Source organism: Mytilus edulis, chromosome 2 (assembly GCF_963676685.1).
Source record: "Mytilus edulis chromosome 2, xbMytEdul2.2, whole genome shotgun sequence".
Lineage (NCBI taxonomy): Eukaryota > Metazoa > Mollusca > Bivalvia > Mytilida > Mytilidae > Mytilus > Mytilus edulis.
This window is the reverse complement of record NC_092345.1, coordinates 90,771,016-90,828,397: the sequence shown is the minus strand read 5'-3', so window position 1 is coordinate 90,828,397 and position 57,382 is coordinate 90,771,016. Positions and strand designations below refer to the sequence as shown.

The 57,382-nt window shown below is 32.5% G+C and overlaps 2 protein-coding genes across 5 annotated transcripts in view; one reads left to right on the top strand and one right to left on the bottom strand.

Annotated features, from left to right (window-relative positions):
- The first annotated feature begins 2,477 nt into the window (after positions 1-2,477).
- Positions 2,478-46,074, top strand: LOC139513391 (probable serine/threonine-protein kinase dyrk2). Of its 3 annotated transcripts, none has more exons than XM_071301814.1 (5): positions 2,478-2,582; positions 38,148-38,177; positions 38,581-38,863; positions 42,140-42,235; positions 42,814-46,074. In XM_071301814.1, exons 1-5 carry the CDS (start codon positions 2,565-2,567, stop codon positions 45,312-45,314), a joined length of 2,928 nt encoding a protein of 975 aa, XP_071157915.1. In that variant the 5' UTR covers positions 2,478-2,564; the 3' UTR covers positions 45,315-46,074. The 3 variants fall into 3 exon arrangements, with proteins under 3 accessions (XP_071157915.1, XP_071157914.1, XP_071157913.1); XM_071301813.1 differs by lacking the exon at positions 2,478-2,582 and adding an exon at positions 25,018-25,074; XM_071301812.1 differs by lacking the exon at positions 2,478-2,582 and adding an exon at positions 25,406-25,589.
- Positions 46,075-48,125: 2,051 nt separating this feature from the next.
- The window catches only part of LOC139513389 (putative polypeptide N-acetylgalactosaminyltransferase 9), a 15,711-nt gene continuing 6,454 nt past the window's right edge, over positions 48,126-57,382 (bottom strand). For both annotated transcript variants that reach the window (XM_071301810.1, XM_071301811.1), the window contains 8 exons: positions 55,698-55,862; positions 55,049-55,262; positions 54,563-54,680; positions 53,087-53,278; positions 51,286-51,414; positions 50,354-50,458; positions 49,454-49,582; positions 48,126-48,381 (listed from right to left, as the gene is read on the bottom strand). In XM_071301810.1, the coding sequence (XP_071157911.1) occupies positions 48,241-48,381; positions 49,454-49,582; positions 50,354-50,458; positions 51,286-51,414; positions 53,087-53,278; positions 54,563-54,680; positions 55,049-55,262; positions 55,698-55,862 (1,193 nt within the window). In that variant the 3' untranslated portion in view covers positions 48,126-48,240. The remainder of the gene's footprint in view (positions 48,382-49,453; positions 49,583-50,353; positions 50,459-51,285; positions 51,415-53,086; positions 53,279-54,562; positions 54,681-55,048; positions 55,263-55,697; positions 55,863-57,382) is intronic.

Sequence of the window (57,382 nt, the reverse complement as noted above, 5' to 3'; positions counted from 1 at the left end):
AAAAAGGCATAATAAAGTACGTAGTTGAAAAGCATCGAGGACCAAAAATTCCTAAAAGTTTTGCCCAATACAGCTTAGATGATATGTTCCTGAGATTGAAAAGCACAGCCTTAGTATGTCAACAGCAAAAGTTTTGTAAACAGTTAATTTATAACTGTGACCATATAATTTATAACTATGACAACTCATGTCAGCACAGAAGTGCTGACTACTGGGCTGGTGATTCCCCCGAGCAATAAAAACTCCACCAGCAGTGGCATCGACCCACTGGTTATAAATAAACTAATCATAGATACAAGGATTGAAATTTTATATTTGCTCCAGACGCACGTTTTGTCTACAAAGATTCATCAGTAACGATTGACTGTGCCTCTGGTATCTTTCGTCCCTCCTGAATAAAAAATAATCGTTGAATTAACTATAAACAAGTTATTTTGCACATTTCTCAAAGTCGTCTAAAGCAATGTCCATATTTGGTCATAGATTGACACTGATGAATATCAACATGTGATAGCATTTTAAATCAGAACACCTCCCCATTTGTAGATACTGTAGATTCATTATTATTTGTAGGATAGGATACACATTTTCGTGGTTATAGGTGAACCAGGAATTTCAATGTTCGACGAAGTATACATTTTCTATTGGGGTGTATTAAGACTTTGGCAAGACAGCCAAATTAGATATCCACAATTTTTCCTCAATCACGAAAATTGGTAAACTAAAAAATAAATGAATCCACAGTATTGAATAAAAATGTCTCCGTCAGTCATAAGCTGTAATGTACCAGCACTTGCTGAAAAATCAGTCATCTACTTCCTGTTTCAAGTTTGCAAGTTATTCCTCACAGGTTTCAGACAGAGGCTACTATTACAAAGCTTCTATGAAGTGGAAAACATGTGATATATATGGATTCTTATTGCATGTCAATCTGTTGAGATAAAAGGTTGTAATTTCATTTGATATGGTCTTCAATAAACTCATCATAGATACCAGAATACAAACATTATACGTATGTTTCGTCTACAAAAGACTAATCAGTGATGCTAATTTTAAAAGTTATGAAGGTCAAACAAAGTATAAGTTGAGTGCCATGAGGACAAAAATTCCAAAAGGAATATGAGGAGCGTTTACTAACTATTAGTCCGAGATTATTCTGACGTCCAACGTCTGTTTTGCCAGACAAGCTGGGGACGTGGACGTCAGAGTAATCTCGGGACTATTCGCATAAGAGGAGCTCTATATCATCCTTCGGTCAGTTTTGGATGTGACGGCATTAGTGTGACTAATTTACCAATTTACTTTCTTTGTTTATTAACTTTAACTTATTCGAGCTATGCATAACTTATTCACTCAAATTTTATTATAAATTTTACTTTCTACTATTCTCTTGCGCCATGAAGTTGTGGAGGAGACATATATTGTTATATCCGTGATTGGGGCAGTGTATAAGTATTGGCACATCTCACATGAAGAATTATTTAACCATGCCCCCTCGTTCATGGTCAATCTTCATTGAAACTTTTGTATAGTTTGCATGTAAAATTTGTAAAAAGGCAAGTTTTAATCGGAACCCCTAATGGTAAGTCCATGCTTTTTGGTATGGTGTTGTATTGGCTGTAATAACACTAAAATATACCAATCGTCAAACTGAATAAACCACTTCCTCCCTGTGATCTACTCTCCCACTTGTTTAATGTTTTCAAAATAGTAAGATCCGGAGTAAGTTCTGAATGAATTATTGACAATTTTAACACATCGGGTTTCAGAGTAATGACTGTTTTCAACGCCCGGTAAAAGTCAAACTAATGATCACCGATTTGACTTGAGTTCTCATATTTGATTCATAACATGCTATGACGTAAATCTAAATTGTAAAAAATAAAAAAAGACGTGGAATAATGCTAGGAGTTGTCATAATATATCAGCATTCCGTGCGTATAATAGGTTTATCCCTAATTAACCATCGCGATTACCTGAAAAAAATGTACCGGTAGTCATTCAACGGATATAAGCATAAATATAAATAGATAGGGAAGCATTTGAAGATTTTTTCCAGGTCTGTTTGATTTCATGTCATAGATGTTTGAAAATATAAAATGTAAAATAACAAAAATACCGAACTTCAAAGAAAATTCAAATCGGAAATGGTAAAATCAAATGCTCAAACACATCAAACGAATTTAAAACAACTGTCATATTCCTGACTTGGTACAGGCATTACCTAATGTAGAAAATAGATTAAACCTAGTTTAACAGCTATCTAAACCTCCCGCTTGTATTACAGTTGCATACAATTCAGTTATATTGAAAACAATGTATGAAAAAACCAACAGGCATAATAGGTAAAAATGTCAATAACAAGGACACAGCATTAACATTGTTTTATGATCTTAATCACTATAAAACAAAATAATATGTCACCAAAGAAAAACAAAATGGCATATATATGGACAAAGCACATAAACAAAAATGGATGACAATCCACAAGAATGGCCATATTATAGCAACGCATTGGCGCAATGTTAGAATTACCGAGCCACGTAAAACGGATATAACCAAAAATGAACCAAATAGTAAAGGTAAGTAATTTACAAAGACATATAAAAGAACACTATAGATCATCGTTTTACTTTTATATAGATATGAATGATTTGTTTTTGGCAGAATATGATGGCTCCCTTGCTTTACTTTAGAATGTTGACACTCATTCGAACTTTTGTGGATAGTTGTCTCATTGTCAATCATACCACATCCTCTTATTTTTATACTCTTCTTTTTAATAACGGTATACGGTTAGAGCATGCATAACCCATCATAAGTTAATAGTAAAGGTAGTGTTACGTCCTGACACTGAGGTAAATCATTGACTTTTGCATCTTAATCTGGTGCTCTAATGTTCTTAGTAAAAACTCGCAATACTTTGATAAACCCTTTTTAGGACAAGTTTCGGGATTCAGGGCTTGCTAAAAAAATCGCTCTGTACTTTCTTAATATTTTCCTATAATATCTGCTGTTCTTTCGTAGGGTAATGGCACCGGTAGTGTTTTCAAATCTGACGGAATAGTCCATGCTTCCAACTGTCTTATCATTTTCTTTCATTCTTGTTGATATATTTTGCAGTTTACTTTAAAGTGTTCTGCATTTTTTTCGTCTCCCATTTCGATGGATAGACCGATTTGGTGGCTGTACTTATTAAGCATATTATAGCCTGTTCTTAATCTTCTTAATCCTGAGAGTAGGTACCATTTCATACAGTTGTCTACCAGTTTCAGTTATTGTCAATATACCATGCCATTTTATTTCTGTTGACATGCTGACAGTGCATATGCCATCCAACATCGTTGAAACATTAATTTGGAACCTGGGCACTGGTATTTTGGGACTAGTTCCTTGGTTGTTTCCAGTACATAGTTGTGGAGGATATAATATGAAAATTATGCAGCACTGAAGTGGAAGATGAAATTCATTTTCTTCTTCATTGTCCTGTTTTAGAAAATAAAAGATCTGATTATATAAATAACTTAAATAAAGTTAACAAGAACTTTAAAAGCCTCCCAAATAAATCAAAATTGATTAATGTCATCGGAGGATAATGTTATCATAAAAAATGTAAGTTTATTATTGTGTACTTTATATACAGAGATAAATGTTATTCTCTGTAAAATAAAGATACCGGCAGATTGTTTGTCCATCTACATGTATGTTATATAATACAACTTTCGATTATATTGTTATGCTCTGAGAAAATTGATATTGTAATTGTAAAAAAAATCAATGTAATCGCTTGTATGTAATTTACCTTATGTGTACTGCTGAAATCATTGGGCGTCCTACCTTACATTAAAAGACTTTGTATTTGAATTGTACGTGTAGTACTGATCGTGCTCGACGTTGCCCTGGGTTACCCGGCCATGAGTCATCTGTAAAAACATTTCATGTTGATATATATTTTCGATTATATTTTAGGATTATATTTACATCTTCTGCATTCTTTTTTTGTTCAGTTCCTTAATATCTTGTCACTTGTCCCATAATGTGACAACGTCGGCAAACTTGCAGGTCTGACCTGTGACGTTGTTCATTTTGTCTCCAATGAATATATAGATTAATGTTGGTCCTGAAGTTGACCCTTGCTGTTAACTTATTTTTGTGTCAAATTGTTCCTCCATATATTTCCTTATTATGCATTTGCCTATGAGGAAGCTGTTGCTCCATGTTAAGATTTTTCTTTTCAAACCAAGTTAAAGCAGATTCATCACCAACCCCTCACGCAATATTAAAAAGTCTTTCTTTTATTCGAACAACCAAGGAATATTGATTCCTTCCAATTCGGAAACCATGGTTTATAAGGGACCAACTTGTGTTTTGGTCAGTCGGAGTGGTGCATTTGTAGTTCCCAGATCTTTTCTGAACCCTTGCTAAAACTGCATCCTAATTGGTTAGCATATACGAATATGTGTAATAGTAGCTAGTTTTTACAAAGTTTTTTTTCTAAAATTTTACCTCTTTAGTTTTTTCATATTGCTTTTATTTTCACTTTTGTGCATAAACCAATCAGCACACTGTTGATCTGGTCCTGATGCAGTAATTGTGCAAAGGCGGTGTATACTAGCCTCTATTTCATCTTTGTTTAATTATCTGTCAAATCCATCTCTTTCCTGTTTTGCTTCGCTTCGGGGGGTTATTTGATAAATTTCGTTAAAAGGGATCAATTATCCCTGTGTATTGGCAAGTTTGGTATATATGATCAACTGCGTGACTGTCATATGTTGTGTTTTTCAGCCATGCTTCAAATCTGGCTTATGTTGCACGCTTTCAATCTTCACAGTCTACTCTGTTCAGTTACCATACCCGTATTGGCGTTACATAATAGCCATCTGGGCAAACAATAACATTTCCCTTTACCAATACTCGTATATGGTCATTTGGTATGTTTTCAAGTGTTTGTGTGTAACAAATTATTAAATTTTGATGGAAACATGAGTAAATGATATATAACTGATTGAATTCCTTCTTGTTGTTTGACCATCATTTGCACAGATTATATTTGCTTTATTGACATATTTTCTATAATGGCACCGGCTCTGTTTTATTTAACATTTCTTAATTCTTAGCTTTTGGCATTTAGGTCTTCTGCTATTATAGCACGCACACTAATTCTTATATCTTCTTTTTTTGTAGCATATTTTTCTCTTTGGTAATGTATTACTTGTGGTATGAATAGACATACAATAGAAAACTTTATGCCGTTGTCGGTTGTTATTGAAATAGCTACACATTTTGAGTTTCTTTCTTTAGTAGATTGCAATTCCTCCCATATCTTTTCCTTTCACATCACATTTGAAATACAGCCCGTAATAGAGTAGTGATCGAATTCGCCGCGTTTCTTTACCGTCAGATTAAGTTACTTTATCGACAAACTTATTTCAGAAGTGACATAATTTAATTTTCTTCATCGACAAAATATTTCATGTCCAACGTGTAAGTTTTCATTGTTTAAGTCGAAGTTTTTTTTAACACAGTAAAACATTTTTATAATCAACCTCTGTCATTGGCATTTTCATTTTAACGGTAAAGGATCAAATACGGGATCTCCGAAATTTCTATCATTTGTTACGAGGAAATCATTATTCAATCGAACATATGTCTTTGTTCATGACACATATTATGAAATACAAAGGAGTTGATGATCAAATACTTTCGAATTGACGGATTCAAAAATACATAATCTAGAATGTGTGTTCTGTCATAAACAATGGCTTCGTCGTGCGAATCGACGTGATAATGTTACATGTAACTGATCTTCGCTGTAGAAACAGTTGGTGCGACCTCGATAAAATCTTTATCAATTCAATATAAGCGATAAATATTCATGACTACAATGATAATGAATTTATTGGAGTCACATCCACTGTTTCTACTGTAAACATGAACTCGTCGGTTAGCGCAATGAAGACACTTTTAAAGATTGAGATTGTTGGTTTATTCTTTACACCTTCGAGGTATTAAAATTATTTCAGTGTTTATTTAAAGTAAAATTTATTTTCAAATCTCTTCTGTTTAAAATTGTCGAAACCTCTGTTTAAGATTACTGTGGTAAACTATCTATTCTATAGCTAGGACCATTTTATAATAAATACCCTTTTGTACAAGAATACTTTCTTTAAAAAAGTATAGATCTGCTGGTTATAGATTTTTTTTATAACTTTCATTATTGTGACGACGCGCTATGAAATTCAGATTAATTTATAAATGAAGTTGTATATAAATTTTTGGTCATAAACACAAATCTTTTAAACAGTTCGACAAGTGCGTCAATGTTACAGTAGTCTGTTTACTGTAAGTTACTAAGCTTGGCGTCAACGGACATTTTGAGATTTTTTATTGTAAACAAATGGTGTTTTTTTTTAAAGAAATCAACATTCAAAATTTAGAACTTCATGAACATGTATAGGAAGCTGAATTATTGCACATCTATGTATTACTTAAAATTGTACTTCGATCTGTTGCGTCCTTAAAATGTTCTGACCGTCCTAAGATTTAATGTACGGAAATCCGAATTGAATGTTTATGACACACAAAAAGAGAAACCAGAATCTCTTGATGACCCAACGTATGTACACGTTGGGGCGATTTAGAGCTTTTCAGAAGGAGTGAGATTCCACCCTTGTTGAAAGCCTTGTGGAGACCTCTAGATTTTTAAATTCCCTCCGTTTTTCTCATGGATGGAGTGTGGTCTCTCTATAAATTACCCCATATCTTTTGCATTTTCCTATGTTTTCATGTGAAAATTTCCATTAGATCATATCTGTTAAACTAAATGTACAAAACAGGCTCAAGAACAGGCGAAATTTCTTTTTCAAACCCGAACCAGAAATCCATTTTTTTTCTAATAGAGCACCTTACACTATCGTCAATGAGTTCAGGCATGTGAAAAATTATATAATCATACACAAGAAAGAAACCCTGAACAGGCTTTCAGCAATAATTTGTATCTATTTAATATTAAGTAAATATTAACATGTTCATGTATTTGATAAAGTACAGATATAACAAAGAAGCTGCCAGGTATCCGACGTAAGAGTACACTTTTTACTGCACGCGTAGTCGGGTGCGTTCACTACGAGTTCGACTGGATATAAGGAAGTTATTATGTTTACTCAGATTTGAAATTATCTTTTAGAAATTTTTTTAGTAATTGAGAACCTATGTTGTTTATGGGTAATAGGTGAAATGTTGCATGATCCCTCAAAAAGATTTTTTTTTTACTGATTTTTACTAAAAAAAATATTCTCTGTGTGTGCCATTGCAAGAGATAGTTTTGCTCGTTATTTTGTCATATTAAAAAAAATTCTCAACAAAATTTTCCCGTTTAAACTGTACTAGAAAAACTTGGTAAACAGTTAAAAAGGTGTTTGATAGGAATGAAGTCCTTTATTTTTTCGGACTACAATGTGTACCGTATGTGTGATGGATTTGAATTCAATCAATAACTTTGAAATGTTTTCTCATATGTATACACAAAAGGGAGTACTGGTATTTGTACTTCTGTTAGAATATGTCTTCGTCCGTTTCACATGCCAAACTTTTTTCTAGTGCAGTTTAAACGGGAAAAGTTTTTTGAGAATTTTTTTTTTACAGTGACTTGACTGTTAGTGTTGCTCTCCACCAATTGCAATTCATTCAAAATTTTGACCAAATTGCAATTTGTTTTATGAAACCAAATTGTTCAACTGGTCAGAACATTGAACAAATTGTTAAGTCAAAATGTGAAAGTGCAAGGTGATAAAATAAAATATACTTACAATCCTATAAGACTTTAACTCCACTTTAATGATGTTGTGACAAAATGAGTTTATCAGTTTGTATACTGCAGGGCCGTAACTAGCCTCTTTTAATAATGAGGCAAAATATATTCGCCGAGCGCAGCGAGGCGAAAAAATTTTGGCGAAGTGTCTGGGGGCCGCTTAAGGCCCCCAGAAGCTTTGAGTAAAATAACGCAAAATCGTGCATTCTGAGCGTTCCACGGACTCGTTCTTACATTGAAACGCAAATAATCTTTAGCTATTTTTTCGGCAATATCTGGTCGCAATGCAAAAACATTGATTCATTATAATTTAAGACTTTTAGGTTTTAGGGTCAATATTAAATATTAAAAGACCGATATGTAGGATAAAGTAAAATTCGTATTTCTCATAATCCCGGGTTTGTCTGTCTGCTCTTGTCTTGTATTGTGCTGACTTTGATGATTATTTTATGACTAGATTTAAATACAGTGACAGTGCAGTATTATACTTTAAAAGTACTAGTACTGCTTAATTCGACACTAGGGACCATGTTGACCTTCTTTTACAGTATTCAGGATTCTTTTATTATTGAGTACCCTCCAGCAACTATCAAGATGAAGAACAGGAATAAAAATTTTGACCATTGATCATTTGTATTTTTTCTATGCATGGACTTTGTGTGCTATAAGTTCCCGTGTATGTTTACCCCATATTCCTTTATTTTCTGTCTGAACACGACTTAATACAAGTTTAACCCTTCAATGTAAAAGGTCATATGGCAATACATTGTTGTTGTTTTTTTGAAATGATTTGTTACCGGGAAATCGGTGGTCTTACTTAATTTAAACCATGTCAGTTAATATGTAGTTTTGTCCACAGGCGCTTGGGTATATGATACATATATATTTTTATTTTTTATTGTTGTTGATCAAAATAGTCAATTTTCTATATTTATAATACTTATGTATCACTTTTGTGCATGTCTCAGAAAAAACACCCAATTTTACAATCCATACCAAGAAAAATTGGGTATTTTCTCTGAGTCGTTTAGATCACTCGAAACTAGGTGAGACATGTACAAAAGTGATATATATGCATTATTAATATAGAAAATTGAATATCTTAATCAACGAGAAAAAAAATATATCTGTATCATATGCCCAAGGCCTGTGGTTTAATATACAAAAAAGGCAGTTTTGAATTCTTTGATATCAAGTTCAATTATCGATGCAGAAAAGACAATTTTTTTTCTGTGTCCAGTAGCATCGTAGAGTATATTCTTAAAGTATTTTCCCGCACAATATCTGGATATTGGTGGACATGCAACATTGCGCACGTTTAGAAATGAAAATCAACACTCAGACTATAGTCATAAAGTAGGAATAATAGGAATAAGTAGGAATAAAAATAAAAGAACAAAAGACCGTGAAACCCGAGACACAGAAGTACAAACAATAGACCATCAACTCCGAAAACCAAAAGTTAAATAGAAACATGGATCACGAAAAAAATGCAGGGGCGACATCAGGGAGTGAAGAGAACTTGCTTCTTGCACGACACTTTCCGTGAAAACAATTTGATATGAAGACAATCTTTTTTTTTCATTCTTTTTTTTTTTTTTTTTTTTTTAATTTTCAGCATGAGGCATTTGCCTCATTTGCCTCAATGTAGTTACGGCCTGAGTCATTTCCATGCTGAAGAGGAACTGTTTATTTTGAATTGCTATAAAATTGTCCAAACTAAGCTTTCATATAGTTTTTCTTTCTAATAGTATTCTATATTTATAGGAATCAGATATCATTTTAAATAAAACATCATATATTCAGTAAAATATGTGTGAAATAACAATATGCTATTGATAAGTTTTCAGGGGAGATAACCTAAAATATTATTCTTTTGAAGGTGTAAAGAATAAACCAACAATCTCAATCTTTAAAAGTGTCTTCATTGCACTAACCGACGAGTTCATGTTTACAGTAGAAACAGTGGATGTGACTCCAATAAATTCATTATCATTGTAGTCATGAATATTTATCGCTTATATTAAATTGATAAAGATTTTATCGAGGTCGCACCAACTGTTTCTACAGCTAAGATCGGTTACATGTAACATGATCTCGTCGATTCGCACGACGAAGCCATTGTTTATGACAGAAAACACATTCTAGATTATGTATTTTTGTTTCCGTCAGTTCCAAAGTATTTGATCAATTCAACTCCTTTGTATTTCATAATATGTGTCATGAACAAAGACATATGTTCGATTGAATAATGATTTCCTCGTAACAAATGATAGAAATTACGGAGATCTCGTATTTGTTCCTTTACCGTTGAAATGAAAATGCCAATGACAGAGGTTGATTAGGCAGCAACCATTTGATTTTCTGGGGGGGGCTATGGGTTTTTTTTTTCTGGACAAATTATTTTTTTTGCCTGCGGCGAAAAACAATCTATTTTTTTCGCCACAAGTCACAAACAATTTTTTTCTTTCAATTTTAGCATAACATATGGTGGCAGCTGAGGGTGAAACAAACAATTTTTTTTTCTCAGAATTAAAAACAAATTATTTTTTTCTTAAAAAAATGGAAACAAACTTTTTTTTCCATAAAAAACCATAGCCCCCCCCCCCCCTCCCCCAGAAAATAAAATGGTTGCTGCCTTATACAAAATGTTTTAAAAAAACTTCGACTTAAACAATGAAAACTTACACGTTGGACATGAAATATTTTGTCGATGAAGAAAATTAAATTATGTCACTTCTGAAATAAGTTTGTCGAGAACGTAACTTATTCTGACGGTAAAGAAACGCGAATTCGATCACTACTCTGTTACGGGCTGTACCAATAGTTCTGTCACTACTCAATTTAGTTTGTCGATAACGTAGCTAATTTTGACGGTAAAGAAACATCAATTCGATTACTTCTCTGTTACGGGCTGTATAAGGAGCTGTCGAACAAACTCGGTTGTTTCACTCCTCCGTGGTGCAATTAATATGGGTATGCTTATGCAGTTTTATCATTATTGTGTGAATTTTAAAAGCTTAACTTTGCAGAATGAAAACAGCTTAATTGTGCTCAATCAAAAAAAAATTATTATAGTCATCTTCCTGGCAAAACAAAATGTTTATTTCAACAATCAGCGTTATCTTTCTTTATTCACTAATTGGACTTGTATGATTAATACTTATATGATGACATTTATGTATGTTATAATTTACTGTATATAATTAACATAATCAGAGCGAGCGGAGAGAGAGAGAAAGATCGGTATGAAAGTGTGAATGATCGTCTTAAATTTGGCAATGCATGAAATAGCCCTGTGATTAGGACATACAGAGTTTAAATTCGAATTTTTATGTAAACCTATGGCGGTTTCAATGTTCGGTTATCGTTATATTGTTATGTTATATCATGCAAGTGTGAGCTGTCAGTTCATCGAAGGGTCACAGTAACTAAAACCGTACAATTTACAATTTACTGTTTATTAAGTCATATTCATAGATACAGGTTACATAGAGTTAAATAAATTTAAAGTTCATTTACATATAATTATGTCTTAGAGTTTGCATTTTTGTCAAGTAACAAGAACAGTGTACCGTTAATTGTCATATTTTTAATACATAATGTAACGTTTTAACGTTTACACTGTTCCCCCCTTTTCTTAACTCTACCGTTCTTTAACAGGTCATGTTCAGTTTTAGTCACCAAGTTTTCTTTTTAATGATATTCATATATATATAATCATATGCATAGAAACTGTTTAAAAACAGATAACCTTCTAGTAATTATGGACGTCAAATGTAACGTAAAAGTCAAAGCATGCTTTTACCTGTTTTGTATCTTTCTGATTATTTCCGTGATTTGAAACGTCATTGTTAAGATGATTTTACATGTAACATTATCTCTATATCATGCACATTTATCATTACTTCGTAGGGATACCTGGTCAATCAATTTTGTACGATTGTTTACATTGAAAGGTCAACTTTGTCATTCCAGTACAATTGCCGTAAATCAAGTATCGATTGTCGTTAAACGTGTCAAAGACGTAACGTTTCGAGTCTTTTAGAGTCGAAACGTCATTTTCTAGTCGAAATTTAGGTATAAAAGAGCGTGCGTTTTGCATTGTTTCAGTTGTGGTTCAACTGGGCATAAGGCAACAGCTAGCCAAAAGCCTACTTCTAACTGCTATAATAAAGCAACTTTAGGAGTCTTTCTGACCTTTTCCATTATAAAAACAACGTGATAAATTTCAAGGTTAGCTTATTTAAAAGGCTTTTTTCGAGTCATTAAAGTCAATATTCTGACTCAATTTCTGTTGACGTAATATACTTAACGACTCGTTACCAGAGTCTTTAATTTAATTATAAAATAAAAGACACTATTCAGTTTTAAAGAACTATTAACGGTCTACGTGACCTTCCGGCATATTCACACAATACTTCCATACATATTTTTGGTATAAAAGTTTATGCTTTCTAATCCGATTTCTATACGAAAAGGTATTCAGAGAAACGTGTAATTTAGGTATCCAATAGCAAATAGCTATACAGATCTATTGAAAAGGTCTCTATTGTTTTTCTATACGCGTTCGATTATTACATAGTTTAGGAACACATCATACTTAATTGTAATTCCGCCGATTTTCTAAGTTAGGATATAATAGTTCAAAGCTAGTCATTTTTTATTATATTGTTAAGTATTGATTTTATTTGTATTGTTTGACCAGGAACATCCCTACGATTTGCTTGCTTAATCTTGGTGACTATTAAAATATTAAGTAATCAGTTACATTTGTTGAAGTTAATAACATAATATCTTATAACATCATAAAATATTTGTCTCATAAATTAAATAATTAACTTCAATTGGTATTACTAATTTTAGCCAAAATATGTCAACATCGGAACTGAGTCCGTTGAGCACTGCCCGAATGTAAAAACAGTGTTCAGGGATCCAGTCCTGTAACTCAGTTACACTCCTCCCCGCTATTACAAAAGAGTAGCATATACACAAGAGGTTCTTCTTCCGAGTCTATTACATTTCGAAAGTTGCAGATTTCACACGAGGCGGACACGTTACAAATTGGTGGCAGCGGTGGGATATTCCACTTTTAATTGGTGGAGAAAAACAAGTCCAGAACTGTGAAATGGCAACTGGAGGATTACCAAGACGACTCAATTTTATGGAAAAGGAGGAACCAAGCAGTAGAATAACACCAGATGCCCAGGGACCACAGCTCCCCGCATCAACAATGGACCTGACCATGGATAATATGGTAGACGTAACACCTTCAGGAGAAGTCCAGATGCGGGTGACAAAAGGAGTTTACAGACAAGACGAGTCACTAAATGGAGACCAACCCATAGAAATGGCGAGATGTAGAACTCAGAAAGAAAAAGACTCAAATGACGCAAAAATAACTGACGAGGAACAACTATTACAAGACTTAGAAAAACACAAGGAAGCTGAGCGAGACATTTTGGAAAAGCTAAGGGGTTTTAAAACTAAAGACGAAAAAAGGTTTTCCCATGGAAGGGGGGATAGCTCAAATGAGGAATACCCTGGGCTGCGATTACCTAACACTGAAAGGGGGAGGTTGCAGCAGGATGATCCCCGGAGGTCTGAGAGACCCGTGCAACGGCCGTGCATTGATAACTTTCCATGGAAGGCATCCTTTCCTGGTAATGATTGTACTGGAGACGAGACTACACGAGAGGCAAATGTAGCTCCCTTCAGGCCAGGGGAGGATTGCAGGATATCTGTTGATAACAGAAACAGGTGTGTAGACACCAATACTCCTATAGCAAATACGTATATGAATAGGGTCGTTGACTCAGCTGACCAAGGATATGACTCAAGTAGAAACTTAAATAGAAACAATTTTGACGTTAGGTTAAACACAATAAACCCAGTAACAAAGTCGCAAGTAAATGACCAAGACAATGTTAAAGCTAAGAGACCCCCTTTGTACGATGGGATATCAAGTTGGCAAGACCATCTTGTCCAGTTTGAGATGATAGCTTTAAAAAACAATTGGTCTGAATCAACTAAAGCTTATGAGCTTGCAACAAGTTTAAAAGGTGACGCTCGGGGAATAGTAACTGACTTAGAGCCAGAAATGAGACTCGATTACAAATATCTAGTGGCAGAGCTTACGTCAAGATTTGAGCCAGCCAATCAAGCTAACATGTATAAAGCCCAAATGAATTCCTTGTTTAGGAAACAAGGACAAACACTTCCGGAACTAGCCCAAGAAATAAAACGTATTACACGCTTAGCATACCCAACAGCTCCTATTGACATAAGGGACCAGTTAGCTAAAGACTGTTTCATACGAGCAGTAAATGACACTAAAATTCAACTTACACTTTTTAATAGGGAACCTAAAACAATTGGCGATTGTGTAAGGGTTGGTGTAGAGTACGAAGCATTTGTTGTTGATCAAAAAAGACTTACTAACACAAAACCAGCAATTCGAATGCAACATGATACCCCATTTGAACAAATAGACGACGAAGATAACATTTTAGGACAGATCGCAAAAATGAGTCACCAATTAGATGCCATGGCTAAATTTCAAAAGTCTAATGACTACTCTGGTGTTACCTGCTTCTATTGTGGCATTAAAGGTCATATGAAAAAAACTTGTCGTAAATACCAAAATGATAGACAAAATAATACTGTACAGTATCGCTCATCACCCAACACACAGCAAAGGTTTAATTATGGTTCACAATATACACAGGGTACCCAGACTGATAGACAGGGAAACTAGAAAATGCTGGTGAAGCGGACCAGTCACCAGCATTACATTTGGATGTTAGGTCTAATATTTACCAATTTAATGAAAATAAACAAGACAGTCTTTTTATAAAATGTTTTATTTCAAATATTAACATAAACTGTTTGGTTGATACAGGAGCAACACTCTGTATTATACATCCTAGAAAATTTTATGCTTTTCCTCCTGAAGTAAAATCATTGTTAAAGATAAACAAAAGAAAACTTTGCATGGCAAATGGTGACAGTATCCCAACATTAGGAACAATTGACTTACCTGTGAAGATTGGGGGAAGTTCAATAACACAAAAATTTACTGTAGCAGAAATTGATGCACCAGCTGTACTGGGGTATGACTTTTTACATAAAAATAAATGTAACCTTGATTTAGGCTTTGGAATATTAACCATAAATGGAATCAAAATAAATTGCATGAAGTTGAGTCAAATGCCTTCAGTTTTTAAGGTTTCCATAAATGAAAAAATGACCATTCCTGCCCATACTGAAATGATTGTCAATGCAACTATTCAAGGTGACTCATCACACATCATGGACGCAATTGTCGAACCAGTAATGTCAAATCATACTAGTAATCTCCTGATTGCTAAGGCTTTAGTTGACCCAAGTCAAGGTCATGTCCCTTTGAGGATAGCAAACTTGACAGATGAAGTACAAACGGTATTTAAGTCAACTTGTACGGCTGTTTGTGAGTCAGTTGACATGACTCAAAGATATGAAGATACTTGTAAAGTATCACAGATGATAACTAAAGAAAACTCAGAAGATATTCCTTTGTATTTACAAGATATGTTTGAGAGAAGTAGTTCCAATCTTTCAGAGTCTCAGGTTGATGAGTTGAAACAAGTACTTGTACGGCATAAAGGTACATTTTCAAAAACAAAAGATGACTTGGGTAGAGCCACAGCCATTAGACATAAGATAAACACAGGAACGGCTACTCCAGTTAAATTACAACCCCGAAGATTACCTTTTCATAAAAGAGAGGAAGCCGACAAGGAGGTACAACGACTCCTTGATTGTGGCATAATAGAACCATCTAAAAGTCCTTGGTCGACAAGTCTCGTTCTTGTGAAAAAGAAAGACTCTTCTACGAGAATATGCACAGATTTCAGAATCTTAAATTCTAAGACAATCAAGGATTCATACACACTTCCAAGAATAGACGATTCCCTAGATGCATTGAGGGGCTCTAAATGGTTTTCTGTGCTAGACTTATCGAGTGGATATTTCCAAGTCGAAATGGACCCCCAGGACAAAGAGAAAACTGCTTTCTCAACTTCTAAAGGTCTTTTCCATTTCAATGTCATGGCCATGGGTCTATGTAATGGGGTAGCCACATTCCAGAGACTAATGGAGTACGTACTAGCAGGGTTAAACTGGGAGACTTGTTTGATTTACATAGATGACATAATTATATTTGCTGATTCCTTCGAATCGCATTTAAAGAGACTTGATGAAGTTTTAGGTAGAATAGCCACTAATGGTTTAAAAGTGGCTCCCAAAAAATGCCACTTATTTCAAAAAAGGGTTTCTTTTCTGGGTCATATAGTTTCGGAAGAAGGCATTTCAACAGACACTGAAAAGAACGAAACAGTTAAATCTTGGCCATCTCCCAAAAACATTAAAGAAGTAAGAAGTTTCTTGGGAACATGTTCCTATTACAGACGGTTCATTAAAGACTTCGCCACTATAGCAAAGCCATTGCACAAACTGACAGAGAAAAACGTTCAGTATGATTGGACTGAAACTTGTGAAAATGCTTTTCAGGAACTAAAAAACGCTCTTACAACTTCACCACTTCTGGGTTATCCCGACATGAAAAAACCTTTCATTTTAGACACGGACGCTAGTGGGTATGGTCTTGGTGCTGTATTGTCCCAAACAGTTAATGGAAAAGAAAGTGTCATAGCTTATTATAGTCGATCGCTGAGTAAGCCTGAGAGACAATACTGTGTGACAAGGAGAGAACTCCTTGCAATTGTTTCTGCGATAAGAAATTTTCACCATTATTTATATGGCAGTCCATTTTTAGTTCGCACAGACCATGGTGCTTTAAATTGGTTATTAAGGTTCAAAAATCCAGAAGGTCAAATGGCCCGATGGTTAGAAGTTCTAAATACGTATAACTTTGAGGTTCAACATAGACCTGGGCGACTTCATGGGAATGCTGATGGGCTATCACGCAGACCGTGCTACCCATGTAGCCACTGCAATAAACAAGACCAAAAAGAATTTACTAATACTGAATTGGAAGGGTGCATTAGAATGGCAAAGACAAATGACGATATAGAGGACCAAAATACTGAAGATGAGACGCTATGGATTCAACAAAAGACAACTGATGAAATAATACAGGCACAAAAATCTGACGAAATCCTGGGTAAATTATATCAGATGAAAACCGAGTCGAAAGATAAACCAAAATGGGGGGACATAGCAATACAAAACCCAATAATCAAACGGTACTGGTCTCAATGGGACCGTATTGTTTTTGAGAATGGTGTTTTAAACAGGCAATGGCTTGACACAATTACTAATGTGACAGTAAACCAGTTACTGGTTCCCAGTTGTTGGACAAAAGATATCTTACAATTATTACACGATAATCCAACGTCAGGACATTTAGGCATACATAAAACGGTTGCTCGTGTCCGGAGAAGATTTTATTGGGTGGATTTCAAAACAGACATTTTAAAGTGGATACAGCAATGTCCCATGTGCACTTCTAGAAAACAGCCTCCGAGAAGGGCCAAGAGTAAAATGAAGCAATATCAGGTTGGGGCACCAATGGAACGCGTGGCTCTAGATATAATAGGGCCATTTCCATTATCGAAGAAGGGCAATAAATATGCCTTGATAGTATCAGACTACTTCACCAGATGGGCTGAAGGGTATCGCATGCCTGATATGGAGACCAAAACTATTATAGATAACTTTGTAAATAACTTTGTGTGTAGATTTGGTGTTCCCAGACAAATCCACACAGACCAGGGACGACAATTTGAGTCGGCATTATTTAAGGAATTATGTACCCGACTCTGTATTGATAAAACTAGAACCACTCCTTACCGCCCTCAAAGTGACGGGCTTGTGGAGCGACTCAATCGCAGTTTGGAAGAAATACTAAGTAAATATGTCAGTTCCAATCAAAAGGACTGGGACGAACAGTTACCGTGGGCTTTCATGGCCTACCGGTCATCAGTACACGAGTCAACAAAATTTTCACCCTGTAAAATGATGCTTGGTCGAGAGATTGAACTCCCCATCGACTTAATTTATGGCCCCCATCCCCAACACGAAGAATTTATCGATGAAACCCAAGTCGTAAATGAACATATGATTCAAATAACGCAAAACATGTGGAAAGTACATGAGAAAGCAAGACGAAATATGGTGAATGCCAGTGAAAATCAGAAAAAACAATATGATATTAAGAGCTATCAACATTCATACAAGAAAGGGAATGTAGTGTGGTTGTATACCCCTACTCGGGTCAAAAACATTAGTCCTAAACTTCAAAGAAAATGGGATGGCCCATACTTTATAGTAACTGTTCTGTCTGATGTGACCTACAAAATTCAGAAGAATCCCTCTTCAAGGTCACAGGTTGTTCATCACGACCGTTTAAAGCCATATCACGGAGAAGTAAATAACTGGGTTATTTAAAACAAAACAAAGATAAAAATATAAATAATCCAAGCACTGAGCATACTGCTGCCTGGAAGACATGAAAAGCTCAAACTAATTTCATATTATTTACCCAATAACAACTAATAATGCCCTTTTTAGTTCTATTTTAAACAAAAATGTTCATAATATCATATTATATTGATATTTATAGAGTATAACAATATTAGTGTACATAACACACTTGGTATAAGGAAAACTGGTACTTAGATGTGAACTGCAGCATTTACTTTGTACCCAGAAGCTATTTATTTGACAATATGAAGATAACTTATGAAGTAATCATTAAATGGTATAGAAAAGCTCTAGAGGCAATGAGTTGCGTCTGTGTCCTAGTTTTGCCTCGCTGGAGTGCACAGGGAGATGAGTAATAAATGCCCTATGTGTCTTAATATACAACAGGTCGGATGATTACTGCATACCGTTGGATATTTCATAAACTAACCCAGATGTACCTGAAACAAAGATAAAATAAAATTCAACTTAAATAATTAAAAACACAAGCAAGCAAGATGGGATCCTCCTGGTCAAAGGTTTTACATTGTATTTTCATTTCCATTTCTAAAGATAAAATGTTCTTTATTTAGATGATGTTTACGTGCAGGCACTGTGGTGCTGAATATTTGTCTCGGGAGAAGATGATGAGGCATGTTAGGAATAAGCATTCCAAAACCATTGTCGAATGTAAATACTGCTCCTATAAGGTTTCTAGCAGCCTGGCCTTCAGAATGAAGGAACATGAGAAGTCAAAACATGCAGAGCAAGTAAAAGCAGCAGAAAAGAAAACAAAATACAACAATGAAAAACCGAGGTCCAATCCAACATTTGTCATCCCGGTATCACCAATGAAGAGGGCGCCATTGATCCAGAAATTTGAGAAGTCCCCAGAGAAATGTACTAGTAGGATGAACTTTTCTCCAATAAAGTCCCCCGTCCCTATCACATTGGGTTATGACGATGAAAACTTACCACAGCTACCAGAGAATTTGATGGCACTTTTTGAATCGCCGGTCAGACCAATTTCCCCTTTACCAACTACTCCCAAGAAAAAAAAGACAGAAACACCTAAATCTACTGAAAATGCCAAAAGCAAGAAAGAAGAAGAAAAGTTGGAAGAAAGAAATAGACATCTTGTCCTACCAAAAAAAGATGACTTGAAGGATGAAAAGACCAGATTTATGGCACCACCCTCTTTATACCAAACCTCTGAGGATGCTGCCAGGGTTTTATGTATTCGCGAGAAGGCAAAAAGAAGCAGCCAAATGTATTCAGGATCCGTCATCCCTGATGGCATAGGGGGTGTGAAGAAAGTAGAAAAGGCAATTCTGCCTGATGGAACAGTATATGAACTGAGTGCCTATTGGATGCCCGATCCTGCTTGTTCAAAAAGCTTTAGGCCGCCTTCTCCACCTATTGAAGAAAAACCATTGCCAATATATGTGGCAGAGCCGGTAAAAGATGTGACAGAGTCGGGAGAGTATACGGAGACAACAGTGGTAGTGATAGAGGGAAGCGACACAGAAGAGGAAACAACTGAAGAAGATGTCATCCAGGTTCCCGAAACATCAGAGAAAGAGACGCAAACAGAAACTACAACGAAGGACATGTCGACACAGAGTGGGGAGATGAAGATTATGTTTGAGTTAGTTTAATCGGAAGATAGACATTGGGGGTTGGGGGTGGATTTTAACCAGAGATGAAGTAGAGACATTCAGGATTTCAGATTATAGAATGGACATTTGAAAATTATTATTGTTAGTTGTATTTTATATTTGACATATGTACTTATATCATGTTTTTATTGTGTTTAAAATGTTTATCATGTTCGATCATTCCCTGTTTTTTTAGAGAAGGGGGCAATGTAACGTTTTAGCGTTTACACTGTTCCCCCCTTTTCTTAACTCTACCGTTCTTTAACAGGTCATGTTCAGTTTTAGTCACCAAGTTTTCTTTTTAATGATATTCATATATATATAATCATATGCATAGAAACTGTTTAAAAACAGATAACCTTCTAGTAATTATGGACGTCAAATGTAACGTAAAAGTCAAAGCATGCTCTTACCTGTTTTGTATCTTTCTGATTATTTCCGTGATTTGAAACGTCATTGTTAAGATGATTTTACATGTAACATTATCTCTATATCATGCACATTTATCATTACTTCGTAGGGATACCTGGTCAATCAATTTTGTACGATTGTTTACATTGAAAGGTCAACTTTGTCATTCCAGTACAATTGCCGTAAATCAAGTATCGATTGTCGTTAAACGTGTCAAAGACGTAACGTTTCCAGTCTTTTAGAGTCGAAACGTCATTTTCTAGTCGAAATTTAGGTATAAAAGAGCGTGCGTTTTGCATTGTTTCAGTTGTGGTTCAACTGGGCATAAGGCAACAGCTAGCCAAAAGCCTACTTCTAACTGCTATAATAAAGCAACTTTAGGAGTCTTTCTGACCTTTTCCATTATAAAAACAACGTGATAAATTTCAAGGTTAGCTTATTTAAAAGGCTTTTTCGAGTCATTAAAGTCAATATTCTGACTCAATTTCTGTTGACGTAATATACTTAACGACTCGTTACCAGAGTCTTTAATTTAATTATAAAATAAAAGACACTATTCAGTTTTAAAGAACTATTAACGGTCTACGTGACCTTCCGGCATATTCACACAATACTTCCATACATATTTTTGGTATAAAAGTTTATGCTTTCTAATCCGATTTCTATACGAAAAGGTATTCAGAGAAACGTGTAATTTAGGTATCCAATAGCAAATAGCTATACAGATCTATTGAAAAGGTCTCTATTGTTTTTCTATACGCGTTCGATTATTACATAGTTTAGGAACACATCATACTTAATTGTAATTCCGCCGATTTTCTAAGTTAGGATATAATAGTTCAAAGCTAGTCATTTTTTATTATATTGTTAAGTATTGATTTTATTTGTATTGTTTGACCAGGAACATCCCTACGATTTGCTTGCTTAATCTTGGTGACTATTAAAATATTAAGTAATCAGTTACATTTGTTGAAGTTAATAACATAATATCTTATAACATCATAAAATATTTGTCTCATAAATTAAATAATTAACTTCAATTGGTATTACTAATTTTAGCCAAAATATGTCAACATCGGAACTGAGTCCGTTGAGCACTGCCCGAATGTAAAAACAGTGTTCAGGGATCCAGTCCTGTAACTCAGTTACACTCCTCCCCGCTATTACAAAAGAGTAGCATATACACAAGAGGTTCTTCTTCCGAGTCTATTACATTTCGAAAGTTGCAGATTTCACACGAGGCGGACACGTTACAATATCATATAGAGTTAAAGTTTATATACACATAATAATGTGTTAGACAGTTCGTTGCACAAACATGTCAGTTTGAATTATTATTAAATCATGATAGAGGTATGTTATTAAAAATTAAAACAAGTCAGGAATATGATAGTTTCTGTTGGTTGATACCGTTTGATTTTGTCGGTTTATACGAACTTCCCTTTTTAAATATACTTTGTAGTTCGTTAATGTTATAATGCTTTATCAGTGTTGTATTATCTTTCACCATTTTATTGTCAATAGATCGTATGGACTTTGCACCAACTTTTTCATTTACTATTGTTTTCTCTTGTGTATTGCCTCTTTATGATGTATTTGATTTAAGGTGGTATGGGTGTCTTTCGCCATCTTTGATTGTAAAAAACAGAGAATCTAAGGTCCGGATTTTCTAGCATGCTAGCAAAATTTGATGCAATAATGCAGATATTAAATGAACCAATTTATAAGAATATAACTTATAAATATTAATATTTTTGCAAATGAAGATTATTTTTGGTTATTTTTTAAATGTTTTCAAATTGGCTTTTTAAGGGGAGGTAACTCTAAAAGAGTGAGTTTTCTGAGGGAATCTACATGAAATATTCCTATTTTTTATTTTAGCCAGAAAAAATGTACGGCGACCATATCTTCTCAAAGCATTGTCTGAAAGCTATCTTTTCCTAATTTATTTTACAATTCTATCATTTTGTTTAGTTTCTAATCACGGAATGGTGTTTTTTTCCTGTATAATCCATACAAAATGTGTCATTTTGTCATAACCTGTAGTTTGAGAAAATGCGCGGTGGCCTATTATTTTTATAATATTTTTGAGCATATATCAATAGATACTACGTTTTGGAAAAGTAAGAACAATTTCTATCATTTTTATTTTAGACTCCCATACCACCTTAATCAATAGAATTGTTGTAATTTCTAATAGTTTGTCAATCTTTGCATTATTAACTTCTCCCTCTTGCGGTTTTGCTTCCTTCTTGTTTTTCCTTTAAAATAGTTTATTTGATGGTGATTGACGAAGTATCGGTATCTGATAGATTTTTATATAATATATTTATATCACCAATGTTTTGACGAGTACGAAAATAAGTGCCGATCAATTTTTAAAAAAAGAGTTATGTCCTTTGTGGGAATATAGATTTCATGAAGATTGCATTGTTAGCGCTCTCATGTGTAAAATTCTTGTTAGAATTTTATAAAACTTTTATCATAGATTTATATCAACAATTAAACTCATCATAGATACATGGATTCAAATTTATGTATACGCTAGACGCGCGTTTCGTCTACAAAAGACTCATCAGTAACCCTCGAATCAAAAATGTTTAAAAGGCCAAAAAAAGTACGACGATGAAGAGCATTGAGGACCAAAAATTCCTAAACGTTTTGCCAAGTACAGCTAAGGTAATCTAAACCTGAGGTAGAAAAGCCTTAGTATTTCAAAAATTCGAAGTTTTGTTAACAGTTAATTTAAATTTATGAACATAGCAATGATAACTCAAGTCAACACAGAAGTGCTGACTACTGAGCTGGTGATACCCTCGGGGAAATAAATCTCCACCAGTAGTGCCATCGACCCAGTGGTTGCAAATAAACTCATCATAGATACGCAATGTCCTTGACACTTTCAAAAACAAGTGCTGATCAAACCTTTTTAACGAGTTATGCTCTTTGAAAAAAAAGAATTATAAAAGAGATTGCATTGCATTTTCTCTGAAGCTTTCATTTCTATAAGATATTCATCTGTTTTTTTTTTTTTTAATTTACTGCTCTTGTAACTTGGATAGATAACATTGGAACTCTGTTCAAACATATCACATGTCCCGGTTGATATATATACCGTGACTTTAACATATGTTTCTGTTGTTCTTCCAAATTTTTCCACAATTAAACTACATCGCTTGATTTGCAATATAATTCAAACGAAAATTCACTATTCGGACTGTTATTTCTGAGAGAAAACATCTATCTGACAATAAAATTAGTTTGATTTTTTTCTCTTTTTCACACGGTTATGGAATTAGTGTCTCTTCCTGCTGGTGCTTATACGAGATATAACAGACGTTACAACACAGAAGAGTAGACACAACGTGTGAAAGAATACATTGGCAGCGCCTTCTTTTCTTCAAATACTAATAACTATTTATGCAATCCTGTACTTACATTACAAATGTCTATTTCATCAATGTTACTAATGGACTAATAATACCATACATCGAAAGGGACTTCCAACAAAAACTACATCGATCGAACACCAAAAATGTTATTCTAAATTTTAATCCTTTTTATGCTTGAAGTGTTATTTTATCTCATTTTTTCACACTTTGATTGCTGGAGTCTTTATTTGTTCGTATCGTTCTGTCTGATAGTACGACAAGGTATTTGGTAAAATTGCAAAGTCAGTTTATTCAAGTTTTATGCATGAATCGAAACATGTATCGAAACAAATTTTTTATTATTGTTTCGTCTGGAAAGGTCGATTTAGTCATTAGTAATCCTGCACTTGCCTTACTCAAAGTATCCAGTATTTGATGTCCCTCTGACGAGTATCATTGAACGGCATTCCGTCAACTATATATTCATATAATGAAGACATAATCTTTCAATCAGTTTAATGGAGGTTTGGAGCAGGCATGGTAGTAACCGCTAGTAGTCTTTTGTTATTTATGTATTATTGTCATTTTGTTTATTTTCTTTTGTCACCTCTTCTGATGACATGGGACTCGGACTTCTCTTGAACTAAATTTTACTGTGCGTATTGTTATGCATTTATTTTTTTACATTGGCTAGAGGAATAGGGGGGAAGGTATAGATCTAAAAAAAACAACAAAAAAAACCATGTTTTACCCCGCCGCATTTTTGCGCCTGTCCCATGTCAGGAGCCTCTGGCCTTTGTTAGTCTTGTACGATTTTTAATTTTAGTTTCTTGCGTATATTCGGAGTTTAGTATGACGTTCTCACCACTGAACTAGTATAGATATTTGTTTGGGGGCCAGCTGAAGGACGCCTCCTGGTGCGGGAGTTTCTCGCTGCATTGAAGACCTATTGGTGACCCTCTGCTGTTGTCTTTTCTATGGTCGGGTTGTTTTCTCTTATCGACATATTCCCCATTTCCATTCTCAGTTTTACATCAACAATTGATCAGATTATATCTTTAGAAAGCGAGCGAATGTCCTACAATAAGGAGAACATTTTTTTTTTAAATAATGTCCTATTGATACGAAAAGCGTAAAAGTGCCATCAAAGTTGAGAGTTTTTGTTAACAAACTTAAAATGTATTCAGGTCAATCTGGAAGGGTTTACATGACTTTGACCTCATGTTTATGTTTTATTAATATTTACTTATATGTTTGCAATACATGTAACCAGACACGTGATGATATTTAGTTTTAAAAAATGGATGGAGTTTATCCATAATCACTTCGTAAGACAAGGATGTTCTATATTGCGCCTACTGTAAGCAAATAAGATTTAGATTTATATGGCTGCATTCGAAAATATATCCTACGTTTTGATTTGTTCTGGTTTTTTTTTTTAATTCATCTTTAAATTCTTTCTTTATCGGTTTCAGTATACATTAAATTCCAGTTGAAATGGCAATAAAACTGTACACAAGATGAAAAATATATTTAAGTTTAAGTTCATTTTCTGAATAAGATGATATAAATAGAGAATCAATCGATATGAACAAGGCATTGACAGGTGCACGCCGTTAATATTGTATTTACTTCGTTACTTGTCCAAAACGTACCTTATAAGTGTCACAACTCTTGTCCTTACTAATCATTTACCGTCGTCGTATAATTATTACTTGTAATAAAAGGATAATAGCCTGGACTTGATGTTTGTTTGTGAATACACACCAACGATAGACCATGTGCTGAGAAAAACAAGTGCTTGGCTCTTGGTATTTTCGTTGTTTATTTTCTAATCAGGAAATGGTCATGATGGGTCATTTGTTTATATTACCGGTATGTATTTATAATTAAATTAAATTAATTTTTAATGCATGTCACATATTTTAAACATGTTAATGGTCTATTTGAAATATGAATTACTTGTACATGCTTTTTGCTTTAGGATGATATTTAATTCTACTGTCAGAGAGTGAAAAGGGTTTACAAGCTTGTCTGGACAGCCTGGGAATATATTGTAACAGATGGAAGTTGAAAGTCAATATTACTAAAACTAAAGTTATGATTTTTAGTAAGGGCAAGAAAAAATCTGCCATCAAATTTAAAATTAATGGTCAAAATATAGAAACAGTCGATAAATATAAATATCTTGGAATGCTGATTTCATTTAATGGCAATTTAAAGCATGCCGCAGAACATATGTATAATAAAGCTCTTAAAGCAGTATTTAGTCTTAAATCAAATATTCTAGATTATAATTACTCTGGTACCAAGCTTAAGCTAAAGTTATTTGATTCTCTAATTAGACCTATTACAACCTATGGATCAGAAGTTTGGATATCCGATTTTACTTTAAAAGATTTAAATAAAGATAATATACCATTTGAAAAAATACATAATAAATTTTGTAAATATCTACTTGGAGTACATAAAAAGGCATCAAATTTAGCCTCCAGGTGTGAATTAGGAAGATTACCAATTATTAATTTTATTACTAAATTGGCTTTTAAATATTTCATAAGACTGCAACAACTTCCATCTGATAGATTTCTTGCTGAAGTGTATAAAGTAGATAGAGGACTTTTCAAAGAGGGGTCAAAATCATGGTATTCATTTATTGATTATAGTTGCAAAAAATTTAAATTGGATGTAAAGAATTTGGAAAATGAAAATCTAGAATTGAAAATACACGATCAAACCATCCAACTAATTAAAGAACAGCTTCAAAATTATTCTAATTACAATTCTGACTCAAAGCTTAAATATTTTTCATTTTGTTACACAAATTTTTCTCTTCAAAAATATCTTGACTTTAATATTCCAAAAGCACTATGTAAAAATTTGACTAAGTTAAGAATTAGTGCACATTCTCTTTTAATAGAAAAAGGTCGTTATCATAGACCAAAAATTCCGCATAACTCAAGACTTTGTCAGACTTGTGATTTATTAGATGATGAAAAACACTTCATTTTATACTGTAAAAAGTTTTCAATTTTAAGACAAGATCTCTTCAAAAAATTAAATATCGACCCCTCGGATTTAAATAAAAGGGAAAAGGAATCTACTATTCTACATAACATTATGTATCCTTTAAATAAAATTGATACAAAAGCTATCTGTACTTTTATTGAAAAAGCTTTTGAACTATATTAATGTTTTACAACTTATATTAGCTCTGTCCAGATATTATTTCTAATGTATATGCATTTATTTTGTATTAATTGTTTTAATATCTGTTCATTGTGTGGAAGACATCAATTGTGCACTGTACATATATATTGATTATCCAATAAACATATTTGATTTGATTGATATTAAGTGCTTATAATGATATGCATTATTACATTTAAACAAGGAAAATTGTGGATTTGTATCATAATAATAACAGCAAAGTTTAAATAATAACCATTTGTTGGTCATGTTTATATTCCGTACACATCAAGTATAGTTTATAAACTGCACGAAAGCAGTTAAACGTGAAGATGCCATCCCGTTTTAAAACAGATATTTTCGGTTTCCAGTAAGAAGAGGTTCTATAGATGTTTGCATTTAAAAAAAAAGTACCACATTTAAATCCATTTCGTAGGTCTTTTATACTTACAGCACTGTCTTCTAATGTTATTTCCTCATCTCACCCGGAAGACTTTATTTTAGTTAAGTGACAAACAAACAAAATAGAATAAAAAATAAGAAATTTGGAAAGATTTTCAAAGAGAAAACTATTCGCTAATGTTCGAATGACGTAAAGTTCTCAATTACTTCCGTAATAGCAATATTCTCCGAAAGCAAAATAATGAATCTATTTATATAATTCTAATAAATTTATCAAGAAGTGATCTAAGAAATTCCTGTCACACGTGTAACCCTTAATGATACTCGTATCGTTCTATTGACTGGGTATAACAAACATCGATAATCAACATTAGGTTGTCTTAGTATATTGTAAAGGAATTTTTATCGCATCTACAATTTTTCTTACGACGGACTGTCTTAAAAGCTTTATAAAGTAAAGAAGGCAAAGGAAGTTAGTTCATTTAAGGTAGCACAATACAAAGATTTGTCATCCCCAATCAGACATCTTTAAACTGATGTAATTCCACTCATCTTTCTTTAAATTTTATAAATGAGGCACCAAAAGAAAGAAGAAGGATTAATCTTTCAAATTGTGATAATTTCATTAAACATAATTATTACATAATTAATTGTTATGTAATTAGTTGCCATGTTGTGATGTCCATACTTGAATGAATTTAGCTTATTTGTTATTCATAGCATCCCAAAATATTTTATAGATTCTTGCACAACACAGTTTGACCTCCAAAACTGTGTCTCAGATTTTCCTATTGTATTTCATTCTCTCATAAATCTTAAATGAAGTTTGCAACATCAATTCATAAGAGACCACTAAATTCAATTGGGTATAAAATTTGTTCTATTGATGTTTTGGGAATCTGAGACATTTTTTATTTGGCTACTAAAATAAATTTAAAAAATAACCTATTGACTCTTTATGTTTTTCTCCCTACACATAACCTTGGAAATATCTATTTTTCAGTCAGTCTTTTATATGTCGACTGTCCACTCAAGATAAATTTTAGGAAATAATGTATTGACATGGTCATGTTTGACATGGTCATGTTTGACATTTTCGGACGATTTTTTTATGTATATCGATGACAATCATATCTCAAAGTGGACATTACGGCTATATTTTTTTCTATATAGAAACGATGATTGATTCAAATTACAGAAATATAAGTTAGTACAATACATTTAACCCATTTTATCAATATAGGTCATATTGCATATATACTTTTAATAGACTAACCTACCTGCACTTATTTGATTTCGCAGGGGTTAATTAAATTAATAGTGTTACAAAATTAATCATTAAATGGTCAAGCAAATTTTGAAATATTTTTGCAGCAAAAGGTTTCAAAGGAATCGTATGCCTAGAATGCAACGCTTGAATGTTTTTAATGGGAATTGCTTTTACTTGAAAACAGAAGTTGAAAGTCTATGATAAAATAAAATGGAGTAAAGGGGTGAAATGCATTTTATTTACTTTTGAAGAAAATATGGCAGATACAAAGAACATTCAATTGCATCTTATAAAAGGTTTTATATTTGTAACTTTTGGGGTCCTTTATAGCTTGCTGTACGGTGGGAGTCAAGGCTCCGTTTTGAAGACCGTACCTTGACCTATAATGGTTTACTTGTTTACTTAATTGTGACTTGGATGGAGAGTTGTCTCATTGGCAGTCATACCACATCTTCCCATATCTATTAAAATTTGTCATTACATCATTGTATAATTCGACAGTGTCAATTTGCTTGTATTCACTTTCAAGCAGTCATGGCCGTTCTCTGTACAGTACAACCTTTACTACAATTCACAATACCGCTGCATCGTATGGATAACTATGGTTCTGATAACACTTAGTTTTGCCTCTTTAACATATTTTCAGAGAATTATATATTTTTTTTTCATTTGACGGTAAGTAGTTACAATGTAAGATGTAAGGAGATATCCGTTTTCGCTTAAAAAAACGGGCTTTTGCTCCACAGCATAGTATGTATTTTTTTTGGGGGGAGGGGGGTCAATGCTTCCTTTGCGCCACTAGTTTTCTAAATACATACTCACATGTAGCATTTGCGCCAAAAATTAAGTCTACGACTCAATAAATCTTTTTTTTACCTGTACTATATGCACCAATGAAATGTTTTATTTTTGCGTAAAGGAAATATGATTTGTGGCGCAAGTAAAGATTTTTTTACGCTTTCGTCGCAAATGAAATAGCAATTGCGACAAAAGCAAAGGACCGATCTAGTTACGGTAATATTTAAAAGTGTTCATTTAAAACATAAATACTGCAATTGAATGTGTGTATTAAGTATAAATCAATTGGTGTTGGTTTCAGATGTTTCAAAATACATTTTTTATTTTTACACGAACACAGAACATTTGGAATATCCTTCAAAACTGTTTTTCAATCAAACGTGTACATCACTTACTGTTATGTTTATTTGATTGAAAATGATAATGAGTTTAGAATGATACATTTGTCTATATGCTGAAAAAGGATCTAATCAGACTACTTAATATATATATTAATCTTTTTATTTTATATGGTATGATGTTTTAGTTGATGAGATAACAAAACGCTCCTAAATATCAGTGTTCAGGAAATAACTACAATGCTACGATAATATAACAAACCTTTAACATATGTCAGAGAAATCAATCATATACATTGCATATTAAAAATTATAGACCTATATATATATATCTGGTGGTATGTTTAGTAAAAATACATTGTGGTTGCTTTAATTAACAATAATTATACCACAAACATTCCGTGGTTCAATGTTAAAACATATCAATAGCCAACTTTGATACCGCAGATAAAATAAAATTTATACGAAGGCTGTCTTTAGTAATTAAAAAAGAAGCATGTATGTTTTTTATGTCTAGATGGTTTTTTGTTATTACTTTCGTTGGGTTGCTGTCTCATTATCGTAGATGAATACTCCACATCGCCTTTCATTTATTTTTGACAGCCTATTTAATTATGAAGATAATTTCTTAAACGTTTTAGAATTCCAATTACACAAAACACTATAATTTCAGCAATTTCAGTTTCGGAATTGTTGCATGTAATTTTAGATTATATTTTTGGGCCTTCAGATCTAAGGATTTTCTTGCGATGGTCAATAAATAAAATTAAATACAACACACGTTTTCGTGGTATTATATTTCAAGATAAGAGCAAATTTGTCGGGTATGTAAATTTATCAATCCCTATTATGAAATGTTAACTGAGTCTAGATTAAATTGGCGGTTTGGTTCGTGCATTCTAGGAGGCACTTACTCTGTTGACGCAACCGGCTCTTTTCAGGATGTCATGCGATTCCTTTATTTTCATGAAGCTTGGTTATCTGTGCGCTCAAAGGTAAATTACTAGTTTTAACGGAAGCCGCACTACCGACCACCTCTCAAAGGTAAATTGCTAGTTTTAACGGAAGCCGCACTACCGACCACCTGTCACTTTCTTGACTTATCAACGATCGCGTAACGTTACATGATACCTTCCTCCTCGAATCTCCTTTTATCATATTATACAAGTATCGACCAATTTATTTACAGGTAATCTTTAGCTAAACTTTTCTCTCATCGGTATTTTCAAAGAACCAAAATTGTTAAATTTATGAATTTACATGTTTAGTTTCTCTTTTGACATAAGTAACTTTTATCAATTATTTCGGTTAAGATGTATTAAAATCTAGAAGGAGAGTATTTTCATTTAAGAAAATTGTTTAGCCTTATTATATTTTGCATTATTTCCTGTTTATATATTTTCACACCCTCCTATCTTTATTATAAATTGTTTTGCCCTTTTTTGTCATTATTTCATTTTGTTTGCCTTTAATATGCAGTTCATAATATAAAATGCAGCAATTCGACAAAGATAATAAGACATACAATTATTTGTTTGTAGTAACTTCTCAATATTTGCTAGAAGACATCAAATTAATGTTTAAAAGTTAAAAAAAAAAACAAAAAAAAAAAACCCCAACTCAATAACAGGTACTTTGTGACATTAAAATTGTTGTTCATGCTAACATATTTAGCTTTAGATTAGTATAAAGGAAGTACTAAAAAGATGGACATTTTCCGGCCAAGTATTGATTCTTACTTGTTCATTTGCATAAATTAACATAAAAACAGCAAACAATAATAATTTAATGGTCACGACATTGATAGATATAGACACACTGGTTGTTTATGGTTTAATGGAGCGACCACTGAATTCACTCTTACAGGTCATATTTCATAACAATAAGCATTACAGCATACCTAGGTTATTTACATTCTTTTGTACATAAACATAATGATATGTAATAATAGGTGTGAATGTTCTCGGCCATGAATAATATTAACTACATTGATGTTTACATTTTTTTGTACATAAACAAAATAATATGTATTAATAATAGTGTGAATGTTCTCGGACACGAATAATATCAAGGACGATTATCATAAAACACATAAACCGTTGACACAGAGATATGTCTCTCATTTATGTAATTACGGAAAATAGAATGTAGAACGTTTTTAAAGCTGATAATTCGTTGTCAGCCCCATGGACACTTTATATGCTTCGTTCATATTCAAAGACTTTAATATTGGACTGGTATGGATTTGTCTTACCTACGTGGCGAATTGGTTGTTTTCCTGCAACCAAAGCCCAGAACAATCATTGTTTATACACAAAAATGTGTATGCAAAACAACTAGAATACACTATTTAAAATAAGGAATTGCCAAATTATTCTATAAGTTTTTAGCCAATATTTGTAAAATTCCACAAAAGGTTGTTCAAGTTTTTAAATCTTTAACCAATGTTATTCAAACAAAATCTTTAACGAAGGTTATACAATTTTAAAAATCTTAAACGAAGGTTATTCAAGTTCTTAACATCTTTAACGAATGCAATTCAAGATTGAAAATCTTTTTAACAAAGGTTATTCAAGTTTTGAAAATCGTCAATTTATCAGGGAAATACGAAAAAGGCAAAATCAATCTTAATTTTGATAATTATGGTGTATTTGGATTACGGAGAAACTTTTCATCAAGTTTCTTAATATTCTTTCAAATTCAAAAAATCTTATGAAAAGAATGATACAACTTATCACCTGACGTTTTCTTGTCACGAATGTGACGACTTACACGTATGGTTAGGAACTGATGAACATACCGAAGCACTTGGAAACAATGAAATTTTATTAGACTGTCCTGTTGAGAGGTTTAGGTAGCTATACAAACATTCTTATTCACCGTTTTCTACATAAAGTAAGGAATACGACATTTGTAATCCATTCGTTTAATTTGTTAGAGCTTTTGATTTTGCAATTAGTTAAGGGACTTTCCGTTTTGAATTTATTTTGGAGTTTGGTATTTTTGTTATTTTATTTTTGGTTTACTTCAGCTTCTAAAAGAATTCATATTCCTTAAACATATTTGTATGTAGTGTTTTGCGAACATTTGTCTGTTTGACTTTATCATTTTACAGAGGTGTCTTGTTGTCGGAAAATTGGAGAAGTTTGACCTTATATTAAGTCTAGACTTTATACATTGTACTTCGCGGTTTGTTTAAGAAGAAAATAAATATTGTAGATATAACTAATATATATTATAAAGACATATTTTGTTTAACGATGGATGAAAAGAAAAATAATACTCCAATCAATGGTATATAAGATAGATATAAGAAAATAAGTTATGAGTGCCAATGAGACAACTCTCCATCCAAGTCACAACTACAAAAGTATACCATTATAGGTCAAAGTACGTTCTTCAAGAGTATTTGAAAAATGGAAAGTACTAATGTTGTATGTGCGGTACTTAAACCCCTCTACCAATAATTTGTTTAACATGCCAACGTTTAACAACTACGGGTTATATCCATCGCATTCATAGGTTTGAACGTTGTTTTCAATTCAGACTTGATTATTTTTGTTTTTGTTTGGGCTTTTATTAAATTTGCCTTCGGGTTTATCTGACCCGTTTATCCTATTTCGACTCTTCAAAATCCAATCGTAAATTGAGGTTAATTAAATGGCCTTCCAAATACCGTTTCGATTACTAACATCACTAAAGAGACATTAATTGTCGAAATCTGGATATGGTGTACTAATTTTTGCACCTTTTGTTTGCGGTATACCATCTTTTCCGCAAGTTTATGATTTTCTGTTTGGAATTGAATTAACAATTAAGATTTTGTTTTTCATCCGGTGATCCTTTTATTTGGCAATCGCCAAGGACAGTCATCAGGGTTTTAAGAACATTCGTTGTTTGACCTGCTAGTCAAATGCGTTTTGTTAAAATTTACTTTTTATTTTTTTTTGTCTTTTGGAAAGTATTGTTTGTTTAGACCCCTCTACCAAGAATTTATTTTGGGGGCATGCTCATACACATTTTCATATTTCAAAATATTTAATGAAAGAGGGACGAAAGATACCAGAGGGACAGTCAAACTCATAAATCGAAAATAAACTGACAACGACAACAACTTGCCAGTTCTAGTGGCATTAAATAAGCAAAAAGGCTTCATCAAAAATATTAGTATTTTTGACAAATACAGAGAGATGTTTATAAATATTGCAATTTATACATATAAACCTCTCTCTCTATTTTTCACAAAATAATAAATTTACAGAATGGTGTGTTTTGCTACATTTTGCTGCTATCCTATTGTATGTGAAATGATTGGAGCTAAGGTTTTGGTATAGGTCAGAAATGTGTTGCTTGATCTGTTTTGCTTATTTCATGCCACTAGTTCTGGCAAATTGTTATTGATAATTTGAAATATGAAAATAGTTATATATTGGGTTACAAGGAATGCATTACCAGGGAAACAGTCAAGCTAAATGCTTTTGTCTACTATAGCAATGATACTGACCAAACGTGTCAATGTTATTGGAATATTAATGGTTTTAAAATAAAAGGATACAAGTACAGTGATTCAGATTTTATTAGTGAATTCAACAAAAAAGATATTTTTTGTTTACTTGAAACCTATTGCTCTCTTGAAGATGCATTGGAAATACCAGATTTTAAAGCTGTGCATCTTATTCGGCCCAAGTCTGCACGCACAAAAAAACGCTCTGGTGGTATTTCTGTATATGTAAGGTCTACACTGAGACCTGGAATAAAATTCTTAAAACACAAAACAAATGACTACATTTGGCTTAAACTTTGTAAGCAATTTTTTGGCTTATCTGAATATTTATATCTATGTTTTTTATATAACCTCCCTGCCAATTCGACATATTCTCAATCTTTAACCTATGATATTCTGGAATATGTGTAAAATGATATAGTAAATTATTCCAAACTTTGAAAGATTTTAATTGCTGGTGATGTAAATGCTAGAACAGGGTCCAAACAATTAGACTTTATTCAAAACGATATTTTAGATACTCATATCTCTTCTTTATTTGAAGAATATAACCCTTATTTTGATATACCAGTCCATCGTAGCCAAGCTTATTAGTTATCTTGGTGTAATCAGGGGTGTACAGAATTTTACACCGTTGTTGAAAATTCATACACCCTGAGGCGCAATTTTGTGTTCTATTGAGTTTTCAAAAAAATAATTAATATTTTTTAAAAAGTTTTTAAAATGTTTGTTTTTTTTTATTATTTTTTTAGCATTTTCTTCTCTTTTTTTTTTTTTTTTTTAATATATGTTTTTTTCTTTATTTTTAATTTTTTGGCAAAATTTCATTTTTTTTAAATTTTTGCAAAATTTTATTTACCCCGGGGTGAACAAGGGTGGGGTGTTATTTACACCGGGGTAGTCAACCAATCAGATTGCAGTATTTTTGCTGCATAAGAAATAAAGCATTTTATCCCCAAGGGGCAAGACACTTAACGACTTGTGTGTGCAGACAGGGATCCGTATCTTAAATGGTAGAATGGTGATTATATAGGTCAGCTTACTTGCCACACACCTATGGGTAGTAGTGTGGTAGACTATTTTTTATCTTCCGAAAGTCTGTTAAGTAACATACTGTTTTTTTAAGGTTCATGATTTTAAAGCCGACCTCTCTGATCACTGCCAGGTATCCACAATGTTAAAAGTTAACTGTATATTTAATGCAGTGCAAAAAGATGTTCACTCTATACCAAACCAATATATATGGGAAGAAAATTCTGCAGAGAAATTCCAAAATGCTCTAGCTTCACCATTGATTCAAGAAAAAATAAAAACATTTAATAACACAAACTATACTGGTGACTCAAATATTATGATACAAGATCTGAATAATATCCTTTATGAGGCAGCTTATATTTCTATTAAGAAAAAGATTATAAAAAAGGTAAATGGTACTGTTAAAGTAAAGAAAAGTCAACAGCCTAAATGGTTTGACCTACCCCTTATAAATATGAAGAAAAAAAACAGTTATGCGATAAAGAAAAGCTTTTTAAAAAATATAACAAAGATCCTCATATAAGATCTTCATTCTTTGCTTTACTGAAAAAATACAGAAAAGCAAGAAAAACTAAACATAGAGAATTCCGTGCTGATTTTATAGATCAACTTGATAACTTACGTGAGGAAAACCCGAAAAGTTATTGGACTTTATTAGAATCCCTTAAAAATTCAGACAAAAAAACAGAAAAATCATCAAATATAACAAGCACGGAGTGAGCTGAATATTTTAAAGATCTTAACAAAAAACCAGTAACTCCTTCTAATATAATAAAATTTTTACGTAATTTGGAAAATGCTTAAGTTTTTACTGAGTTAAACATCCTTATCACAGATAAAGAAATTTCTGATGCAATTCATACATTAAAGAATAAAAAATCATGTGGCCCTGACAGTATTTCAAATGAAATGATAAAAAACAGTCAAAGTTTTCTAATTAAAAGTTTAAATCATGTTTTTAATAAAATACTTTCAACTGGAAGCTATCCTCAGATATGGGCTAATGGTTTTAAAACTGCCCTATTTAAAAATGGTTCAAAGGATGATCCATCAAATTATCGTCGACTGCCTGTGACTAGTTGTCTCAGTAAAGTATTCACAAAAATTCTTACTAAAAGATTAGAAAATTTTTTTATTAAAAGAAATATCATTTGTCCTGAGAAAATTAGTTTCTGTAAAGGCAAGCGTACTTCAGATCATATGTTTGTTATGAAATGTCTTATTGATAAATATACTCAAACAGGTTTAAAACATTTGTATACCTGCTTTATTGATTTCAAAAAAGACTTTGATGAAGTTTGGCATGAAGGCTTATTTTATAAATTAAGAAAACTTGGTGTTAGTTATGTGTATTATAATGTTGTTAAAGATATTTATAGTAAAACTTTATTGTCAGTGAAAATTGACCCTAATCATGTAACTAACACTTTTTCATCTTTTATAGGAGTGAGACAGGGAGATCATTTAAGTCCCATTTTATACAACATTTTTGTTAATGATTTTCCAGATATATTTGATGAGGATTGCTTTCCAGTTAAACTAAATAATGCAAAAATTGATTGTCTGATGTATGCAGATGATCTAATTTTGCTTTCTGAAACTCCTAGGGGTCTACAAGAATGTCTTGATAAACTACAGATCTATTGCAATATTTGGGGACTGGAAGTTATTATTACTAAATCCAAAGTCATGATTTTTAGCAATTCTGGTAGACTTCTTTCTACTCAATTTCATTTAAATAATACCCCCCTAACGAACACAAAAAATTATACCTACTTGGGTGTCAAATTTAGTATTAATGGAAAATTTACAGATGCCCAACATGAAATGTATAATAAAGGGCTAAAGGCCTTTTTTAAACTAAAAAAATGTTTATCAGGTCATAAACAAAAAATAAAAACTCTACTTCATGTTTTCAACCTCTCAAAATCTCTACATGATGAGCAGAAAAAGAGCTGGTATACCAGTATTCAAACTTTATCTAAATACTTTAGCATCAATGAAAATTATGCACATAATTTAAAGACGAAGTTAAAAAACCATTTATGCAAAAAGATGCAATCAAAATAAGATTTGATATGGCAAACTGAGCCTAATAATGATTTCAGAGGCAATAAACTATCTGGTAACAAGAACTTAGAACTTATAGACTTTTTAAAAGCAGATTTTGCTAGAAAATTACCTTTTGCAGGAAAAATTTAGATATAGACATTACTTAACGAAATTCCGTATCAGTGCTCACAATTTAGAGATTGAGAGGGGAAGTTACAAAAATTTGACAGTATCAGAGCGTATCTGTAAATTCTGTGGTACTGAGGTTGAGGATGAAATTCATTTTCTTCTTCAGTGCCACAAACTTTTAAATATTCGTTTCAACTTTTTAAATGAAACAAAAGAACGGTTTACATTTTTAGTGGTTTAGATATTAAATCACAATTTATTTGGCTAATGTCCTCTGAAGATATTTTATACTCCAGAAACTCGGAGAATTATTGGAAAATTTATCCTCATATAGGAAAGTTTCCTTAAATGATATATAGTAATGCCCAGTGACCCAACCTTTTTTAACCTAGTTATATTATTAAACACTGTGCTTGTTGTATTCTTCTACTTGTCTTAATAAATACTATTTTATTTTTATAACATTGTATCTTAATCATATTGAATCACTTGTAATCATTTTTATGTAATTAATGTTGATTGTTCTGCTCCTTGTGGGCGCTTTGATTAGCAATAAAATATATTTGAATTTAGATTTGAATTTGTCAATGACACACTATCAAATGAAGTAATACAAAGAAAATAATTTGAATATATTTACTTACTGAAAGTATTTATTCACGTGAATGACAGCATTATACACATCTATTTTATATTTCTATTATTTGTATTAATAGGTACTTCTGTCTGTGATAACAGGATCATTGGTAAGTGACACCTTTAACCTATAATTATTTCTTTATTCGTCAGTTCGTTTGCTTAGTTAAAAAAAAATTACTTAATTTTAAGAGTAAATAAAAATTCCCTCCCTATCATTTGATTCTTCAATCGATAATTAAGTTCTGCAAGTACTTGTGTTTCTTTTCTCCATTGTATTTTCTTTTCTGTTGCATCTTACTCTTTTTTACATTTGTATAATTTTTAACTTGAGACAAGGTTTTGTTTCCAAATAATATTAACTTGAACAATTTTCGCTATGATCAATCGATTAAAAGAAATTCAAAATTAAAAATTTCTATTTTTTAGTGTACATTTTTGCATTAATGAATTTCCATAGGAGCTGTTTAAAAATCATCATTTTCATATTTTTTCTCTTTATGTGTATTTCAGTCAGCTGTCCTGTTTGATCCAAATATATATAATCCATTTGTCAAAAATCAACAAACAACGCGAGCTCCAATCGTCATTAATCCGATGTTCTATCATATAATGCCACCTGGAATCTCTTTATCGACATCTGGCCAAACAACTACAGAATCTACAACAACAACGGCTTCACCTACTACACTACCTCCTAATTTTTGTAGAACATCGGCAGATTGTCCATTGTCATCTTGCTGTCGAGATCTAAACCAAAAAGTTCTTGTGATGTCAGAAGTGTTTGATGCAACCGGTAAGAATAGCCTGCTTGAATATATATAAGATACTTAGATACTTTATTTTTTTTCCAATTATGGGCCCCAAAGGGCATAAACATTACAACATCAATAATTTTTTCATAATACAATACAAACAATGAGATAAATAAAAAAAAAAAAAAGTTAAACGAGAACTTTTTAAGTTCTTAAAGAATACGTAGATAAAGAATCTATAGTATGTTTTTTTTTTTTAATACTAATGCATTTTATTGCAAGTGTGGTTGATATAGATAACAAACAAGTAGCCCAAAAAGAAAAAAAGAAAAATAGATATCCACATATGTATAGTACACAAAAAGTTGGATCAATTAAATATATAATAATTAGCCAAAAAGAAAGTAGAAATTAAACATGTCCATGACTCATCCTGTGTCAGCAGCAAATAGGAAAGCATTATGGTTTCCTAAAGGCAGCTGACACCAGGGGGCGATACCTTATGGGCCATAGGCATGTAAAATGTGTGTAAATGTCTCTTTCCTACCTGTATCAAAAGCAAACAAGGAAGCATCATAGGTAACTTGAATGCAGTATATATCTTTGCTTAAAACATTATACTTAAAACTGAATAAGATAATGCTCACCTTTATCATCGTTATCATACAATAACATAATTGATTCTTGGATTGTACAGAAATTGTATTTATTTGCCACTGGATGTAAAGAAAACAATCTATGATATTATTTTCAGTTGAGAATAACTAATGACTTTATTATTATGTTTATACTATTCATGTTGTAAGAGACCTGTCAATTTATAACAAAATTACGGTTACTAGGACGGAGTGTCCTGGGTGTACAAATTTTTATCACATATCATTTGATAGAACGTAAGTAAGACCAGTGTCGTTCGGTACGTACAAATGCACTGAACAATACTCTAGTCAAAAGTATGGTGATAGTTAATGCCTACTTTTAATTGCACAGTATAAGTGATTTTAAGATCTGCTTTGCGATCACTTACGTTGATCGAACAAGTCATTTAAAATAATTATCAAGACATCGATACAACTTCATTTTGTAGACTGTAATGAAATTTCAATAGAACAGAGCACTTATGGGTTGACATGAATTATCATTGATATGGTCAAAATCATAAATTAATTGTTTACAAAACTTTTTATTTTTTAAATTCGAAGGCTTTTATACCTCAGCAATAGATTACCTTAGCTGTATTTGGCAAAACTTTTAGGATTTTTTGGTCCTCAATGCTTTTTAACTTTGTACTTTATTTGGCCTTTATAACTTTATTTGATTCGAGCGTCACTAATGAGTCTTTTGTAGTCGAACCGCGCGTCTGTCGCAAATACAAAATTTCAACCCTGGTATCTAAGATGAGTTTATTTACAACTACTAGGTCGATGCCATTGCATGCGGATTATTAATTCCCCGAGGGTATCACCAGCCCAGTAGTCAGCACTTCTGTGTTGACATGAACTATCTTTGATATGGTCATAATTATAAATTGACCTTTTACAAGACTTTGATTTTTTTTTAATACCAAGTCTTTTCTACATCTGGAATAAATTACATTAGCTGTATTTGACAAAACGTTTAGGAACTTTGGTCATCAATGCCTTTCAACTTCCTACTTTATTTGGCCTTTATAACTTTTTTTGATTCGAGCGTCACTGATGAATCTTTTGTAGACGAAACGCGCGTCCGGCGCAGATACAAAATTTCTATCGTGGTATCTATGATGAGTCTATTTGGTCTGTAGACAGTAATACATACGAATTTATTTGAGTTTGAGTTATTTACATTTTAGGCTGCTGACTAGCCAACCTTTATATTGATGTTTATTTCACCCTACAATGATGCATGCATTTGATATTCTTTGAGCCTACAGGATCTCAGAAATCGAGAACCTAGAAAAAACAATTCTTGACACAAATCATATGGTGGTCCCCTGAGCTGAAGCATGTTAACTATGCAACATTTAACAACCATGTCTGTGTCCAAGTTCAACAATTAATTATAACTATGAACAGATGTACATAACTCAATCATTTTATTGTAGGAGGAAGAGATGTGTACACTTACATATGTATATAATCATGCTAAAAATAAACACACCATGAGTAATATGTTCTGTCAACGTGAAAGTAGATGCATAGTTAATTTATCTTATGTCGGCTATAAAGTTCCGTATTGAGTCAAACACATTGCAGATCGCAAATCGTGAGTTCATTATCGGACGAATGCATTAAGAACCATTGTTATACTCATAGACAAGGGTTTGCATACTTGATAAACATTTTTGTTCAAATAGTTTTTCTAACTCTTAGCTGAATTATTCTTCCACGACCGGTAAATTTATAACTTTTATTTTTATTTTTTTTAACGTGTTATTCATTTAATCTCTGTTCTTCTTTGGTCAAAACTTAATTAATACTATCTTTTCATTAAAAACAAATTAAAAAAATCGCGAATATATCGTGTAAAATTAACCAGAGAATCAGATTCCGCTACCGTGGTGGTGAAAAGTTATTTATAGTGCTGATTTTCAAACCTAGCATTTAAAATTCAACTCTCAGTTTATTAGTAGAATCTATATATATGTATACATACTCGTCTTCGTCTCTAGAGAATAAGTTGGTTGGTTTGAACCCAGGCCTGACCAATCCAAAAATATTACCTACAGTTTACCTCCTTAGCACGTGATTTAAACAGAGTTATATGATTGGGAGTCAGAATAAAGAGTGCGGATTTGTAGATTTTCCCCTATGGAATGTTGTTTAAAAACTCAGAAGGTAGCACTTCGAAAGTTCGTCTGATTGAAAATATATTTCACATTCATATCACATTGAAACGATCTTTTTATATTTTGGCATGTACTAGTTTTCATTGTAAGCTGAATATCCACCATTTCTTGGGTTTTTTTTTTGTCTTGAAATTTTAGTGTTTTCTGTTTTTCTTGAATGTTTCTTTTTTTATATTTTCTTTTTGTTTTATTTAGTTTCAACAGAATAGTGTCCACCTATTCTTTTCCTCATTTAGTATATGACAGAAATTAATGATGATTATTTCGTGTTTGTTGCCTTCCAAAAGAAACATTTCAATGGAATACTTTTTTGGGGGTTATTTGCTTTACATCACGTGGCAAAAATCATGCATATTCACGAAATTGTCTTTAATCAGAGAACTAAGAACTAGTTCAACTTGATAATGAGCAATCAGCGACAGAAAGTAGAATATACATTTTTATATATCTATAACAGTAACGAAAGTAAACAAAGACATCTTTTTTGCAGGTCCGTACAGATCTAGAACTCCAACAAATGGAACATGTTCGAACTCCAGAGCGCAGCTTGGAGAACAATGTAATGATTTTTGTGCCTGTGAAATTGGTATGTAAAAATGTGTAACAAAATATAACATTCAAAGGCAAATTCCAAAAAGGGAAGTCTCACAGTTACGAAGGGTACACTCACATGGTCAAATGTATATAGTAAACATACTTAGACTATGCACGAGATAATTTTTCAATAAACACACTAAATTTGGCATCTTCCAAAATATGTACAACAAGGTAGGACCCGCATAGTTCATGTAGTGTAAGGTATGTAGTATACACATACTCAAAATTGCATATTTATCGCAAACTATGATAGCTAAGTATATCCTAATACTCTGGTCGTTCTTGATATCAGGCACAAAATGAAGCCGTGTCATGTTAAAGTTTTCCATAATAGTTTTGCAATTATAAATAAGTTTGATTTATTACTCATTTCCTTACGATTTTACTCTTACAAAAATTAACATAACTATATCAGCCATGCAAAATTCAGGTCAATACTGTGTCGCTTAATATTTGAAGGTAAACACTAGTTACGAACGTAATTCAAAATAAATATAAATAATCAGATAGAACGAACTGAATTCCTTATTTTTGTAACTTGTATTTGCTTATCTTTCTGCTTAATAGGTATGACATGCTTCAGAGATGTAAATAAACCTTGCTGTGAGCCAGCAGTCTGTCAGTACCAAGCAGCATTAGAGAAAAGTATGCAAGTTTGGATGAGATGCTTTGAGGATGACAGATGTGAGGTATTCGAAGACGACTCTTCTTCAGAAGAAGATGACGACAGTGACGAATCTTTGCAAAATTCAACCTCACAAGCAGTTAAAAAATTCAAAGTACCAACTCATTTAGTTCCCACGGTAAGATCAATGATCGCAAAACAAAACGACGACGATGATGATTCCGATGAAAGTGACGAAACGGAACTAGCAAAATTATTGAACAACAGCTTAATTCAAAATTTGACTAGAACCTTTCTCGACTACGATGGTTCTGATTCTGAGGATAATGATAGCGAAAGCTCGGAAGAAGAAGCGCTTGCTGTCCTTCTACAAGGAATAATAAATCATTTACTGAACAGTTCAAACACAACACCAAGTCCCATCAGTACAACAGTCTCGCCTATCTCTACGACTGAATCGTTATTAGGTCTGTTTTATAATCCACAAACACACACTAATACATTATTGGACACTAAATTACATTCCACTAATCACATTGTGGATGTAAAACAGTTAATATCCAACCATGCTAAAAAATCAAACACACACACGATACTTAATTCCTTCAAGAGAGGACAATCGTCTCCAGTTTTACAATCACAACAGTCATCTCTCATGTCAGCGATGGGTCAATTGCAAGGGTTTACTAACTCTGAAACCATGAAAACATTGCATTCGTTGCAGGCTAACAATATTTTATCAGGTGCTAGTCAAAGCCAACCTCATGGCTTAAGAGAGACCACAACTTTAGATCCACTAACGGCATTAATTGCAGAATCTATTGCATCCCAGCTGATGATTCCAATGCCGGCACCATCGCCGCAGCTAACAAAAAGTCTTCCAGGAGGGCAGATGAAAATTCAACATCAAATGTCCGGGGGTGGTATGTTTAATTTGAATATTAACTCAAATAATATGGCCACTACTACTCCAGTAATGCCCGATTTGGGTTTTATAGCAGGGAACATTGATCCAAATAATAAACTTGCTCCTCAATTAAAACGTTTGCAATTACTTCTTGGTAAAAAGAAAGCAAGTGCGGCTCAGCCAGTACAACATACCTTCCAACGAACAAGCACACCGATACCACAAATGCACCCAGTGAATAATTTTATCAATTCTGTAAATCCAATGACTCATGTTTTCAATTCTGCGGCAATGAATCCAATGACTCGTGTTATCAATTCTGTGGCAATGAATCCAATGACTCATGTAATCAATTCTGCGCCAATGAATCCAATGACTAATGTTATCAATTCTGCGGCAATGAATCCAATGACTCATATAATCAATTCTGCGCCAATGAATCCAATGACAAATGTTATCAATTCTCCGGCAATGAATCCAACGATAAACAATCAAATGAATAACCATCAACAGCTGATGAACGTGCTCATGTTTGGATCTCAAACTGCTGAAACATCACAAAATTTGCAAACAAATAAACACATGAAGCAGTTATTACAGTTAATAGGCCAATCAACACCACCACCACCACAAACAGCAACAACTACAACAGCAAACCCTTCAATTCAAATAAGAAATACAATAAGTAATTATAATACAGCTAAAGCGTTGCATGTAATGAAACTATTGAAATTTTTGAAGAAGAAAAAGGCCAACAGAAGGTTGAAAAAGGCAAAAAAATCAAAATCATCGAATAAATTTCTCCATTTTAATAAGATGGCCGTCAACAGTCTCGGGACAAAAGATTCATCAACGAGAAGTGCGTTTAAGCATTTACAGTCACTAAGATTAACCTTTCTAAATAGAAATACATCAATCTCTAATATAAAAACCAAAAAGGTAAATGCGACAGAAGAGAGCGAAGAATCCGATGAAAGCGACGAATCAGACGAAATGACTAAAAACTCAACTTTAAATTTCTTGTATGCATTACAAAATCAAACAATAAAAGCATTAAAAGTCAGATTAAATGAGAGTGAAGAAGACGACGATAGCGATGATTCTGATGAAGAAATAGATGCATGGCTTGCTGCAATATTGATCGAACTTGGCAAAAAGCCAAACCTAACACAACCAATAAGTACTACTACTACGCCTTCTCCTACTACCACTACTACTCCTTCTCCTACTACCACTACTACTACCGCTCCTACTACCACTACCACTACTACCGTTAGTCCTACAACAGTTACTAGTACTACTCGTACTACCCCTAGTACCACTGTAACTACTTCAATTCCGTCAACTACCACGATGAATATATTTCTCCAGCACCTTCTCAAAAGACAATCAACACAAAACACAATTGGTCATCAGTTATATCGACAAAATGCACTTCAGACATCTCAAAAAATAAAAAATAAAATCCTGGATTTAAAGAGCTTGGCATGGAACGATGTTGTTAATTACTTCAAGACCAAAAAGACAGGGATTTAAGGTTGAATACATCTTATTCGCCTCTTCCTAACCAAATAAAATTACACTCTATGGACTTTAAAGCACAGTAACAATAGTGAATGGGTTTTGCACGAAATAACATTCAAACCTGACAACAGTGATACATTTTCATATTTTTTTTCACTCTAAAGTCGTTGTACTTTCTCTGAAATGAGGCATTAATTACTACTTATAATTACATATACTGTACACGAATATTAATTAGTGTTACCAATTCTGTGAAAGTGTGAGAACAGCAGAAGTGTGTAAATGTTTATACAAATGATAAAACGAACCAACTTGAAATTCCTTCACTGTTCAATAAACATTTTTGAATAAGTAATTGCAAAATTATCCAACACATTTCAGTGGTTTTTTTTACTTTCTTTCAAATAAGTACCATACGATTTAGATATCCGTATCATAAAAGATTTGGAAATGTGTAAACATGGTACATTAAGCTTTAGTTATTTTAGGTAAACTGGAACAAGAATTTCTATTGTGGTTGAACTTCATGGAAATATGCATTGTAATATTTTAGCATTTTTGTCCATTCGTTTAGCAGAAGAAATGTATTTAATTTATAGAAAATATTGCTTTGAAACAATTGTAATTGTAGATAATGTATACACGATCAGATGATGGTTTAGATCATTCTTCTATGGTGAATGTTTTATTGTAGAAATAAAAAGAAAAAAGTGTATGTAACATTTTATGACTAATATTAATATCTTTTTAAATAAATGTATGAAATTTTCAATATTTGTTTTCCTTGCTTATTTGCCCCCTTTCAAATTAAAAAAAAATATTGTTTTAATAACAAACAAAAAAACTATTTATATTATAAGTGAAATAGCTAAACAGGGGTTCATCAGTCAATATTGTGTTAATATAATCTTAAACACTAAATAATATGTCAACAAAGAAATACAAAAAAACACTTATAGACAAAGCACACCAGCGAAAACAAAAGACAAGAATACACTCATTTATTTACCATAGCAAAACAACACAATGACAGGATGTAAAGAGCCATGTCAAATGGATATTACCAAAAATAGATTTAACAGTAAAAGTACTAGTGATATTCACAACGACACAGTAATATTATAATATAAAACGCTATTAAGACGATATACAACGTTAGTACGTAGAATCTATACTTCAAGCCCAACGTGTATTATTTGTGAAGTTGATACGGAATATCTATAAACAAGGTCTTGGTATCTTCAGTTGAGTTTTTTTTAGAAACGTTCTTTAAAACCCTGTAGGTTCATCACCTTTCTGCTTAGACACTGGTGATGTTTCACAAAGTTTGAGTAGCAGCTACAAGGTTTTGAATACCAAATAAGTTGGGAAATGTATATCCCATATGCAGGTGAAGATTGGATAAAAATGATAATTTCAAACTTTAAATCGTCTAGTTTATTAACTATTTGCTAGTCAAAATGTCCGACTGTAATGTGTATTTGTGTATTTCTCTGTTATGAATGTTTTCATTTATTTGTACTATATTCTTGTTATGTAATGTTGTCATTTGAGTGCTATATTAAACATTACCATAAAAGTGCGAGGTCTGGCTAGCCGCAAAACTAGGTTCGATCCACCATTTCTTTTTAAAATTTCCTGTACCAAGTCAGTAAAATGGCAGTTGTAATCTTATAGTTCGTTGTGTGCGTTGCATTGTCATTTTGTTGCACTTCAGTGTTTCTGTTGTTTCGTTGTTTTCCTCTTATAGTTGATGTGTTTACCTCAGTTATAGTTTGTAACTTGGATTTCTTTCTCTCAATCGATTTATGACTTTCGAACAGCAGTATACTACTGTTGCCTTTATTTGTCATAAATTCTAGTACTGAGAAGTAAGCCATTATAGATAAGTAGGGTATTCAACACGGAGCCATGACACACACCGAACAGCAAGCTATAAAGGGCCCTAAAATGATAAGGGTGAAAAGATTCAAACGGTCTGATATATATATATACAACGAGAAACTCATGAACCACACAAACAAACGACAACTACTGAACTGCAGATTCCTGACTTTGGTCAGGTGCAAACTATTGCAGTGGGTTTAGGCGTTTTAATAGGTACCAACCTGCACCCTTATCTGAAACAATAATATAACAAATATTTGTATCCGAAATTAAATTATCTGTTTTCTTTGATCTTATTGTTTTTGAAAAATAAGAAGAGGTCGACAAGGAGAGACTTACAATTCGTTCCCATAGGAATGTGGACCATTTCTTTTGAAAAAGTCTACCTTCAAATTCAACAAAAATGTTGTCAATAATAAAATCCAGCATAACGATCACTTGTACCTCTGTGTAGCATGTTTAACTTTTTTGTTCACTATAAACAATTGATGTGTTTTGGTTCTCTAAACTTAGGACAGTGATATATCACCCTTCGGAGATGTTCAAGATGAATTATGTTTAGATCCCCAGTAATAACATGGACAGACGAGCTGTAATATAAGGCGATTGGAGCAGTCAAATGCCAGAAGTGTTTTAGGTAATGCTCTAAATCAAGGTCCTGCAACGCAGTTATTATCCAATCATTAGATGTGTTTGAGCATGTGATTTCGCCATTTGTTTAGGGACTTTCTGTTTTGAATTTTCCTCGGAATTCAGAAACCAAGTCAGGAAAATTGCCATTGTTATAGTATAGTTCGTTTATGTGTGTGTGTTACATTTTAATGTTGTGTTTCTGTTGTTTCGTAGTTCTCCTCTTATATATTTTATTGTGAATTAATCCACCGTATAACTCAACAAGTAACATGATTAATAAATGGAAATAAATAAACGTCGTGATTGTTTATAATTCACAAATGTCAATTGTATTAAAAACAAATAGAGGACTGCGTCTTGCATCTAGTGTCCAAATCTTTGGTTGGTACCATGATTAGTGGTCTATTTTAAGTTCTAATCACGACCTTTTCTTAAGTGTACGTCGAGGCCATGACCATACTTGTTGACTTCCACCGTGACAAGGTTTCACATTAACTGTTGTCATATCAGTAGACAGTTCTAAACAAATCTTGTCCTGGTAACTAATGATCAGGTTCTCCTGAATATAAAAAAACACAGCGTTACAGCGTGTTTAGTTTGTTGAATATATAGTCTTAACATAAACAATTTAGATTTGGAAGAGGTACAAGTGAGGTTTGGAATATCCTGCGAGCCGAACCTTTTATATACCTTTTATTTTAATTCGGTAGCAAATCCGTTACAATAACCATGTCAGTATGAAAGACGATTAAACTGATGTTGGTTTCGAGCTTAACAGTTACGATGAAAGTTATAATCGGGGAGCTTTTTTTCAAGTTACAGGATGCGTAAAAATAGTCAGGTTGGTGTTATAAGATTGTGTAGAAAAAAAAAATATTTGTAATAATAGAAAAGAAATAAAAATATAAACTATAGTATATTCGAAATTGCTCTTAACATGTGCTTTTTGAAGAAAGAAAATGAAAATTAGTGTTACCGAACTATAATTTTTTCAGAAGAAAAAGTACTGTCCAACTTTGAACGTCAATCGTTCTACATTATAATGACAAAAAAAAATGTTTTCCCATCCCGAATATCCTTTTTTATAATATAAAAAGGAAACTACAAAATTAATAGACTCTTGTTTTTGTATACAAAATGTTATTGCAATATTTAACTTTATTATAACATGGTCTCGTTTAGGATGTTGGTAAATTCCAAGTAACAATAATGTCAATGTCAAGTTCTTATACCATTTACTAATAATGCATGTTAGGGGGTTTGATGTGCTTAATATTGGTTTTGAATTTTCCTTGGATATCTGTATTTTTGTTATTTTACTTTTTATAAATATCCCAAATAACACACAATTAAGCTGCAGTCTAATTTGACATAAACAACTATTCCATAACATAGAAAATAAGGGGAATCCTTTTGTGCAAACTAGTGATAGACATTTTAAAATGATTACAAAACTAGCTTAATATATACATGCTTTTGATTTTCTCGTTGAAACCAATCAAAAACTTCGCTTGATTCATTGCATTTTTTAACAAGACTTAAATTTGATTCAGTTGTGTGTGTTTGTAATGTTTAACTTAGGTCCAATGTTATATTCTATGTAATTTGCAGAAAAAAACAAAGTACTGTACTTGTGAATATGTCCATTTAATCTTTGATGCAAGAGGGTTACATGGCATCACTACGAGAGATTGAGGTCCCTGAAAACCAAGACATCCCTCGTCTCGTCTTATTGTGTTGTCTTCTGTTAATGTCCAGTGCTAAATTGAAAAAAAAAAATCAATATTTACATATCTGTAGTTTTTTAAATTGATTCAATACAAAACAAATATGAGACCTAAGTATTATAATTAGTTTTCGTCATTAATGCTATATGTAGAAACTTAACGAAGACATTCAGATAACTACCATTTTATTGGGCGCATTACATTTGGGCCATTTTTTACCATTCCAATATTTCATTTCCGCCAAAAAACAAAACTACATTTGAGCCAATTTACAACGGAGAAATTTAAGGTATTCTTTTCTACATTGTTATATGATTTTTTTTCTAATATAAAACTGAGAGTCACGTAGGTTTACATTTTTAGGTATGACGATGGCAATGATGGCTTTTATCCTTTTTCATTTGAACTTTGGTGGATAGTTGTCTCATTGGCAATCAAACAACATTTCCGTATATGTTTATGATAGAGGAAATACATCTGTTTTTTTATGACTACACATATAGGTTATCCAGTGTAAATGAGTACATCCATGCCGTTATATTTACAAGTGTTGTGATAGAACAAACGTTTTGTTTTATTCCAGTGCATACTCTTTTTGTTTAAGGTTTTATGGTATCGCTCATGTATAAAGGACTGTGTTTTAACATTTTAATTTATTTAAAACATCTTTTATTAAGTGTATACTGGTTTCATTATGGTTACGATGACTGATTTCGGAAGAATATATTTTACTATGCAATAAACAACTTCGTTTTTAAGTATCACCTATTTTCTTAGAATCTTTTAATGCCAAAAATAGGATACCTGATTGAACGCATAATCACTACATGGCTTAAGACTAACTTCTCTGTACATCATAAAACCCATCACTGGAGATTCTATACATAGTTCAGTAGCTGCATTCCGTATCTGTTAATAAGAATACAAATAAAAAGTAGATCGAACGAACGATGTGTAGTTTTTTTTTAAATCTCCGAATCAACGCAGACAATGCTTAGCAATTGTAAGATACAATTTTGATTATCATAATGAATTTGGCGAAGCTTTTTTGTTATTAACAACAACACATCGGACAATACAGAAGTGTGATTGCAAAATTCAGCAGTAGTACTACTCTTTTTAAAATTGAGACTGGAATGTATGAAGGTTTTAAGTAGAAAACATGATATATATTTTAACAACACTTGTAATGAAAATATCTTAATGGAAGATGAAGATTTGCGTTATTTGTTTTATGAGGCATCTCTTTGAACCGTTAATTTATTATTTTTTGTCTTGTTTTGTTTTTTCATGGTTTGTCTTAAAATTCAAGTATACGACAGTTAATGTAGCACGTACTATTACAAATTTGTAAAACAAAAATCTGAAATAAATTTTCCTTTTTTTTTAATCTTTCAGTTTAGATCCCTTGGCATCAGAATCAAGTAAAATGAGCTTCAATTACATTTGTTCAGAAAATTTCGCATGTATTTAATATTGTTGTCATTGTTCAAGATTACACGCCATTTTAACAATATTTCATGCATTGGGTTCATACTCCTCAATGTCTGATGTTGTCAAGCCAGTATGCTTGAGAAATGTCAATAAGAACTCAATTTCTTTTTGTTGCTTTTAGTTATGTTACAGAAATTTGAATAGCTGAATGATAAACAAGAAAACATTTTGCTAATTTTTGTACATGGGACACTCGTAGGGCTAAGTAATAAATAAAACCAAACTGTGTGTGTGATACTAACATGTCCTGTGGCCTGACTGTTATAGGGAAGAAATAATCCTGGATACACGTTTTTCAAATACCAGTCAAAACTGTGACACTTAAGAGAACTTCTCAATTTTTTACGATCTGTAATGTCACCAATATCAAACTACAAAATGCAATAACTTTCAATACATAATTTATTACATACAAAACTTAAGTCCTTTCATGTAAATGTCCAAGATAGCAATATTGTTTCCCCAATTGACTATCACACATACACAATTTTCGCGTAGTATGACATGTATGATGTAAGTAATGACCACATAGGTAATTGACATGTACTTATAGAGTGTATATATTATTTCTTCTGTCAGCTGACTTTTTATGAATAATCATCAGACTTTGTGAGACTATAAGTTGATTTTCGGTAAATAGTAACTGTTGTTTTAACGCATATCTTCCCTGCATGCTTTCATTTATGAAATACATATTCCTTTAATGCTTACATTTATAAAAAGTAAGATTACAAAAAATACTGAACTCCTAGGAAAATTCAAAACGGAAAGTCAGTAATCAAATCGCAAAATCAAGTGATAAAACACATCATACGAATGTACAACAACTGTCATATTCCTGACTTGGTACAGTAATTTTTAAATGAAGAACATGGTGGATTGAATCTGGTTTTATAGCGCTAAACCTTTCACTTGTATGAAAGTCTATATAAAAAATACATATCCCTTGAATGCCAAAACCTTGGACCGAATACATATGCAGTCGTTGTTTGAGTAAAAATAACAAAAAAAAAAAAGGTAGTAATGTTATATAACATTTAAATGAGCACTTGTTCTTAAATATTAAGAAAAAAAACATATTATAAATAAATTACAAGAAAAAAAAACGATTGGACACTGTAAGATTATGTGTTGAACTTCTTCTTCTTTTTTTCTTTTTTTTTTTTAAATAAACACGAAAAAAGAAACAAATTACATAAACGTATATATTTCATGTTAACCTCAATGTTCACGTATGAACAGCATATATGAAGAAATGAAGATGATATTAATAAGTTCACCTTTAAGCTTTAAATGAACATTTCAAATTATAATATTTTGAAATATATTTTAAACAACAAGAGTAATAACCATAAATTCGAACTTTTATTCATCATGAAATCTGTTTAAAATGAAAATCTCTAAACATCCTAAGACATACGTTTTTTGCAAGGCAAGTGCATATGAATCAGAAATTCTTAGCAAGTTGGAAGAGAGAGAGAAATGTTATTAAACACATGGGTCTTTATTTTGCGGAAAATAATGACAAAAGTCAGCACTCAATTTCGAAGAATTAAACTTTGTTTGTACATTGAATCGATAATACATAGTATAATTATGATATTATTTTATCATAAGAATTTTTACCAGAAATGAATATGAATCCAAAAGCAGAAGCAACACTTACAGTTAACTATTGATTACAAAATTAAGAAAAAAAGTGATTATAGGCATACTGAGGCATAACACAGACGATAGACACGGATCATAAAATTGATTCCAGGAAAAGGTGTTTAGAATTAGAGATCAACACGATTGTTAAAACACACACAAGCACACATACTCCGATTTTAAGGACCGCATTGTACCACTAGGGAGATGAGCGCTTTTGTTCCATGTTAGAGTCCTCGATATACTTTCCAGGTGCAGAACAGCAATTCATCCATTGTTACATTAGTGTTTTGACTTCGGTTAAGGCAAGTGCATACATGTAATAAATGTCATGACATTTTGTCCTCATTCAATACCCTATATTCAAATTAGTTACTGTGATTGCTTACTTACTTTTATGTTATAAAATATTCTGTCATGATAAAATCTTTTAAAGTCATCCATCCAAACTTCAGCCAATCGGAGACTGTTTTTAATCAATATGTGCATGCCATTATCACCCCATGAGTATGGCATGGCATTACGGAACATGTGACCAATGTGAGAACAGGGAACAATTTCCAGTGATCCACCACACATCCAGGTCTACATTGTAAAAACACATTTCAATACAAAACTGAATGTTGACAAAAAACACCAATTTGAATCGATATATAAGTATGAACTTCTTAAGGCATACATTTGTTTAGTTAGGGGCCAGCTGAAGGACGCCTCCGGGTGCGGGAATTTCTCGCTACATTGAAGACCTGTTGGTGACCTTCTGCTGTTGGTTTTTTCTATGGTCGGGTTGTTGTCTCTTTGGCACATTCCCCATTTCCATTCTCAATTTTATCTTATCTGACGAATGCAGCAACCCCTGGTTTGTGCTTATATATGAATAATATTTGAAAGAAATCATCTATCAGTCTTATGCACTACCTATGAAATGTGTTATAATTTTTTTTCTCAAATTGTTTCTTTATTATGCCCCACCTACGATAGTAGAGGGGCATTATGTTTTCTGGCATGTGGGTCCGTTCGTTCGTCCGTCCTTCCGTTCGTCCGTCTGTCCCGCTTCAGGTTAAAGTTTTTGGTCAAGGTAGTTTTTGATGAAGTTGAAGTCCAATCAACTTGAAACTTATTCAAAATTTTCCCCATGATATGATCTTTCTAATTTTAATGCCAAATTATAGTTTTTACCCCAATTGAAATTGATCCACTGAAAATAGAAAATGATGGTGCAAAGTTCAGGTTAAAGTTTTTGGTCAAGGTAGTTTTTGATGATGTTAAAGTCCAATCAACTTGAAACTTAGTGCACATGTTCCCTATGATATGCTCTTTCTAATTTGAAGGCCAAATTAAATTTTTGACCCAAATTTCACGGTCCACTGCACATGGTAAATGATAGTGCGAGTGGGGCATCTGTTTACTAAGGACGAATTATTGTTAAAATCTAAAATATTGTTTAATGTATCCAAAAGATGAGCATTGTGCTTTGACTCTAGATCAGTAGACATTATTTTTGGGTTGTTACTGTAATGATATTTTAACTACGTCTGTATTGCTGATCGTCCCATATGGAATTTGCTCTGTATTTACAGTGAAGTGCTTGTTTTTATTTTTCACTCCCTACCATCTACGTCCTGTTTTTTTTTGTTTTTTTTGTTTTTTTCTTTTTTTTCCGGGACAGTTGTGTTGTGCGTCAGTGATTTATGATGGGTTTTGACTATTACTGTCACGTTATATAGGGATTTCAAAAATAAAAACAACAGATAAGATTAACAGAAAACTACTGCACGATGGTATAAAAGAATGCGTCATAATGTATTTTGGTGTTCCTTTTGATATTATAAATAACTATAAATTTTAATTGTTAATAAAAAAATATACCTTAAAAGATAGTTCTAAATTTTCTGCTCCCCATATCTGGTAGCCGGGATCGTATGTTCCCAAATGTTTGAAAAAATCTACACTAATTGCAAAACAACACCCAAGGAACGTTGGAGTTCTGTAAAGATAGATTTGTTATATTATGACAGTGTCAGAATGTTTTGTCATAAACGAACACTCATCAAAGATACAACTGTACCAGGCATATAATTTGGTTCGCCAGACACGAAAAATTACAACAAATGCAAAGTTAGATGAAAGAGTATTTTTATAATTTTAAAATGTTAACAATTGTAATCACAGCTCTTATTCTGCTTTTCATCTGAATTCAATTAACATTTCAAATTTGTGCAAGCAAAATGTATATACCTAAATTATTATGATTAGAAACATTATTTTGAAGTTTTGATAAACCTTTCATTTCGATATACTACTATTTTTCTATCTAAAAATTATATGTGACTATCTATAAATGAGGATGAGTACTTTACAGAGTCTATAACACTAGTTCTCCTCTTCAATTCTTCCTCTGGAACAGGTCTCCAGTTAAAATTCAAATCGAAGTCGAACCCTCCCATGTGCATCTGTTCTATATTTACTGGGTTAAACTGAAATGTTTCTGCTGATATTTGATCAGCTAAGGGAACAGCAACTGTTTTGTTACATTGTGCTATTTTATCTAATAGTGGTTCCAGCCAGCCTAAAAGAAATACAATAAATTTGACACGTTCAATATATAATATAGTTACTGTAACCACAGCTATTTTGTGAGTAGACTACTGGAGTTATAGTCCTTGTGATTTGCCTTGAGCGAATACAATAAGTTGAAAGTAATCTCTCGTTTTATCCAAGGATTTCATCTGCAAACATGCAGTTGATACCAACGGATTTTGTGTTGAGGTTACCGTAATTAAAAAAAACTGTAAGCACTCAAAGTAGACCATTTCATCCCTTTAACAAAAGTATGTGGATATATGTTCACACACACATTGAGAAAAAAAACCATTGTATCACGGAAAGCAAATGACAACATGGGAAAAGTTTATTTATTAAAAAAAATCATTATCAAAGAAAATAAATTACTAATATTTAAGGACGAAATTAATCACCATCCTGTTAATGAAATATTACATACCATCCGAACATTCACAGTGAGAGTCTAAAAATATAGCAACTGCTGTGTTAACATGGGAAAACCCCAATAATCGAGCTTTGATTAAGCCCGATCTAACACCTGTTCGAAGCAGATGAACATTAGAAAATCTATCAACTTCTTTGGTTAGCATCTGGTGAAGATGTTCTGAAACAAAATAGGAATATAATAACAAAGGTGTATGATTAGCTACAACCAGGATCGTCTCATTCAATTGATATCCTTATCATATATACTAAATTCCAAAACGCAGCCTTTTATTGGATAATACGACGGAAAATGTCTACTTTAACACATTGCTTAGCGGGTAACAAATGCCGTTTTCTTCTATGTAATCCTCTCGTTTCCACCAATAAGAAACCAAAGAAATAAAAATGTAATTCAAATGACAATAATGATAGATCATTTAGTAAATTAAAGTACTGAGTTCACTAGTCTATGTTTTGGACATTTAAAATGCTATACCTCTGCCATCTGCAAGGACATAAAGACCAATAACGTATTGTTAGAAAATGAGCCACTAGCCTTTGTTAGTCTTGTATGATTTTTAATTTTAGTTTCTTGTGTATAATTTGGAGTTTCGTATGACGTCCATTATCACTGAACTAGTATATATATATTTTGTAGGGGCCAGCTGAAGTACGCCTCCGGGTGCGGGAGTTTCTCGCTGCATTGAAGACCTATTGGTGACCTTCTGTTGTTGTCTGTTCTATGGTCGGGTTGTTGTCTCTTTGACACACTCCCCATTTCCATTCTCAATTTTACTGATATTCATATTACAAATAAGGGAATTAGTAAAATATTGCCATATTTAGATGTTTTATTTTGCATCAAAAAGGTCCCAAAGCTGTAATTTAAGTATGTGAAACATTTTGTAGCATTTTTTTTCATTTTTTAATGAGTTTATTATTGTGTTAATTAGGTCACAAAATCAAAACCTAATAAAAGTAAGAAGGAATGGGTTCTGGCTTTTATGGATAGTTTGTAATCCAGCGGCCCAGTTTACACACCAATAACCTAAAATTAGACAATGTGTTCAATCCTTATTAATCTTAACCCAAACATTTATAAGTGTTTCTATTTTAATTTCAACTTTCGAGGATCCCCAGTATTCATGCATTCATGTATATCATACATGTATAACGAAATAGTGTTTATCTTTCTTTGGTTAATAAAGTAATTTCGGCAAAGCAAAAACCAAGCTAAGGGAAGTCATTCCAACGGACCTAACGCATTCTAATATTTGTTGATTATCATATGTATCTTATAAAATTATGATGAAATAGAAATAGACTAAATATCTATTTTAAAATATCAGAAATAATAATTTCTGCCTACAAATTGGCATGTAATTATGTGTTTACGAATTAACTTCTTCTGGAGCTGGTTACTGACAATCTCTCTTTTAACATGGTACTTCATTTGTCTTTATATTTTTCAAAATTATAACCACACCTAAATCAGCTGCCTAAATTGTCCTGAATTAGACTGTTGTACTACATGCAGTTCCGAAGAAGCTTTGCTCTTGTATAAAAAATATAAATACTTTTGTTTGTACTCCTGGCGTGCAACTTACCTGATGTAACCTCTCTCACCTATTTTGTACATATTGTAAATATTTAAAGCATTGTCTTTATGAGAATACAGATATATATCAAATAATACAT

What these genes read in the sequence shown, in the direction of transcription:
- LOC139513391 (XM_071301812.1), top strand. Translation starts at nt 25,557, where the DNA reads ATGGTCATGATGGGTCATTTGTTTATATTACCG. An exon ending in GTCATTTGTTTATATTACCG is followed by an intron (nt 25,590 to 38,147) that starts GTATGTATTTAT and finishes TTGTATTAATAG; the next exon opens with GTACTTCTGTCTGTGATAAC. An exon ending in TTTTTGTGCCTGTGAAATTG is followed by an intron (nt 42,236 to 42,813) that starts GTATGTAAAAAT and finishes TCTGCTTAATAG; the next exon opens with GTATGACATGCTTCAGAGAT.